Below are 72089 nucleotides of genomic sequence, written 5' to 3'. Positions count from 1 at the left end.
AGACTGGCTAGAGAGGGGATGAGAAGAATCAATTAGAAAGCTCTTCAAATTCAAACGGACCATTCAAACCACCCTGGGACTAGACTTCAATCAGGAAAGACTCTGAAGGAAATGATCTACTCCCACGAGATGGCTAATGTGATTTAGGTAAAAAGCTTTTAGTTTTATGGCTGGGGAGGTAGCAAAAAATAAATGAACCTCCTGCCAGTGATTCTTTTTCAAGCCCTGCCAATTCCTGTGTCTGGGGAAGCTATAAAGGATGTCCAGCCTCATGTCAAAAGCATTGCCACAGATCTCCAGCTCACCTGCTTTCAAGCATTGAAACATCACTAAGCCTGTTCCCAGGCCAGCCTGAAATTGAGAATCCAGGAGAGTCTTTTCTGTTCTGCTGCTGCAGCTACACTATCGACTTGTTAGCCTAACCAGGGCCACCAGCAACAGATGCTAGAGAAATATAGAGAGCAAAAATCAACAGCTGATGAAAAGCAGAATCTTTTCTTTTTGGCAGCAATACCAATAGCATGAAGCACGTCCCTTTTGGAGTTTTCCAAACCACTTCAAAAGCTAGTTTTCTGGTGTGGATCAAGAAAGCTAGCCAAATTGCCCCTGAGTGCATAGCCATTGGCCAAGATATTGATGACTGTAGGCAGCTCAGGACCCGTCCTCGGCCCCGGTGCTGTCTTTCTCAGAGCTCTGTTTAATTCCATCATGCACGGGCAGCGTTTGGAGAAAGCTGTGTTGATTTTTGTGATCTTCAGCCAGCACAGAGGTGGCCAGTTCCGTAGCCCCCCAGCACCATCCTTCTCCTGTCCTGCCCCTTCATGGCCTGCCTGGGCTCACTGGACCCAGACTTTCCTTTCGCCCCTTTCAAAACCTCACAGTCCTGTGTGTCTGTTTCTCTTTGAACTACACAAACGAACTAATTTAGTGAATCTATTAAGTGAACTTCTTTATACTCATCGTCTAGAGTTCATTGAACGCTAAAGGGTTTGCTAGAGATTGTCAAAATCAATTCTGTCTTCTTCCAACTGGTCCAAGACTTCTTTGAGTTAATAAAACTCTGAGAAATCTGAGTTGATTTTTCATAGTATCTCTTTCTATTCTTTTGGGGTTTTTTTGTTTGTTTTTTACTTTTCATGGAGATTTTCCTTAATTTAACCCAAAAGATATACCCATATGAGATTTGAACTAATATGAAAGAGGTAGTAGGACAAAGAATTTGAAGACAGTCTTTCAGAGCCCCACAAAGTACTTGAAAGTTATCAATAAACCCCTCCCGGTGCTTCCCACCATGTTCCACATTCCATCTCCATTTTAAGCCACGAAGCTTCAAGTGGCATCCCCTCCTGTGAAACCTACAGTTTGGAGATAAATTATTGATGACTAATGACTTAGAAGAACCAAAGAAAGTATCCTTTAGTGGAGACACAGCATAGAAATGGTGGTCCAGGGTGACACGGAACTGCTTCCAATCTCAGTGCCGCCTGTGTGGTTCCAGCTGTGTGCTTCTCTTCCTCTAATCTTGTTTACTTGTCTCTAATAGGGGACTAATAACATATACATCAGACTATAGTGAGAGTTGAATGTAAAGATATTCCAAAGTGTTGCATGTGTCCAGTATTTAACATAGTGCCAAGAACAAAGCACGTATCAATAAGTATGAATAGCCTTCCCAGCGCACACCTCCAAACAGTGGATTTCTGGCCATTGACAAGCAATGGTTCCCAGCGGTCCTACAGGTTATGGTTTAACTTACCACTAGCCAATCAGTAAGTTTGCCTCAGACCACATCACAATTCTTTTCAAGCTTGGAGCTTGGTGAAAAACAAGGGGGAAAATAATCAATGTTCCTAAGGCAGATGCTGAAAGATTAACCTCATAACATAATTCTCTCACCAGACTTGTTTCCTGAATGTCTATTTAAATTTTAATTCTGCAAATAAAATAAAGTTGGTAATAATGAAGGTGATTAAGATGGTATTTGTCCAGGGAAAGAATCTCCTCACAACATACCTAAGAAAGAGATATATGAACAGAAAACGAAGCACAGTAAAATACCACCTCATTACTAACGGAGAATTTCCCCAAACACAGAGAAAGCTCTATAGAGCTGAGCTTAAGCCAGAACTCCGTTATTTACTTGGTCTAATGCCAAAACAGGCCAGAGACCCCTTTCACCTACTTCTCTTTAATCCCAAACCCATGTCTCGGTTTGATCTTAGAAAGAGCCAAATGCCCAGGAGGCGCCAGGTTAGAGAAAAGCAGCCAGCCAGAGAGTGGCCTCCGTGCCAGGGGAGTGTGTCTCAGCTTTGTTTTACTTTTATTATTTGTCTGTAGTTGTGTGATTGGTAGAAGAGAGTAGATATGAAGTCTACTGACACACGATTGGTCTTCAGGCATGTCTTACCAAGCATTTGGGGGAAAAGAGGGGTTCCAGAAATAAGAGAGCAATGATCAAACTTTCTTCTAAAAGGAGCATCCACAAGCTACCTTAACTCTCCAACTTGCCCATTAATCTTCAACTAGAGTTAGGAAGATTTCACCATTAGCTGTGGTCCATAAAAGATCCTTAAGCTTGACCAACCACAGAGTTCCATCTCCTTGAGGAGGAAGTGAAAGGGGTATGGACAGAAGCTGTGAGCTTTCTGTCCTCCGCAGGACCCCAGCTGTGTCTTCTACTTCTTGTACAAGATAGTCTCCAAATGATGTTTTCTGGCTGACAATGCCATAGAATTGATCCTTATCTCACTATGGAAATGAAAGATTTCAAAGAATTTGTTGTCTGAAGTATGGTGCCCTAATCACATATTAATAAATCTGCTATCCAGAAAGAGGCAGATTTCAAAAGAAAGGCTGTTAGCATTCTCAGGGACCTAAAAAGTACATATTGTAGAACAATGGTAAATAGATCTTGGAATCAGGTAGACTTTAATTCAAACCCCAGCTATGCCACTTATTAACTTATGTGACATTGGAAAAGCCTCTCAAATTTAGATTTGAAAAATCAGAATAATATAAGTAGTCAACAAATAGGGTTTAATGGAGATAATAATGAAGGTGATTAAGATGATAAAATTAAATAGTGAATATAAAGTGCTTAGCATTTAATAAATTTATTGTATGATTTCAAAGCACATGCTTTTACCTACAGTTCTATAAAGCTGCTTGCAATAGTCAAAGCTAATAGAAGCTCTTATCAGAGCTAATGGAAGCCTTGTATATGTAATTATTTAAGAATTCTGTAAATATACACAATAGGGTAGGAAAGAGAAAATCTTTAGAGGAAATATTCAAGTATGTTTGATTTCTAGCAAATCCAGATAGACAGTTTTGGCAACAACCAAGTCATAATTTTAAGTCTTGTTATAGAAGCTAGAATTTTATTCAAGAGACAACTGATTTGATTAGATTAGATGCTGTGCACTGCATGTTTGCATCAACAAATGCACATGTTGAAACTCTTTAACAATAGAATGGCATTAGAAGGAGGACCTTTGGGAAGTAATTTGGTTTTGATGAGGACGGAGTTCCCACAGTGGGGTTGGCATCCTAATAAGAAGAGTAGGAGACTAGAGCCCTCTTCTCTCAGCCATGTGAATATACAACAAGAACACCTGCAAACCAGTAACAGGGCCTTCACCAGGCACTGGCTCTGCTGGCCAAGATTTTAATCCTTGAATTCCCACAACGGTGAGAAACAAGTATATGCTGTTTAAGCCACAGTTGTTTGTAGCAGCAGCCTGAGCAGACAAAGACATAATGTTCCTTTTATTTTCAGAATTCGGTTTAGCTGTAATCACCTACCATCCTGAGATGCTGTTTCCTCCCTCTTCCCTTGAAATATAGGCTCTGGGACTATAGCTTCATGGACAAAATCTGAAGAATTTTTCTCTACTATTGTGGGATGGTAACCTAACCAATCAAGGAATGTTTGCTCAATGGAATGAAACATCTTAATGCTGCTCACCAGCCAAAATCTGCAGAGCACACCTCATGGGTTCTGGCTGGCTTGGATTTCTGAGGCTACTTCATCCTACTCATCAGACTGTGGACTCAGATTCAGCCAGGAGGCCCAGATTCTAGCGTCAGTTTTGCCCTTGGGATACAAATGCACGTCCTGCTTCACTGAACATGAAACCCTGAATATTTGGCCATTACTCTGACAATTGTCCTCTCTCCCTGTGCCAATTGCCAATCAACCCAACTCCCAGGCAGCCTTGGCAGTTATGTCTGCTTGGCCTGCTGTAGCAGCCAATGACTTAGTAAAAGTCAGAACATAGATCTGCTAGCTCCCAGTCCAGGATTTCCCCATAACTCATCCATGTATATATATATATTTTTTTTTCTTTTTTATTATTATTATTATTATTATTATTATTATTATACTTTAGGTTTTATGGTACATGTGCCCAATGTGCAGGTAAGTTACATATGTATACATGTGCCATGCTGGTGCACTGCACCCACCAACTCGTCATCTAGCATTAGGTATATCTCCCAATGTTATCCCCCCTCCCCCCACCCCACAACAGTCCCCAGAGTGTGATGTTCCCCTTCCTGTGTCCATGTGGCACATATACACCATGGAATACTATGCAGCCATAAGAAATGATGAGTTCCTGTCCTTTGTAGGGACATGGATGAAATTGGAAATCATCATTCTCAGTAAACTATCGCAAGAACAAAAAACCAAACACCGCATATTCTCACTCATAGGTGGGAATTGAACAATGAGAACACATGGACACAGGAAGGGGAACATCCATGTATATATTAAACAATTAGGCTTGCTTTTAAAATTCTTTTTCATTTAGCCTCTTCTTAGAGCTTATCATTTTGAGAATCCTGACTGGCCAATATTCCATAACCTTTCTGAAAGTGGCACAGCAAATACGATGCATGCACACTGCTAACTGCAGCTGATTTCATTTTCCATCATCTATAAAGCACATAAGGTAATTTCTAAACCAGCAGTAAAATCTATTAATAAAGAAAGCTGATTTGTTTTCTGCATTTTCCAACACAGAGCTTCAATTTATTTCCTTACCATAAAAAACCATTACTTTTTAAAACAATCACAGTTAGTATATTTTATAAATGTTTTAATTTTTGTAAAGTCCAACTTGCAAATTGGAGTATAAATAGCTTTCTTAAAATGGAAGGAACCGTGTTAGACCCAGTATGCTGACTGATGATTTCACTGTGCTTCAAAGCAGACGATTTCACAGTCATTGGGTATATAATGTAATGAGTTTTTATAAAGCAATTGATATCATTAAAAATATAATTATAATAAATAAAATTATAGGGAAAAAGAAATCAATCTGACAATGCCAAATTTTTTAACTAATTCATTGCTAAAACATTATGTTTCTACATGAAAAATTTTACACATTGTTTCTATGAAATAAACCTGATAACACCTTGAAAACTTAATAGTTATGGAAAAGGAACTACAGTGATTTTTTTTGAGAATGTCATGTTCTTCATGTTCTTGAGTGAGCTGTCTCACGTTATTAGAAGGGAAACACCATCATCTTGTGGACAAACAAAGAAAGTGAATGAATTTTTAGGACCTGGTGCAGTGGTTCAGGCCTGTAATCTCAGCACTTTGGGAGACCTGGGTGGAGGGTAACTTGAGCCCTAGAGTTAAAGGCCAGCCTGGGCAACACAGTGACACGCCGATATTTACCAAAAATTGAAAAATTCGCTGGTCTTGGTGGCTCATACCTCAGGTCCCAGCTACTTGGAAGGCTGAGGTGGGAGGATCGCTTAAGCCCAGGAGGTCAAGGCTGCAGTGAGTGTGATCATACCACTGCATTCCAGCCTGGGTGACACAGCAAGACCCTATCTCAAAAAAATTATATTTATGTAGCACTTTCTACAAGGAATATAGTATCATGTTTGTATTTAAATGACATCAGGACCAGCATGGTGGCTTACACCTGTAATCTCAGCTCCTCAGACGGCGGAAGGCAGGAGGATCGCTTGAGGCAAGGAGTTGGAAGACCAGCCTGGGCAGCATAATGAAACACCCATTTCTACAAAAATAATAATAATAATCAAAAGCTAGGCGTGCTGGCACACACCTGCAGACCTAGCTACTGTGGAGGCTGAGTGGAAGGATCACTTTGAGCCCAGGAGTTTGATTGTATTGTGTATTGTGAGCTACGATCGAGCCACTCCACTCCAGACAACACGGCAAGACCCAGACTCTAAACAAAATAAAGGGACATCAGATCATTGTTTATACAGATTTATAAATGATCCCAAAATGTCTTCAGGGAGATAAATCATCTAAATGTAGCTATATCGACTCTTCCTAAATTCCAAATTTGGGTGGGAAAAATAAATGAGATAGAAGAATTCTTGAAATGTGTCAAGACTCAGGAAGATAAAACAAAAACTTTCATTAGGCAGTATCAAGAATGTTCATTAATTCTATTTCTAAGTTATGATACGATCATCTAAAGAGGTAATCCCAGCAAAAAGAGGCCAAAGGACAGGGAAAAGAAATGAAAACAACGACCATACTTTCTCCACATCCAACCTCTTTCTTCTCTACCACGTCTCAGCAACACCTCCCACAGCCAATCACTGCTTTCTCTTGCGAACTTCCCCTCTACTCTGTGAACACATGAGCCAGAGAACCCTGAGAAGTCTCTGAGTCCCTTCCAGGGGCTCTGCAAGGTCAAAAGTCTTTTCATAAAAATACATAGGTTTTGTTTACCTTTTTCACTTTCATTCTCTCACAAGTATAATTGGAGTTCCCCAGACGCTACCTGACATGGGATGTCACAAGAAATTAGACATAGAAGCAGAAAGGAGAACCAAGTTTTCTTCTATTAAACCAGACATTAAAGACATACCTAAAAATATAAAACAATGTCACTGTTCTCACCAACTTTACTGCTTAAAAATGATAATTTTAAATAAAAATGTGATTTATGTAAACATATAAGTATATTTTTTTAATTTCTCAGTTTTAATGTTTAATATGATAAATATAGATAGACATAATTCAAATAAATAAAAGCTCTTTGGGGTCCTCAATAACTTTTAAAAATGTAAAGTGTTCCTGAAACCAAAAAGTTTGAGGACTGATGCGCTAAATCTCATTCCCTTTGATGTAGCTTCCACCCAGGTCATTTCTTAAATACTTGATCAATCATTTCCCATGTCCCTCACCCTATCCTTGTTGCAAAATTCCATTTTCCTACTCCAGCCCTCCCTCTCGTGAGAAAGTTCCCAGGTTGTAGACACGATTTACTAAATCTTTCTTATCAGCTTTATCATGATAACATGATATAAACAAATTGTATAAATTTAAGGTAACTTAATGTTTTGATATTTCTATACTTTTTGAAACGATCACCACAATCAAGCAAATTAGCATATTATCTCTACATATTTACCATTGTGTGTGTGTTGAGAGTAATTAATTTATGATCTAGTCCTTTAGCAGAACACAAGAATATGATACAGTGTTGTTCCATGTTGTACATGATATCTCCAGAAATTATTATAACTTGAACATAGCACAATTTAATTAACATCACCCCATTTCCCCTCCCTGAGCCCCTGCAACCACTGTCCTATTCTCTGTTTTTATGAATTTGACTGTTGTAGATTCCACATGTAAGGGACATCATGAAGTATTTGTCTCTGTGTCTTGCATTTTTGCTTGGCGCAATATCTTCCAGCTCCATCGATGTTTTCACAAATAGAAGGATTTCCTTCTTTTTTAAGGTTGTATAATATTTCATTTTATGTATACACGTCACGTTTTCTTTACCCATTCATCTGTTCCTCTGCCAAAGGACATTTAGGTTATTTTCATATTTTGGTCATTTTGTGTCATGCTGCAATGAACGGGATGACAGACACCTCTCTAAGACTCTTATGTCAATTTCACTGGACATATATCCAGAAGTGAAATTGTTGGATTATGTGGTAGTTCTTTTTTTCATTTTTGAAACCGGGTCTCACTCTATTGACCAGGGTAAAGTCCAGCGGCAAGATCATAGCTCACTGCAGCCTTGAACTCCTGGGCTCAAGCGATACTCATACCTCAGCCCCCTGAGTAGCTGGGACTACAGGTGTACAACACCATGTCTGGCTAATTTTAATTTTTTTTCTGAGACAGGGTCTTGCTATGTTACCCAGGCTGGTCTGGAGCTCCTGGTCTCCTGCCTTGGCTTCCCCAAATCCTGGGATTACAGGTGTGAGCCATCACACCAGGCCAGTGCTATATTCAATATTTTTTGGAGGAACCTCAATACCGTTTTCTGTGTTTTACTAATTTGCATTCCCATCAATAGTGTATAATGGTTTCCTTTTCTCCACATTCTTACCAACATTTATATTTTCTCTTTTTGATAATAGCCATTTTATCTGGTGTGACATGATATCTCATTTTGGTTTTGATTTGCATTACTCTGAAGTTTAGAGATGTTGAGCACATTTTCTTATACATGTTAGCCCTTTGAATTTCTTCTTTTGGGATGTATCTATTTAGTTCTTTGCCGTAAAATAAAATTAGGTTATTTATAATTTTGGAATTGATGTGTATGTGTCCTTCTTACTTTTTGAACTCCTTATAAGAGGTATGGTTTACAAACATTTTCCCCATTTCGCAGGTGAGCTTATCATTTCCTTATTTGTTTTCTTTGCTGTGCAGAAGCTTTTTAGTTCGATGTAATTCATTTATCTACTTTGCCTTTGTTGCCTGTGCTTTTGGCATCATATCTAAACAAATTATTGCCAAGACCAATGTCAACAATGTTTTATCCTGTCTTCTTCCAGGAGTTTTATGGTTTCAGGTATTACATTTAAACGTTTAATTCATTTTGAGTTAATTTTTGCATAAGGCGTGAGCTAGGGATCCGATTTCATTCTTTTACATGTAGACATCCAGCTTTCCTAACACCATTTGTTCAAGAGCATATCCTCTGCCTATAGTGTCTCCTTGTCACCTTCCAGGGTGATCAATTACTGCAAATATGTGGGTTATGCCTAGGTTCTCTATTTTGTTTCACTGGTTTATGTGTCTGTTTTTATGCCAGTACCACAGTGTTTTTCTTTCTACAGCTTTGTAATTTAATTTGAAGTCAGGAAGTGTGATACCTGCAGTTTTGTTCTTGCTTAAAATAGCTTCAGCCACTCAGGGATTTTTGTGATTCTATATGAATTTTAGGATTATTTTTTTCTATTTCTGTGAGAGATACCTTTGGGATTTTTATATGGATTACATTAAATGTGTAGATTGCTTTGAGTAATATGGACCCTTTAATAATACAGTACTTGTGCGCAATGTGCAGGTAAGTTACATATGTATACATGTGCCATGCTGGTGGGCTGCACCCACCAACTCGTCATCTAGCATTAGGTATATCTCCCAATGCTATCCCTCCCCACTCCCCCCACCCCACAACAGTCCCCAAAGTGTGATGTTCCCCTTCCTGTGTCTACATGTACCATAAAACCTAAAGTATAATAATAATAATAATAATAATAATAATAAAAGAAAAAAAAAGAAAAAAAATTCAACATTAGTCATGCCAGTAATCCCAGCAACTTGAGAGGCTGAGGCAGGAGGACGGCTTGAGGCCAGGAGTCTGAGACCAGCCTGGGCAACATAGTGACACCATGTCTCTTAAAAAAAAAAAAATCCAGGCCAGGCGCAGTGGCTCATGCCTGTAATCCCAGCACTTTGGGAGGCCGAGGCGGGCGGATCACCTGAGGCCAGGAGTTCAAGACCAGCCTGACCAATATGGAGAAACCCTGTCTCTACTAAAAATACAAAATTAGCCGGGGGTGGTAGCACATGCCTGTAATACCAGCTACTCAGGAGGCTGAGGCAGGAGACTTACTTGAACCCGGGCAGAGGTTGCGGTGAGCCAAGATCCCGCCATTGCACTCCAGCCTGGGAAACAAGAGCGAAACTTCGTCTCAGAAAAAAAAAAAAATTAATCTAACATCAGGCTACAACTATACAATTCTTTGGTCCTACATTAAAAGTCAGCAGTCTATTTAGGTCTGGGAGCTGGTTACATGGTTGTGTTCAGTTTGGGAAAGTTGGAGCTCTTCGTCTATGATACAGCATGTACTTTCCTGTATGTGTATTATATTTCAGTTTTTAAAAACTGTTAAATAAACATATCAGTCCTAAACCTTACTTAGGACTGCTTTGGCTGATCAAAAAAATATATATATATATATAATACAGTACTAACTCTTTCAATCCATGGGTTGTATTTCAATTTACTTGGTTTAAATTTCTGTCATCGATCTTTTATAATTTGTAGTGTTTAAGTCTTTCACTTCTTTGTTTAGTTAGTTCCAAAGTAGTTTATTTGATACTGTTTTTTAAATTTCCCTTTGAGACAATTCATTGTTAGTGTTTAGAAATAGCAATGATTTTTGTATGTCAGTTGTGTATCCTACAACTTTAGTAAATTTATTATGTAGTCAGTCCTTCATATCAATGGGTTCTGCAACCATGAACTCAATCAACCATGAACCTAACTTGTACATATTTTCCATCTGTGGTGGTTTGAATCCACAGATGTGGACCCATGGATACATAGGGCCAACTGTACATGATTTTATGTGAGGGAGTTGATCTTCACAGATTTTGTTATCTGAGAGGGTCCTGAAACAAATCCCCAGCAGATATGAAAGACTGATTGTATTATTTCTAACCATTTTCTGTGGAGTCTTTAGAGTTTTCAAAGTATAATAGTCATGTCTTCTGTTAACAGAGGTAACTACATCTTTCCTTTCAATTTTGATGCCTTTTATTTTTCTTGCCTGATTGCTCTGGCTAGGACTTCCAGTATTATGTTGAATAGGAGTGATGAGAGTAGACATCCTTGTCTTGTTCCAGATATTAAAGAAAAAGCTTTCAGTTTCTCCCCATTGATTATAATATTAGATATAGGTTTTTCATATACAGCCTTTATAGTGTTAAGTTTCTTGTATACTTATTTTGTTGAGAGTTTTATCATGAAAGTATATTGAATTTTGTCAAATGTGTTTTCTGCATCTATTGGAATGTTATTTCTTTCTTTCATTCTGTTAGTGTGGTATATCACATTATTAATTTTTACACATTGAACCATCCTCGTATCCCATAGATAAATTCCAATTGGTCATGGTGTATGACCTTTTCTATGTGCTTTTGAATTCAGTTTGCTAGTTTGTATTTTACTGAGAATTTTTGCATCTATATTCATTAAGGATACTGGTCTGTAATTTTTTTTGTATGTGTGTGTGTGTTGTCTTCGTCTAGCTTTTAAGTCATGGTAACATCGGCCTCATGAAATGAGTTTGAGAGTATTCTCTCTTCTATTATTTCTGAAGAGTTTAAGAAGTTTTGGTGTTAGTTCTTCTTTGAATGTTTGGTAGAAGTTGCCCATAAAAGCATCTGCACCTGGGCTTTTCCTTGTTGGGAAATTTTTGATTACTGATTCAATCACTTTGCTTGCTTTTGGTCTGTTCTATTTCTTTTTAGTTCCACCTTGGTAGATGGCATCTTTCTAAGAATTTATCCATTTCTTCTAGGTTATCCAATTTATTGGCATATAATTACTTAATTGTCCTTTATAATCATTTGTATTCCTGTACATTTGTTATAATGTCTCCATTTTCATTTCTGATTATATTTACTTGAATTTCTCTTTTTTTCTTAGTGTAGCAAAGGGCTTGTTATTTTTGTTTGTATTTCCAAAAATTCAACTCTAGCTTTGTGGATTTTTCTATTGTTTTTTATTTTGTAGTTATTTTATTTATATTCTAATCTTTATTATTTACTTCATTATGCTAACTTTGGGTTTAGTTAGTTTTTCTTTTTCTAATTGTTTATTTGTAAAGTTAGGTTGTTCGAGTGAGATCTTTCTTATTTTTTAATGTAGGTATTTATCACTGTAACATTTCCCTCTTAGCACTTCTTTTGCTGCATCCTGTAAGTTTATTGAGTTGTATGTTCATTTTTGATTGTCTCAAAATATTTTTAAAATTCCCTTTTGATTTCTTCTTTTACCCAATGGTTGTTCAAGAGTGTGTTGTTTAGTTTCTGCATTTTTGTCAATGTTTCTGTTTTCTTTGTTATTGACTTCTAATTTTATTCAATTGTAGTCTGAGAAGATACTTAGCATTATATCAAACTTCTTAAATTTGTAGGAGGCCTTGTGACCTAATATTTGATCTATCTCACAGAATATTCTGTGTGCACTTGAGAAGAGTGTATATTCTGATGCTGTTGGATGGAAAGTTCTGTATATATCAGTGTTTAATCTACTGTGTTGTTCAAGTCAGCTGTTTCCTCTTTTTTAATTCCTGCCTAGATATCATATCCATTATTGAATTTGTGGTAATTAGGTTGGCTACTACTATTTTAGTGTTACTGATTTCTCCTCTTAGCTTTGTTGATATTAACTTTATATATTTAGGTGTTCTAATGTTGGGTGGATATATACATACAATCTTCCCATTGAAGTGAACTTTCATCATTATATAATGACTTTCTTAGTCTCTAGTGACAGTTTTTGATTTCAAGTCTATTTTTTTCTGATCTAAGTATAGATACCCTTGCTCTTTTTTGTTTACCATTTGTGTAGAGTATCTTTTCCCATCCCTTCACTTTGAGCCTCCATGTATCTTTATATCTAAAGTGACTCCCTTATAAATATGTACTGATGAGTATCTTTTATGCATTGTGCCACTCTGTGTCTTTTAATTAGGTAGTTTAATCCTTTCACATTTAAAGTCATTGTTGATAGGTAAGGAGTAACTTGCATTTTGTTAATTGTTTTTCATATGTTTTGCAGTTCTTTTTTTTTCTCTCTTGCTGCCTTTTTAGTTTAGTTATTTCTTGTAGTGGTTTGGTTTCATTTATTTTTCTTCACATTTTGTGTATCTCCTGTAAGCTTTTAATTTGTGGTTGCAAATTTACATCTTCTATAAAAAGCTGTCTTAATGTTATCAGCTTTTTTGGAATCATTTTCTTTCTCTTCCCTCTTCAGATATATTTGCAAATACTCTGTTTTTCAAGACACGAGTAAATAGGGCTCTGGCTAGTAATTTACCAATATGAAAAAAAAAATCCTCTGAGTCTTTTGATAAGTTAGAAAATAGTGATAGACTGCGGTAGAATGTCATGTATTTCAAGTTGTGTCATCTATGTTACTCTGCAATATGTTTTCTGTGTGTATTAGTCAATGTTATATATTTATAAGGTAAATCCATAAAGCATACATTCTAGAATGCCCTAACTTAGGTTCTTAAGAGATATGCTCCTTATAGCCTTCTTGGCACTCTTGAAGTGTTAAATATTTCCATTGAATAAGGTTGCATATGGCTTCTGAGATGAAGTCTAGACAGATTAAGATTATTTTTCGCTCCTTTTGCCCACACAGCACCCACTGTCCCCTCCCTTTGTTATTAGCCATTATCTGATACCCTAGATGAAGCCACCTTCTGTCCTTCAGTTTTGGCGTTGGGGCTGATTTCACCCCCAGTTTCAGGAATAAGCACAGGACAGCTACTAACAATTATGTTGTTCACTCAAGGAAGAAACCCAGCTAAGGGAGAAAGGGGGGCTGAAATCCAGTCTGCATGCTCTTCTCCAAGCCACATGCCCCGATACAGGGCTGCATCAAACTGGAGAAAGGGGAGACATTTTCTAATACTTGCAAAGGCACTGTGTGGACAGTGGAAACCCTTCATGAGCTCGTGACACAGGCCTGGCCAATGAATATACTTCTAATCCTGGCTCAGATGAAACTAGAGATGGACAAGAAATCCAATCCTCACACCCAAAGTCAATCTCTAGTGTCTTATTGAAACTATTAGAAGTGTTTCTGTTTTTGATTTATTCTGGGGCTGTGGAACTAAGGAAATGTAAACTGGAGGGGTGATGATGGCCACATTGCAGCATAAAGGGAAAATTGTCTGAGAATAAAATCAATGGCGAAGAAAAAAGCAAGGAAGAGGAGAGGAGCCAAGTCCTGAGTGCCTACGTTCAGCCATTCTGAAGCTATACCCTGGATTTTTCCATTATACGAGTCCACAAATTAATATTTTTTTGGCTTAGACCAGTTTGAGTTTGAATTCTATTATTTATAACCAAAGGAGTCCTACCATATTAGCTTAGCCGGACTTCATAAACACGGTATATGTTGATCAACAAACTTCCTAAATGTTTCAAGTTCACTCCAAAGAGTGAGGGGGAAAAAGAAAGAAGAGGAAGAGAATGATTACTTATCATCCACAGTAGTCAAGGAAGCTGCAGAAGCATCAAGCAAAAACAGCAGAAGTTAGCTTTGTACTCCCACACACCCTGCTCTGAAGTACTCTGTCTACTGGCCCACAGCAGAAGCTGCATTTCTAAAATCTTTAAAAAGACAGAAAAGGAATCACCACTTACCCTGGGAACCCTAACAGGGGAGCTGGCCACATAGGAATATGTCCCATTGGTTTGAGGTTGATAAGTCCATTTTCAAAGCTTTAGTAATTCCAGAAACAAGAACATATTTATTTTACTTTGATCACACAATGCCTAGTTATATTAAAAGTAAGAAGACATTCAATAAATATATTTTATGGAAATAAAAACAGACAATTTAGGAGAAATTAACTATTGATGCATTATTTTCAAAGGTAAAGGAAAAAGAAATTATTCTGAACACACAAAACTATTTTATCAAATATCATGGTAATTATCATTATTTACTAGGTCACTTAATAAATTTCCAGAGATGATTGGAAAGAGTTTCCACAATAGATTTTGTTCCACCCCAGGAAGAAGTTTCACAAAAAGTTAGTTACTTATCTCCATTGTTACTAGTACCAAAACAATCCTATCATTCTGAGTCAAATTACAAATAACGTCCACACTTTTCTCCAGTGAGATCACAGGAGATGCCTAAGTGGAGTGTGTTTTAATGTGTGGGGATAATTGGTTTATATTTTACACTGAAAATAACAAATTCTAGACAACTTAAGCAAAACAAGAATTCAATGAAAGGATATTGAATAGTTCACAAAATCATGGAAGATGCTGGAGAAGCAAGGTAAGAACTGAGGGAATCTCAGCACAGAAAAGTTCATTCGATGGAAGCAGATCTTTGGATGCCACCACTAGGATGTTGTCATTTGACACTTCTCACCATGTAGCTGGGCTCTGCTGAACCTAGGCACTTGCTGCCACATTCCTGGTCCTGCATCTCTGCTCAATTTCTCAGAATCATCTCTGATTCTTTCGGGTCTTTTGCATCATTTCATCGGGTTCCAAGTTCTGATAAAGAAACATCAGTTGGCTGGGCCTAGATATGTGCCCACACGTGAGTGGCCAAGAAACTTGAAAAGGATCATGCACTCCCTTTCAGCTTTTGTAATGGAAAGTGGGGCCTGTCCTTATATTTCCCTTGGGGTTCAAAAAACTAGGAAGGGTGTTTTGTTGAAATGAAACCCAAAACTATTGCTATCCATTTATAGCACCTTATTTATACACGAAGAAACCATGAGATAAAATGTATAAAAGTGCATGGGAGGTCTAAACATATGAGGGGGTTTCTGAGGAGAGAAAGATCATACTTGATTGGTGCTGTGGTTTCACTGTGCATCCTCCGAGATTCAGCGTTGATAATGTGATAGTGTTGACGTGGAACCTACAGGAAGTGATGAGGCTATCAGGACTCCTACCTCAGGAATGGGTTTAGGAGCCCTCATGAAAGGGCTTCATGGAGGGAGTTCATCCCTCTTGCTCTCCCGCCTTCCACCATGTGAGGACACAGTGTTCCTTGTCTCTGGAAGATGCAGCATCAAGACACCATCGTGAATGGAGAGAACAGTCCTTACCAGACATTAGACCTGCCAACGCCTTGATCTTGGACTTCCTAGTCTCCAGAACTATGACAGATAAAAGTCTGGTTTTCATAAATTGTCTAGTCTGTGTTATTTTGTTGTAAGAGCATAAATTGACTAAGACAATTGGGGATTAGAATAACTTTTTTGAAGTGGCATTTGAGAACGGCTTGATAGATAAGGTATCTACAAATAAAAATAGAGAGATGGTTTCAAATCACCCAGGTGAAAGGAATAACATAGCTATGTTCAGTCTGAATGCAAAATGGAGATGGTAAAAAGTACATAGGATTCCACCACCAGTGGGAGGACAGAATTGTAATGGGGTAGCAATCTGTAAATATAATATTTATCGCCCATTCACATTTATTTAGAATCTAATGTGTTCTAGGCTCTGAAATTAAGCAAAGAAAATCTAGATATGCATAAGTCCAAGACTTTGCCTTTGTGAAAGTCAAAATAATGACCCCATAAAGATGTTCTAGTCCCTGGAATCTGTGACCATATTACTTTACATGGGGCAAAAGCGACTTTGGAGATGTGATTAACCCTTAAGTTAGGGGGATTATCGTTGATTATCTTGGGGGCTGATCTAATTGCATATATCTATAAAATCAGAGAATCTTTCCTAGCTACAGCCAGAAGGTGATATGACTACAGAACAATGGTCACTGACTTCCCACATTACTGGCTTTGAAGATGGAGGGTTGGTCCCATGATCCAAGGAATATGGACAGCATCTAAAAGTTGGAAAAGGAAATTGATTCTCTCTAGAGCCTCCAGAAAGCAATACAGCCCTGACAACACCTTGGCTTAAGCCCAGTAAGACCACAGTCAGAGGTTTGCCCTACAGAACTATAGGGTGGTAAGTCTTTGACATAAGAAACAAAGTTGTGGTAATTTGTTACGGCAGCAATAGAAAATTAATTTTAAGAACTTTATTATTTGGAAGATAGGCAGACCAGAAAATCCAAATTATAATATAATTCGATTAAAACCTATGGCGATTTGGGCTAGGTGTTTTATAAAAGAATTGAGTATTAACAAGACTAACAGAAGAAATGTTCTAAAATTTACACACTAAGTACATAACATTTTTCTAATGATTGCGTTGATAGAACAACTTAGAATCCATGGTTTTAACAAACCAACAAGCTTATATACATATATATAAATATTATATATATTATATATTATATAGATGTATATTTTTATATATAATATATATTATATAGACATTTATTATATATATAATATATGTTATATATTATATAGATGTATATTATATATATATATGTAATAGCCCCATGGGCACGGGCAGCCGTGGGTCAAAGGGCGGCACTGTACTAGCAGCCCACAGCCCACCTCACCCGCCTACCCTGAGCTGACTTGTCTGCTAAATGCTAAGTAAACCTGTCAACCTGTCTGGTTTAAATTAGAAGGGCCTGGATGCAACAAGCCTGAGGGCTGTGACTGAGGGAAGAGAGAGCACAGACAGAGCTCCTCCTCCTTCTGCCACTGCCCACCAACTGAAAACCAACAACTTAAGTTTGCTTAGATTCTCAGCCTACACCTTGTTCCCAACAAAACTCATGCAATAATTTGGCCCCCACTACAATCTCTGGAACAAAATATTCTACGGATCTGCTTTTTGAGCTGCAACTTATCTTACTAAATTCCAAGAAGTTTATGTAAGAGAAAACCACCAGATAATACCAGATTTTCAATGTGATCATCATTGCTACATTTAACTAGAAATTTTCCAGTAAATGTATTGTGAAATGCTTTGTGACTATGGTGATTTGTTAAGTCTTTCTGATCCTTGGTTTGATTATCTCAAATATATGAGTATCACCAATTTTATAAAGTGGCTCTAAAAATTAAATGAAAGAAAAATAATTCTCCTTCCCCATATATTGAACACTTTCAAAATTATAGGCATTGTGTCCAGGTTTTTACATACTTACGTGATAGAAGTCTCCTAACAACCCTCTCTTTTAAATTACAAGCATTTTGCCATGATTTTTACACACGTACGTTATGGAAGCCTCGTACCAATCACATCTTTTAAAGATCAGCAAACTGAGGCTCAGACGAGTTAAAAACACATTCACCATCAAATCATAATGAGGGATGGAACTGAGATTCAAATCCGATTCTCTCTGATGCCAAAAATGGTGCAATTTTATGAGGACCAACTTACACCCAGAACATGGAGGGCTCAAAATATGTGGATTCCCTTTTCTGCCCCCTCATGTGGGAATTTCAATAACTTTCATTGCCTCAGAGCAATCCTAAACTCCCTCCCAGGTTGCCTTGCAATGGCCCCCTTATTCTTGGGGATGATTAGGAATCTGCATTTTTGGACCACAAGCATCTATAAAGAGTTGTGTTGATCAAGAAATAAAATTTTCTAGGCCATAGGTTACTGTGAATTGTCTAGCTTCTCTGCAAAAAATAAAGGGGCTATTCCATGTAAAAAAAATCACAGGATCCACTGAATCTGTGCAGAAAGACTTAGAACTATACTGCAGGAGCATCTTACTGACAGCTGTGCATGAAGACCAGCCAAAACACACAAAGCAAAAGCACCTCCAATGACCAGGTGTGGTGGCTCTTGCCTGTCACCCCAGCAGTGTGGGAGGCCAAGGTGGGTGAATCACTTGAGGACAGGGGTTTGAGACCAGCTTGGGCAACACAGTGAGACCTTGTCCCTACAACAAAAAATCATTTTTTAATATTAGAATCAAGAAGAATACTTCTAACCCCTTGCCGTTGCTTAAGGGTAGAGAGCTTCGGTCTAGAACTCAAGATATGAAACCGTGTGTCCCAGTGTAGCTACTTAAGTTTAAATACAAGAGCTGTCAGACATTTCCTCTACAGCAACGAAATCTATAGCATCCATTTTGCACTTTGAAAACTTAGTTTTTGGCCAGCCTCTAGGAAGAATAAGAGGGCCCAGAACTGGGTATATGGGTAGGGAGGGGAAAAGAAACCGGCTGGATACCACAGGGAAAGACGAAGGGATGGAGACGCCAGGCAGAGCCAGTCCTCATGCTTGGGGCCTGGACCTAGGAAAGGAACTAGGTGAAGAAGGGAGGAGCCCCAGGCTGTGGATGTCTCTGGGGGAACGTTGGTTCAGCAACGGCCAGAGGAGCTCCTGAGGCCAAGCGGTATCTGTCGCCTCCCTACCTTTGGGTGTCTTCTGGTCGCCAATTTGCTGCAGGTCATGGCTCCGGAATCAAATTGGGCTCAAATTGTGCGAGTTCCAACACAGTGGAGCCTGGCGCTACTCCCACCTCCACCTCGTGGATCTCAGAGCTGCAGGATGGCTCTGTCCACCGCACCCTAAGCTGGCCCCGCTTGGTGCTGGCATTGGGGACCGTATGTTCTGGTCGTCTCTGCTCCTTTCTGCTGGTTCCTGTGCTTTTGCTGGCCTCCCACTCATAGATATCAGAGCCACAGGACGGCCCGGCAGAACCCCTGCGCTAGCCCTGCCGGGGACTGGTTTTGGTGCACATGCGACCGGTCATCGTGGTCCCCATGGGGCACCTCTGCTCTTCTCGAGGCAGCTTGGGCCTTCGATTGCCCCCACGTCTACAGAGCTGAGCACCTGCCGCCTCTCCGCTGGAAAGGTGACCAAATGCCACCAACTTAAGGCACCCACTGAAGGCTACGAACTGAAGGCCGGTTGCCCTGCCAACAAGATCGTGTCCTGCTTAGGAAGAATCAATCAGGCTTTGAGTTCCCTTCACGCGCTGCCCTTCCATTTGTGACGTGGGAGTCCAGGAACTGACTCACAAAACCGTGGCCCCCAGCGACCCCGCCCCACCTTTCATTTATTCGTAGCTGGTAGCAACTTTCAGGTTTCCTCACTGTGAATTATGAATATGAATTATGATAAAATTACTGTATCCTAATGAACCTCATGCACTATCTGACAGCCAAAGTCCTCTCTTCCCCCTTGGCCTCTGAGTTTTTTTGAAACTAGAAAGAAGATACATTGCTGCAGGTGCTTTCAGAAGAAAACATTGCCACGACGTAAGGTTACTCTGTGATGTCAAGTCATATTTCATATGTCATACATATTCATATTTATATTCATAATTCAAAACGCACGTATTCAATCAAATTAACAGGACTAAAAAGGAAATTTTCTAAAATTTATACACTAAGTACATTATATTTTTCTAATGATCACTTTGATAGAGCAAACTTAGAATCTACGGTTTCAACAAATGAAGAGGCTTATGCAAGAGAAAATCACCACGTAACACAAGATTTTCAATGTGATCATCATTGTTACTTTTCACTAGCAATTATCCACTCAATAGATTGTGAACTGCTTTGTGACTATGGTGATTTATTTAAATTACTGATCCTTTGATTATCTCAAAAATATAAATAATACCAATTTTATAAACTTGTTCTAAAAATTAAATGAGAGAAAAACAATCCTCCTTCTCTATATATTGAAAACCTACAAAATTAGTTACATTGTGTCCAGATTTTTACACACTTACCTTATTGAAGCCTCATCACAACCCCGTCTTTTAAATTACAAGGATTATTCCCAGATTTTTAAACACTTAATTTATGCAAGTCTCATAACAATCCCATCTTTTATAGATGAGCAAACTGAGGCTCAGACGAGTTAAAAACACATTCACCATCAAATCATAATGAGTGATGGAACTGGGATTCAAATCCAGTTCTCTCTGACACCAAAGGTGGTGCAATGTAATGAAGACCAAGGTATATCCAGCACATGGAGGGATCAAAACATTTGGATACCCTTTCTCTACCCTCTTACATGTGAATCTCAATGGCTTTCACTGCCTCAGAACAATCCTAAACTCCCTCCCAGGTTGGCTTGCAGAGGATCCCTTCTTTTTGGGGACGATTAGGAATCCGCATTTTTGGACAACAGGCATCTATAAAGAGTTATGTTGATCAAGAAATAAAATTGCCTAGGCCATAAGTTACTGTGAATTGTCTAGCTTCTCTGTAAAAAATAAATGGGCTATTCTCTTTATTTTTTGTTATTCCACTATTGACAATAGCCTAGAATCAATCTAAGTGTCCAAGAAGACTTGATTTACCCCTGAGGATTACTAATGTTTTCACTGTGGTCATTGTGGAAGATTATGTTACCATTCTCCCATTATCTGGTCTTCCTACTGCAGTGGCCCTCTCTCCTAGAAGATTATACATTTCTGTCGTATTGAAGGAAGGGTCAGATTCAGACATGTCACCTGTTTGGCGAGTGAAATGCAGATAGAAGTGGCATGTGTAAATTGTAAGCAGAAAATTTCCTTTTACAAGGATCTGGGAGCCATCCCTTTCAAGTGTAATCCTCCAGAAAGATAAAACCTTATTTCCCAGTCTCCATGAGACAGTAAGAGCCTAATCTTGCTCCAAATTGTAAAAATTACCTTATATAATAAAGATGAAAGAAAATTTATTTTCCCTTTGAGAAAAGATAGTTAGCAAAGACAGGTGGCCTATGATCGCCCCCTTACCCTCACTTTCAAAAACTCCACTGCCCTTTGTATCAGGGGAGCTGAGTTCAGACTAGGTCTGGCCTCTCTCCCATATTGCAATAGCTTGAATAATATCTTCCTTACTTATTTAACTTTTTCCAGTGCAATTTTTTCTTTGACTCTTTCCTCCCTCTCTAAAACTTACGTTGAAATTTTAGTAGGATTCAAGGCAGCGAATCTCGACCCTTGAATATATAAAGAACCTTTTAAGATTAAAAAACCCATGTTACCTTCCATAAGTTATTTCTTCAGACTATTGCCTTATTAAAAGTTTCTTGTTCTTATTTTTGCATTGAATAGGAGAATGATGATTTTTAAATAAGTTCCTACTCACTTATAATTTCTACTATCACGGTTTTATTGCTTTTCATGGCAATAGATTCCTCTCGTTCAACAAGAAGGCCAGAACAAGGAAGTACAGAAAAATCTCAATATATCTCACAAAGTTATTTAACATGGACAGTATTATTTAGTATCTTTAACATCCCTATAAAATTGATGCTATTAGTATCCCTCTTTAACAGGATATTAAAACTTACATACTGTAAATAACCAGCTGAAAGTCATATAGAATGGAAAATACAATAAGCATACAAAGAAGCAATGGCATTAGAAGTGGAGAAGGGTGAAGGATTAAAAGGCTAAACTTAGTTTGGTTAAGAGAAAAGAAAACTAGAAGGTGGCAAACTCTTGTTGGGAAGGGGAAGGATTTGGGCAGAGCAAGGTAGTGGAGTAGATCTCTCCAATAATCATACCCCTACGGACACATCTATATGAACAACTATCCACATATGAAATTAACTTTACAAGAGCTAATGAACCCTGAATACATGAGTGAGTCTATGAAGCCGCTTTGGACTGCAAAGAAGAGTAAAACCATGCTTGGACAGTAAGGGAAACAGTACTCTGTGACTGTGATACTCCTCTCCCAGGCCATAATGGTATTATATGCAGAAAGTCCTCCTGAACTCACAGTTCTTACACTGAATAAAGTGAGCAGAAGTTGAATATTTTTTCCACCATATTGAGTGCCTTCACAGTAGACTCACTCCTGCATCAGCCCGCAAGCAGCACCATGACTGTCAACAGAGCTGAACAACCAGAGGCATGCTAGGGACATAGAGAAGGGATTGGGTTAGCAATACTTACTATACGAAACTTAGCAGTGGCTAGCCATTCCTACCAGAGGAAACATTATACCAGACAGGTTGTTTATGGGCACCAAGCTGTGCGAAACATGATACACAGACTGTCCAGATTTGATGTCATGACTTGTTCTTCCCCCACAGACAGCAGCTTTCTGTGGGTCACTCATGGGCCCATCCAGTTACATTGCATCAGTGGTGAAGCCCCATCGCAAAACTTATGTCTAACCATTGCTTTGGCACCCCCTAATGCTAAAATGGAATATAATGGAAATCCACACAGAATTTCTAAACAAGCCCACCGAGAAACAGTCAAAAATAAACACAGACTGAGAAGATTGAAATAAATATTTAATTCATCAATGTGTAGACAGAGATGTACATCTACAAAAAATAAGAATAGCCTAGGAAAAACTGTCTCACCAAATGGAGAAAACAAGGTGTTTGGACCTAAAGACATGCAAATGAATGATGTGGCAGACAAAAAAATTCAAATAGCTGTTTAAAAAAAAAAATATGTGCACTTCAACAAAGTACAGAGAAACAATATGGAAATTTTTGAGAAATTCCACAAAGAGTTTAAAATAATGGGAAAAAATCAAATGGAAATCCTGCAGGTGGAAAGTTCAGTAAACAAACTGAAAAATGAACTACAGGGCATAAAGAGCAGAACTGATCAAGTAGAAGAAAAAAAGCAGTGAGCTCAAAGACAGGCTCTTTGAAAACACACTGTCAGAGTAGAAAAGAGAAAAAAATGAGAAGAAACAAAGAAAACTTATGAGATCTATGGGACAGCATCAAAAAAACAAATCTACAGTGTTAAAGTGGAACTAAGAATGAAAAAGAGTTAGAAGCTTATTCAGAGAAATAACAGACAACTTTTTAAACTTGGAGAAGGATTAAGATGTTTAGGATGGCCAAAGCTCACTAATCTGATTTAATCTGAATAAGACAACCAAAAGACATATTATAATGAAAATTTAAACGTCAAAAACAAAGAGTAGGTCCTGAAAGCACTAAGAAAAAGGAAGCATATAACACATAAGGGAATTCCAATGTGCCTGGCAGCAGACTTCTCAGCAGAAACAATACGGGCCAGGAGAGAGTAGGATAATAGAATCAAGGGCTGAAGAACAAAACTGTCAACCATGAATACAGTATCCAGCACAGCTCTCATTTAGAAATGAAGGAGAGGCTAAAACATTCTAAGACAAACAAAAGATGAAGGAATTCATTGTAACCACACCTGCCTTAAAAGAAATGTTAAAGAACAGTCTTCAAACTGAAAGAAAACGGCACTAATATGTAATACAGAAAATTGGAAGGTATAAATCTGCAGGTAAAAATAAATATTCAGACAAATTCAGGATGCTCTAATATAGTAATAATTGAATGTAAACCACTTACATGTTTTTAGTAAGAAGGTTAAAATACAAAACAAAAATAATAACAACTACAATAATTTGTTAAGTGATAAGTGATATAAAAGATGTAAATTAAGACATCAAAAATGCAAAATGTGGGGGAGTAATTGAGTTAAGGAGCAAAGTGATTGCTTTTCCCCATTTCTTCTTATCAGAATTAAGTTGTTATCCATCCAAAATTACCTACTGAAACTATAAAATATTCTTCGAATGCCTTATAGTAACCAAAAAGCAAACATTTTTATTAGATACACTAAAAATAAAAGAACAAGAAACAGAAACACACAGAGAAAATCACTTAACTAAAAAGGAAGACAACAATGGGACAAAAAGGTACAAAAATTCTGATAGACAACAAGAAAACAGTATATGGCAGTACAAGTCCTTATCTATCAATAATTACCTTGAATGTAAATAGATTAAATTATCCAGTAAGAAGACAGAGAATGGGTAAATGGATTAAAAACAAGACCTAACTATATTCTTTCTACAAGAGACTCCCATCATCTGTAAATACACACATAAATTGAAAGTGACCAGATGGAAAAATATATTTTATGACAATGGTAATCAAAAGAATGCAGAAGTAGTTATATTTATATCAAATAAAATATACTTCAAGTAAAAAAACTGCAAACACAGAAAAACAAGGCCATTATGTAATAATAAAAGGGTCAGTACAACAAGAGAATACAATAATTGCAAATATATAATGCATTCAACATCAGAGAACCTAAATATATGAAGCAAACATTAATAGATCTAAAAGGAGAGACAAAAAACTGTACAATAATAGTAAGAAACGTCGACATACCATTTTCAGAAATGAACAGATCATTGAGAGAGAATATCAACATAGAAACATTTAAACTGCACTCTAGATCAAAAGAATTTAACAGTTATTTACATAATATTTCATCCAACAATTGCATAATTCACTGTCTTTTCACCTGCATATGGAATATTGTCCATGATAGATATGTTAGACCACAAAACAAGTCTTAGCTAATCAAAAAATCAAATCATATCACGTGTTTTTTTTTTTTTTGACCATATGGAATAAAGCTAGAAATAAACAACAGGAGGAACTTCAGAAAGAGTGCAAATACTTAGAAATTAAACAACATATCCTTAAACAAAGAATAGGTCAACAGAAAGAAAATTTAATTTTAAAAATGTCCTAAGACACATAAAAATGAAATCAGAACATATGAAAACTTATGAAATACAGCAAAACAGTCCTTAGAGGGAAGTTTATAGCAATACATTTCTACATCAATAAATAAGAAAGATAATGAATAAACCATCTAACAATGTATTTCAAGGAACTATAAAATCAAGAACAAACTAAGACCCAAATTAGCAAAAGAATATAAATATCAGAGCACAAATATACAAAATGAAGACAAAAAATACAAATGACTAATTAAATGAAGGAATCTTTTTTGAAAAGGTAAAATTGACAAATATTTTGACAGACTAAGAAAAAAAGAGAAAATTCAAATAAAATCAGAGATGAAAAAGGATATACTATGGTAGACTCTAGAGAAATATGAGGAATCATGAGTAAGTACTACAAACAATTATACGCCAAAAAATTGAAAAACTTAGAAGAAATACGTATGCTCTGGACACATATAACCTATCAAAATTGAAGAAAGAAGAAATAGAAAATGTGAACACACCAATGACAAATAATGAGATTGAAGGAGCGATTTAGGCTCTCAGTCAAGGAAAATACACACAGTAGCTCACACCTATAATCTCACAGTTTAGGAGCCCAAGGCAGGAGAATCACTAGAGGCCAGGAGTTCAAGATTAGCCTGGGCAACACAAAGAGACTTCATCTCTAAAAATAAAAATAAAAATTATCCAGGTATAGTGCTGTGTATGTGTACTCAGGAGGCTGAGGCAGGTCAGCTATGACTGCACCACTGTATGCCAGCCTCAGTGATAGAGTGAGACCCTGTCTCTAAAAAAATAGAGGAAGAAAGAAGAGTTCACGACTTGGTGGTTTTCACGACAAATTCTACAAAACATTTAAAAACTGTTTTGTAAAAGGCATCCAAATTGGAAAAAACAGTCAAATTGTCCCTCTTTGCAGATGACGTTATCATATATGTAAAAAACCCTAAATACGCCACTGAGAATCAGAAACAGTAAATGAATACAATAAGGTTTCAGCATACAACAGCAACATAAAAAATCAGTAACATCTCTATACACCAATAGCAGACTATCTGAAAAAGGAATCAAGAAAGTAATCCCACTTAAAATAGCTATTAAAAAAACAAAATACCTACAAGTAAATTAAGCCATGGAAAGATTAAAATTATTAAACATTGATAAAAGCAATTAAAAAATTAAAATAAACAGAAAGATATCCTTTGTTCATGGACTAGAAAAATTAATATTGTTGAAATAACCATACTACTGAAATCAATCTATAAATCCAATATAATCTCTATCAAATTTCCAATTTCATTCTTCACAGATATTAAAAAAATCTTAAAATCCAAGTGAAACTACAAAACATCCCAAATAGCCAAATAAATCTTAAGCAAAAAGAGCAATACTAGAGGTATTACACTATCTAATTTCAAAATATATTACAAAGCTATCTTAACTAAAACAGCATGGTATTGGCATAAAAACAGGCACATAGACCAGTGGAACAAAAATAGAGAGCCCAGGCATAAATCCACACATTTGCATGCAACTTATTTTTGAAAAAGTGCAAACATTCAATGGGGAACATACAGTCTTTTCAACAAATTGTGCTGGGAAAAGTGCATATCCACATACAAAAGAATGAAAGTAGACCCCTATCTCTCATCATACACAAAAATCAACTCAAAATAAATTAAATATTCAAATGTAAGACCCCAAACTATGAAACTAGTAGAAGAAAACATAGGTGAAATGTTATATGTCATTGGTCTGGTCAAGGACTTTTTAGAAAAGACACCAGAAGACATGAAAAACAAAAGCAAAAATAAACAAATGTGATTACACCAAATAAAAACTTCTGCACTGCATAGGAAACAATCACAAGAGTGAAGAGACAACCTACAAAATGGGAGAAAATATCTGCAAACTATTCACTTGATAAGGGGTTAATATCCCAAATTTATAGAAAACTCAAACAACTCAATAGCAAAAATGCAAATAATTGGATTAGAAAATAGTCAGGAGAGCTGAATAGACATTTCTCCACATTAGACAAAAAAATCACCAACAGGTATATGAAAAAATGCTCACCATCATTAATAATCAGAGAAATGTAAGTCAAATCCACAGTGAGATATTATCTCACCCTGCTTAGAATGCTTTTTATGAAAAAGTCAAAAATAACAAACGCTGGCAAGGATGTGAAGAAAGGGGAATGTTCATACACTGTTGGTGGAAATGTAAATTAGAGCAATTTTTATGGAAAACAATATAACTTCCAAAAACATTAAAAATTGACTTATCACATAATCCAGCAATCCCACTACTGGGTACATATTCAAAGACTATTAAGTCAGTATGTCAAAAAGATTTCTGGACTCTCATGATTATTACAGCACTATTCACAATAGCCTAGAATCAAACTAAGTGTCCATCAATGAATGAATGTAGAAATAAAATGTGGCATATATGCTGTATTTGGCCATTCTTGCATTGCTAAAAGAAATACCTGAGATTGGATAATTTATAAGAAAAGAGACATAATTGGCTCCTGATTCCATGGGCTGTACAGGGAGCATAGTGCCAACATCTGCTTGACTAGTCAGGAAGCTTGAGAACTCATTCAATATCATGAGGATAGCACCAAGCCATGAGGGATCCACCTTCATGACCCAAACACCCTCTACCAGGCCCCATCTCTAACAGTGGGTATTACAATATAACATGAGATATGGGTCAGGACAAATATCCAAACTATATCATATGCACATTTGGCCATAAAAAAGGGTAAAATCGTGTCACTTGTGACAACATGAATGAGCATAGAGGACATTGTGGTAAGTGAAATAAGCTGACCACGGTAAGACAAATATCACATGATCTCATTCATATGTTAAATCTAAAAACACTAATCTAACAGAGAGTAGAAGAGTGGTTACCAGACTGGGAAAGATAGGGAGAAGAGGTCTTAACAATATGTCATGTATCAAAATATCACATTGTACCCCATCAACATGTGAAATTATCATGTATCCACTTAATAAAAGAAAAGAAAAAAGAAAATGGAAGAGTCAAGATACTGGGGCCCTGGAAGAGATAGAAGAGAAGGTGAGTTGGCAATCAGGAAGAGAGAGTCTGAAAGAGCAGGTCACAGAGTGGAACATTAAAGTTTATAACATTAGAAATCAATTTTTAAGTTGTTGAAAAGTTAAGTTTATAGTCACAAAAGTGACTAGCTCAATTGAAGTGAAAGTAAAAGTCAATGAAAGATTAAATTAGAAAATATATTGCTTGGCATTTAGTAGTTACTTCAGAAATATTAATAAATCTTAAGAAAATTAAGAACACCAAAGCATTCATAGTGAACCATTATCATAATACGAATTTATGTGGTAATATTTTATTCTTTCCCGTGAAGGGAGTAATTCAACAGTCTTGATTATAGGTTAGAAAATGATTTCTCCAGGTGTGAACCCACTGACTCATTCATTGTATTTGAATTTTTTGGGCAATTTGTTTCAGGAGAAAATGGAAAGATTTTAAGATGGAACAACGAAATTACCACTGAGTGTCTTTAATAGAAATCTCAGCCTTGTCTAGAATAACCTGGGTTATCTGTTTCTATGGGGTATCTGTGCCTTTTGTTTTCTTTGTTATTTGCAATTCTGTTAGTTGTAGATTACTGATAGTAATGCAAATATTCTTGTCTATAGACAGGCAAATGATTGATTTTTGTGGAAGTATAATTAATTTTCCTTTTTCCACCTTCCATCAAGAAGTCAGTTTTGAACCTATCAAGCAAATTTATTTCAGTGTTCCTTAGTGCCTAGATATGTGTCGCTCTTAATTTTCCATAAAACTCTATAACATCTTACTGGCTCCCTCATTAAATAAATGAGTTAAACAAAAATCTTAGACAAGTGTTCATTTTATATTTGTAAGTCATAATTTACCCTATTTTAAGCAATTTTCCTTTATCATTCCTAAAAATACAGATTCCTATGCCCCATGCTAGACATATTGAATCAAAATCTCAGGCCTAAGGCCCAAGAATTTACATTGTTAGTAAGCTTTTCAAGTGGTTTTTAGGCATACTAAATTGTATTAACCTTTACCATTCTAATTCTTTAAACTTGAATTATTGTATTTATAATTCCATCTTCATCAAAGTAAACTTTTGGTTAGCAAAAACGGTAGAAACTCCCTTATTCAATCAGATTGGGACCAGTAATAAAGAGATTAATCACAAATTTAAGTTAGATGGAGGAATCATAAGAAGTATTAGATGTAAGTCCTTAAAACTTAACTTTAATTTAAAAGACGTGTAAATAAATTTGCCAGAATTTTGATGACAAGGTCAAAGCCTTGCAAGGATTCAGAGTGGAGTTTCTTGTGGAAACTACGCCAATGATATGTTGTCATTGATTTCTTTTTCACTTTCTGTGAAGACAACTGGAGTAAAGCAATCTGAAATCCTAGATGACACAATTTTTCCCATTTGTTTCTAGTTGTCTTGCCAACAGTTAAGCTGTCAGCAACTGTTTGAGTTTCTCATTTTTCCAACAAATTTAGTTAATTTCTCAAAGAAACAACAATACTACTCTTGTTATACTCATTTTCTCAGTTTACATAATATTTATTTATTTATTTATTTTGAGACGGAGTCTCGCTCTGTCACCCAGGCTGGAGTGCAGTGGTACGATCTCTGCTCACTGCAAGCTCCGCCTCCCGGGTTCATGCCATTCTCCTGCCTCAGCCTCCCCAGTAGCTGGGAGTACAGGCACCCGCCACCATGCACAGCTAGTTTTTTTGTATTTTCAGTAGAGATGGTGTTTCACCGAGTTAGCCAGGATGGTCTCGGTCTCCTGACCTAGTGATCCGCCCGTCTCAGCCTCTCAACATAATATTTAATTAAATCACATAACTACAAGAAGAAGAACAAATGGCTTAAACATATTTAGGAATGAACACAGCTTCCTCTTAGAAACTATACAATTTCTGTGATGGAAGGAGAAACATACAGGCATTAAAAGTAGCTCAAAGGCTTTCAGTTTGCAGTAGACATCAGTCAATAAGTTGTACAGGGGTACCAGAAAGTGCTGATTGCAAATTAGTTAAGTGGATGTCAGTTAAGGCACTTAATTTGTAAAGCACTTAATTTGTAAGGCACTTAATTTGTATCTTAATTTGTAAAGTGAATGTTCTAAAACAGGGTTCACTTTTGTTATAAAGGACCAGATGATAAATATTTTAGGCTTTGCAAACCATACGGTCTCTATAGCAACCACTCAACTCTACCATTGTAGCAGGAAAGCACCATAGATTCTTGGATGCCCAAGAAAACTTTATTAAAACAGGCAGCTGGTCTGAGGGCCATGTATATATCTTGCTGTTTTCATACAATTTTCTAAGTTAGTAATTCCCGGCCTTTTTAACAATTAAGGATTACTTTTAATCCTCTCCTCTGATTTTATGTTTCAAAAGCCTTAAGAAAGACCCACAAAATATATTTATTTTGTAATTTTGGGGGGTTCTTATTTTACTAATATGTAATCAATGATATATAAAGGCTACCCACTAGGTCAGTAAGAAATAATCAACATTATTAACTCTAATGACTTAGTTCTGGATAGAAATAAAAAGTATTCAACTATATATATATATATATATATATATATATATATATATATATATATAACTTAAAACCTGTATAGCTTTTTCTGGTGTAAGTATATAACTTTTCGAGATTTTTCAAGTATTAAATACAACTTTTGGGAATCCTCACACCTGGCTCCCTATCTCCCTATGATGACATTGAAGAATTCCTTAGGATTCTGGGAATCTTAAAACGAAAGTCACTGCTCTGTAGGAATGAATGAATGAATGAATAAGAAAGGGAAGGAAGAAGAAAGAGCATGTTTACTAAATGTAAATTAATCACCAAGGAACGTTTATTTTATTAATAAATTTGTCAACTTTAGGTTGCCAAATCTAACAAGATACCAACATGGCATTCATGGTGATCACACCTCTAGTCAAATTTTATTTTAGTTCATTGACTATAGTATTAATATCCTGAAATACTCAAAAATTCTGTCCTAATTCTGTGAATAATTCACTTATTAATCACCCTGTATACTACTTAATGAATGGAATGGTGCTTGGAATAAAGATAATCACAGGGCTAAAAGGGTTTTCTCTAGAGGCAGGTTATAGGATTTTTTTTGTGTGACTGGAATAAAACAAAATTAATCAATATTTTCTGCAACCAGTGGCTTTTGACTTAGTCGTCTATTAATATCTATCAATCACTATAACCTCAGTCCTATTTCCTCCATTCTTCTTTTTGCTATCATAAAAACTTGTCCATTTTTTTCCTGTTAGATCTATATGTTTCTCCTCTTTTCTTTTCATCAAAACAACTGGACATCAACTTAGTACAGATAGTGCAATTGAACCGAACCCTACAGAACTCACTCTTTCCATTTACATAACTTACATAACTGTCAAGCTGAAATCACTCTCAAATTTTTTTAATTCAAAATTTTAATTTCATTTAATCATATTTATTTATTCATTAATTATTTTGAAAATAATTTTAACTTGTATTTTACATTCAGGGGTACATGTGCCAGTTTCTTACATGGCTATATCTCATAATGCTGAGTTTTGGGGTACGAATGATCCCATCATCCAGATGCTGATTTGGTATGGTTTGACTCTGTGTACCCACCCAAATCTCATGTTGAATTATAATTCCCAATGTAGGGGGAATGACCTGGTGGGAGGTGATTAGCTCATGAGGGCAGATTTCCCCCTTGCTGTTCTTAGATGGTAAGTGAGTTCTCATGAGATCTGATGGGTTAAACATATGGCACATCCCCCCTGGCTCAGTTAGTCTCCTGCCACCATGGTAGAACATGCCTTGCTTCCCCCTTCACTTTCTGCCATGATTATAAGTTTCCTGAAGCCTCCCAGCAATGCTTCCTGTACTGCCTGTGGAACTGTGAGTCAGTTAAACCTCTTTTCTTTATAAATTATGCAGTCTCGGGTAGTTCTATATAGCAGTGTGAGAACAGATTAATACATGATCACGATACCCAATAGTTAGTTTGTCAAACCTTGCCTTCCTGCTTCTCCCCTCTAGTAGTCCCGGTGTTTGGAAGGTGGCCCCTATAAATCTCATGGAGAAATGTAATCCTCAGTGTTGGAGGTGGGGCCTGGTAGGAGGTGTTTGGGTCATGGGGGTGGATCTCTCATGGCCTGATATCGTCCTTGTGGTAGCGAATTCTTTCAAGATCTGGTTGTGTAAGGGTGTGTGGAACTAACCCCCACTCCCATTCTCTCTTGCTCCTGCTCTGGCCATGTGATGAGCCTAGTCCCTCTTCGCCTTCCATCATGAGCAAAAGTTCCCTGGAGACTCCACAGGCGTCAAGCAGATGCCGTCACCATGCTTCCTGCACAGCCCGCAGAGCTATGAGCCAATAAAATCTCTTTTCCTTATAAATTACCCAGTCTCAGGTATTTCTTCATAGCAATGCAAGAATGGCCTAATAATACTGTGTGGATGCACCACATTTTATTGATCCAATCCACTGTTGATGGGCAACTAGGCTGACTCCATGTCTTTGCTATTGTGAATAGTGCTGCGATGAACATGCAAGTGCATGTGTCTTTTTGGTAGAATAACTGACTTTCTTTGGGTCATATACCAGTAATGGAATTGTTGGCTTGAACGGTAATTCTATTTTAAATTCTTTGAGAAATTTCCAAACTGCTTTCAACAGTGGCTGAACTAATTTACATTCGCACCAATTATGTGTAAATGTTCCCTTTTCTCCACAGCCTCCCAAGATCTGTTGTTTTTCGATTTTTTAATAGTTGCTATTCTGACTGGGGTAGGATAGTATATCGTTTTGGTTTTGATTTGCATTTCTCTCATGATTACTGATGTTAAGCCTAATCATTGCCACCAGAAAACTGGGAAAATACAGTGTTGCTTGCCAAAATAAATTTTTACTTTAACTTAAAAATAATCAATTGAGTAGTATATGTCTTCCAGCAAAATTAAGAAGTAAATATTTAGAAATGTACAGTACCTTGCTGTTAAGTCTTTGCACAAGTATACCAATCGAACATAAAGGCCACCTTAAACTTTCATTTGAAATGAAAGACATTACCATTCAGGACATAGGCATGGGCAAGGACTTCATGTCTAAAACACCAAAAGCAATGGCAACAAAAGCCAAAATTGACAAATGGGATCTAATTAAACTAAAGAGCTTCTGCACAGTAAAGGAAACTACCATCAGAGTGAACAGGCAACCTACAAAATGGGAGAAAATTTTCACAACCTACTCATCTGACAAAGGGCTAATATCCAGAATCTACAATGAACTCCAACAAATTTACAAGAAAAAAACAAACAACTCCATCAAAAAGTGGGTGAAGGACATGAACAGACACTTCTCAAAAGAAGACATTTATGCAGCCAAAAAACACATGAAAAAATGCTCACCATCGCTGGCCATCAGAGAAATGCAAATCAAAACCACAATGAGATACCATCTCACACCAGTTAGAATGGCAATCACTCAAAAGTCAGGAAACAACAGGTGCTGGAGAGGATGTGGAGAAATAGGAACACTTTTACACTGTTGGTGGGACTGGAAACTAGTTCAACCCTTGTGGAAGTCAGTGTGGAGATTCCTCAGGGATCTAGAACTAGAAATTCCATTCGACCCAGCCATCCCATTACTGGGTATATACCCAAAGGACTATAAATCATGCTGCTATAAAGACACATGCACACGTATGTTTATTGCAGCATTATTCACGATAGCAAAGACTTGGAACCAACCCAAATGTCCAAGAATGATAGACTGGATTAAGAAAATGTGGCACATATACACCATGGAATACTATGCAGCCATAAAAAATGATGAGTTCATGTCCTTTGTAGGGACATGGATGAAACTGGAAATAATCATTCTCAGTAAACTATTGCAAGAACAAAAAACCAAACACCGTATATTCTCACTCATAGGCGGGAATTGAACAATGAGAACACTTGGACACAGGAAGGGGAACATCACACATCGGGGACTGTTGTGGGGTGGGGGGACGGGGGAGGGATAGCATTGGGAGATATATACTTAATGCTAGGTGACGAGTTAATGGGTGCAGTGCACCAGCATGGCACATGTATACATATGTAACTTACCTGCACATTGCTCACATGTAACATAAAACCTAAAGTATAATAATAATAATAATAAATTTAAAAAAAAGAAACGAAAGACAATTTTTAAGAGGTTAAGGGCTAGCAATTTGTTAAAGTCCTGAAGTTAAATTAGCTCAAGTAAATACAAAGACTTTCCTTTAATTAAAGTCTTTTAAATAAACACTTTAAAGCATAGTTGGTTTCTCCCTCAAATCTTGTCCAAAGCCACTGTTTACAACTCAGTATATCAAAGGTTTCAGACATGATTGTGAAGTTCCCTCAACTTACAATTTGTTATTTGCAACCTTAGATGGCTATCATTCTGGCTTTTCTACCTTTTAGCAACAATAAGCACATCCTTCCCATTTCTCCCCCACCCTGACTTACCCCTCTTTGCATTTAATACATAATTTTTCTCAGAGTGTTCTTACACATCTTTAACTGTAAATATGACAAAAGCACACAGCATAGTACATGTCCCACATATATAAATGTTGTATCTAGTCATACAATTTTCACTTAAAAAAATAAATATTTTATTTTCAAAAAGCAAAGACTCTAGGAATCTTTTCTAGCTGCCAGTCATAAAAACATAAATTCCTGGTTAGATTCCCAAGTATGCCTGACCCTAATAACCACTTGTGGTACTTGTCAAACACATGTATTCTGAGTCCCATCCATGATCTCCTGAATCAGAATCAGCAGGTGAGAGGCCTGGGAAAACACATTTTAAACAAACGTCCACAGTGATTACGATTAGTAAAACTTGAAAAAAATTTCACTAGGATCTTTATGACTGAATAACCTCACAAACATAGGAAAGTTACTGGAGAAAAATATGAGCAGAATTTCAGAATTCTGCCTTTGCTGAAAGTGTTTGTTCCCTCCTCCTCTACTCATCAAGACCTGACTGCTTATGTAACGCCCCCAAACCACCTACACCTGGAAGGAGTTGAAAATGATTTTAATGAAGAAAAGCTGATGTTTAATTTCAAAACTGATGGTGACAATAGAAGGGAGAAGCATGAATTTGTCTTGATTCTAACACAAAGCATTGTATTTGAGTCTACAAACGAAATTGGTTTCATTTTTATTTTTTGTAATTTTTCGCCAAACTCTACGCATATATAGAGGCTGGGCAAGAAAGAAAAAAATCCAGAAATATGACATATGCCATCCCTTATTTATTTTCCCATGCGACCAGCCAACAGCTTCTTCACCTAGTCCCTGCTTCAAGCTGACTTTCTGTCTACTTCTCTATCGGAAATGGAGCTTCCCTAAAGACTGCTTCAATGTCAGTTACCCAGAGGCCTTTTTTCCATCTTGTGCTCCTAAACTTCTATGATATTAAATATTACCCTTTCTAGAAATTCTCCTTAGCTTTGATTTTATAATTTTACTCTAACTCTGTTCATTCCTTCTTTTATAGCCTTTCTTTTCTCTATCCCTTTACTGCAGACATGTTTTAAGGCTTTGTTCTTGACCTTCTGATCTCTCCACATTCATTCCCTCAGAGCATGAGTCCATTTTCTTGGTGTCGGCCTTCCTGACTATCTGATTATTACCATCATATAACGATGTTGGTGATGAGCATAGCTAACATATCCTAGGCATTTTCCATATAGGTTATAATAAGCACCCTATATAATTCCTACCATTTAATTCTTCAACCCTAAATGATACTATTACTAACCACATTGTATGAGATGAGGAAACTGAGATTTTCATCAAAACCATGGAAAGCCAACGTGAGGAGCGCCTGTGTGTTTCCTTTGTTAATGCCTCTGGGCATCATGGCATGTGGATTGCCGTGGAATGGGGATTAGGAAGCACAGCACTCTGAAAACACCAGAAAATATGATAGCGGGTAAGGACGCTCATCTCTGCACATTGAGATGGTTTTGTTTCTGAGTCAAGTTTGAGATGAGCCAATCCTGAATCCATGGTGCCACCAGAAATCACGAATTTAATAAGATCTACGTGGATTCTTGGAACCCAACTGGTCTCTGTTTTCTACTTTAGGGAAAGAGCCACAGCTTGAGTGGGGTGGTTTTGGTGTCACATACGCTATCAATAATACCCACCGTTTTGGTGTCACATACGCGATTAATAATACCCCCAGCTGCAGAGGAATCACGGTGGAGTACTCCTCGTTTCATCCCATGCTCTTGTGATGGATCCCTCTCACCTGTTTACTGATTTCATTCAAATTCTTCAGCGACCACAGGACCCCGACTTGCCTTCTCTATACTGGATCCCATCACTGCTTTACAGGCCTGGCCTGCTCGCGGCTCCTCACACCAGCGCTGCACAGCTCCCTCCACGCCTCTGCCCTGTTTCCGCCAACAGACAGGACTAGCTTCCTCCATCTCTATCGGGCAAAAGCCTGCCCAGCTCTCAAGACCCTCCTCAGATGCTGCCTCTGTGATTAGGCTTCTTCCTGACCCCTGAGCCTGTAACACGCGCCACCATAACTCTCCACCTTAGCCCACTTTCCCACAGCACTCGCGACGTCCGCGGCCCTCAACATGGTGCTTCATTCTATTTTAGGGTATTTCCTGCTTGTTTCCTGCACACACAGTCGCGCGAGGCACAGCCCCGAGTGACCCGCGCACAAGTGGCTCACGCTTCCAGAAGCGCCGCCGCGAGACAGCGAGGGTAACCTGAGCCTCTTCCCGCCCCCGCGGGGACCGTAGCCAGCCCGCAGCTCTAGCGGGAGGCGGTTCCACAGCGCGCATGGCAGCCCCAAAACCATCAGCACCGGCGCCTGGGGCGGGCTTTCCCCACCTCTGGGAGGCATGAATCCTCAGGGGCTCCTCGAGAGGGCGCCAGGGAGCAGATGCGTGCGGACACCTTTCAGCCCTCTGCAGCCGCTGTAGCTCCCCTCCCCCCCCCTCCACGCCAGAAATCCGGAAGTGGAAATGTCAGCCATTCAGCGTTTGGGTGAAGACGAAAGGAGGTTCTGGACAGACGTACGCTTTCAGGGAGTGTTTACTTCACCTCCACTTCTGTTCCTCCCCGCCCTGGTGCTGCTCCGGGTCACATTCTCGTCCTGGGCCAGCTTCAGCCTCTCTGCACAGAAGTCTCCCGGAGCCATGGCTGAGTACTCTTATGTGAAGTCTACCAAGCTTGTGCTCAAGGGAACCAAGGCGAAGAGGTGGGTCCTGCAGCTCCGGCGGGAGCCTCCTCAGTTCTTTTCGGATGCACTCCATCCCCGCGAATCCGGTGGAAGCCGTGGTCTGGAGAGCCGGCTTCGTGGCCTCCCAGGCTTCGCCCTGACCCTTTCTGGGCTGGACGGAGGCCAGATCGCAGTTCCTGGCGCCTGTGCAGACAGGTGCAGCCTCCCGCGCAGACGACCCTGGAAACAGGATAGATGGTCGGGTGATCCGTGGACCTGTACCCATGAGTTTCGGTCCCCTGAGGCATCTCTCCAGGCCTCTGCCTGTTGGGTCTGTATTAGTCTGATCTTGTACTTCATGATAATAACTTCCTTTATTAGGGATTATTCTTTTCTCCATTGTCTCTTCTTGGAAAAATTATTGATTAATTTTTTCTAAGCTAATATGTAGAGTGAAACCAGGATGAATCACCCAGTGGTTGAGGTGTATATGGGCTTTGATAGGGATATGGGATGGAACCTGCATTCTGTCATTTACTAATTTTGTAATTTGTGGCAAATTGCTTAATACGTCTGAACTTTCATTTACTCATTAAGAGATCAAGTATCTTTGTACCTCCGTTTACACATTTATACTTTCAGACCATTTTTTATACCTTTAGAAGACTGTGAAGATTAAATGAGAGAACATACATGCAGTAAATAAATTGAGCCAAATGTGAGGAGGAGGTCGTAGTGGTAATTTATTAGCTCTTTAGGAGAAAAGTACCTGTGCATTCATATCCCCGCTTCTTTTTTAACTGGCAGATTTGCCTGAGGTTGACTGTACATACAAATATTGAGCATTTCCTCCTGGCCTCCGTGATAAATAGAGGTTTTGATATTGGTAGGCGAGATGGAAAGAAAGTATCAAGGAGTGAGCTGAAGCCACTGCCCTTGAGAGCCCTTTCAAGGAGTCTGGCCTCATGAAGATGCCAGAACAAATGCAGGTATATCCCGAATGAATGTTAGATTTTTACTCTGTGAATTTCCGGTGAGGAATGGTGAGTTATCTTCTGAAAACTTTATGATGAAAATGCAGGCAAGAGTGTCTTAAGAATATCGTAATAATCATAATTAATGCTTATATGGCACTTTCAATGTGCCAAGAAATTGTTGTAGGCACTTTGCACATTAACTTTTTTCAAATCGCTCTTGGGTTTTTATTTTTTATTGCGATGTAATTCATAATTATAAAATTCACCCTTTTGTACAGTCAGTGGCTTTTAGTATATATTCAAGAGGTTCACCACTGTCTAGTTGATCAGCATTTTCATCATCTCAGAAGGAAATCTCTTCCTACCCATTAAAGCAGTCACATCCCATCCTCCCCCTCTCCTAGACCTTGGCAACCACTAGTCTGCTATCTATGTGAAATTGCCTATTCTGAATATTTCCTAAGAAATCATGCAACATGTGGTCTTTTGTATCTGGCGTCTTTCACTTATAACATTCTTCAGGTTCATCATTGTTGTAGCGCTTGTTCCTTTTTATGGCTGCGTAGTATTCCATTGTATGGATGTAACATTTTGTTCATCCATTCATCAGTTAATGAACATTTAGGTTGTTTCCCCTTTTTGACTATTGTGAATAATGCTAGTGTGAATGTTCTTACATAAGTATTTTTGTGGGTGTATGTTTTCATTTCCCTTTGGTATACATACTTAAGAGTAAAATTGCTGGGTCATATGGTAACCCTTTAACTTTTTGAGGAATCACAAACTGTTTCCTGTAGATGCTGCATCATTTTACATTTCCACCAGCAATGTGTGAAGATACATATTATCTCTTAATCCTCACAATAGCCTTAAGAGTTAAGTTATTATCCTAATTTTTTAAGTGGGGAAACTGACTCACAGAGAGATTCGGTACCTTTTCCAAAAATTACAGAGCTAAGAAGTGACAGAATCAGGATTTAAAATCTGGCAGTGTGACTCTACAATCTGCTTTGAACTTTAACATAATATGTACAAAGCATGAAGCCAATTCTCAGTACTGTATTTAAGAGGGCATAGCAATGTAAGTCTCCTTAAATCAATAATTTATAAATGAAACAGCTTAAAGACTTCCAAGTTTCAATCTTATGATATTTATTTATCACACAAATCAATATACCTGAACTCATCTATATAAATTATGTCCTGTAGTAAGAAGAAAAAGAGCAAAGATAAGAAGAGAAAAAGAGAAGAAGATGAAGAAACCCAGCTTGATATGTTGGTGAGTCAGTTTTCAGTGTTTTATTCTGCAAAAAGTTAACATTTCTTGAGATCTCATTGAAAATATTTTCCTAGATAGAAATTTATGATGTATTCATATTTGTCTTAAAGTGCTTAAATATTACCTACAGTTGCAAATTGCATTTATTCTTTAGCACAGTAGATGCTACTGATACCTTTACTTCATTGTCAGAACAGAGCACGCGAGAGAAGAATTACAACTCTCTGACTTACTAGGCACCATTAGACTGCTTAATAGCTGCAGATTCTGATACATAATTTTAAAGACTTAATGTAAATGTTATTCAACCAAATATATTTTACAAGTTATTTTCTTTGAATATATATACATTTTAGTTGTAGAAGTCAGTTGCCTCTTAAACAAAGTATCTTCACAGGAAAAGTCATTATTTTGTGAACTCTGAAATGAATGAAAATTTTAAATACAATACCAGGGTAGCCTGTAAATGATACTAGAAATAAACTGACCCAAACACACTTAACCATCCTGTTTTCCATTTAGCTGTTTCCATACTTTTTTTTCTCTCTCTTAAAACTTGGCAAGTTGTATTTTGAAACTTCATAAATTATGGGAGCTTTAAAAATATATAAAATATGGAATGGTATAAAGCTAATGTTCTGGAAGAATCATTGCTTTTGAAATTGCAAATCAACAATTCTAAAATTAAGGTAAATATCTAGGGTGGATATGTAGATGTGGAATTGCTGTGTCAAAGGATAGGTGAATGTTTATATAAGAAATTGCCAAAAATTTTCTAAAGTAGTTGTGCTATTTTAGCCTCCCACCAAGAATGAATTAGTTCTCCACTTACATCCTTGCCAAGAGTTGATGGTGTTATCAGTCTTTTCTCCCAGTCTGAGTTTTACATTTTCAGTTTCTTAATGGTGGTTTTTGGATGGACAGCTTTTTTTTTTTTTTTTTTTTGAGATGGTGTCTCGCTCTGTCACCCAGACTGGAGGGCAGTGGCGCGATCTCGGTTCACTGCAAGCTCCACCTCCCAGGTTCACACCATTCTCCTGCCTCAGCCTCCCAAGTAGCTGGTACTACAGGCGCCTGCCACCACGCCCAGCTAATTTTTTGTGTTTTTAGTAGTGACAGGGTTTCACCATGTTAGCCAGGATGGTCAGAAGCTTTTAATTTTTATAAAGCTTAGTTTATATTTTTTATTTTATGGTTACTGCCTTATCTCTTTGATCTAAGAGATCTTTGCTTACCCCAAAGTCAGGAAAATATTCTACATTGCCTTTTAGAGGCATCACAGTTTTAGTTTTTACATTAAATCTGTCATTAATCTCAAATTAATTTTTGGCATGGTGTGAGTTTGGTTTCAAGATTTACTTTTTTTTTTTTTAAACATCTTGATAGCCATTTGTGCCAGCACCACTGATGTTTCCTTTTTCCATTAATCTAGTTTCATATCTTCATAAAAAGTCAATTAACTTTCTATGTATTGGTCTATTTCTGGACTCTGTTTTATCGATTGTCTGTTTTTCTTTTGGTATATTTCTCTTGATTGCTATAATTTCATGAAGTCTTGAGATCAGGTAGTGTGTGTACTCCAACTTTGTACTTACTATTAGTTTATTAATTTCTACCGTGAAGCCTGTTGGATTTTCTCGGAGAATTGTATTGAGTCCAGATCATTTGGGGGAGAATCAACATCTTAATATTGAGCCTCAATATTTCATAATTTTCAATGTAGCAGTCTTGCATGCCTGTTTAAAACTTTATTCTTAACTATTTTATAATTTTACACTACTGTCAATAGAAGTTCTGAATTTGATTTTCCAGTTGTTTGCTGTCAGTATATAGATATACAGTTGATTTTGGATAGTGACTTTTTAGTCTGATAAGTCTGTTTCCCTTATTACTTCTAGTGGTTTGTTTATATAGGAAACGAAGGAATTTGCAATTATGTTTCCTGTGACTATCGTCTTACTTCTTTTTTTTTAATCCTTATGTCTTGTCTTGCTTTTTATTGGTTTATTATACTGTCCAGGACTTCTATAGTGTTGAACAGAAGTCATGAGAATGGGCATAATTGCATTGTTTCCAAGCTTAGGCAGAAAGCTTTCAGTAGTCCACCATATGGTATGATGTCTGCAGGATCTGCAGAGAAAACCTTTATCAAAATGAGGACATTCCTTTTAAACTTTGTTTCTTGGGAGTTTTTATCATAACGATGGTTAATGCTGTCAAATGTGTCTTTCTGTATCTGTTGAGATGATTATACAACTTTCTTCATTCTGCCAATGAATTACATTGGTTTCATTTTCAACTTTTAAACTAACTTTACATCCCTGAGATAAACCCCACCTGGTTGTGGTGCGTTGTCCTTTGGGATATTGCTAGAGTTGATTTCTAGGTGTTTTTTTTTTTTTTTAAGATTTTTATATTGGTGTTGATGGGAGATATTGGACTTTTGTATCCTTTTCTTGTAATGTCTTTATTTGATTTTGGTGTCAAGGTGATATTGGGTGTCAGAAAATTAGATGGGAAGTGCTGTCTCCTTCCCCGTTTTTGGAAATAGCTGTGTAAGATGGGTATAATTTCTTCTTTACATGTTTGACAGGATTTACCAGTGAAGTCATCTGAACCTAGGGGGTTTTGTTTGGTTTGGTTTTAATTTTTTGTGGGAGAATTAAGATTTTTTAAGAGATATTTTCAGATTTTTCGGTTGTCAGTTTTGATAATTTGTGTCTTTTAGGAAAATTTCATTTCATCCAAGTTGTTGGATTTATTGGCATAAAATTGTTCAAAATATTCCTTTAATATCCTTTTAATGTCTGTAGAATCTAATCTGTATTGCAGTCTCTTCATATTGGTAATTTGTGTTTTTTCTATTTTTTCCTGGATCAGTCAGTCTAGCTGGAGGTTTATCAATTCTTTATAAGATCACTTATTTTAGATAATTAATGATCTTTTAGTACAGGGGTATTCAATCTTTTAGCTTCCCTGGGCCACAATGGAAGGAGAAGAATTGTCTTGGGCCACACATAGAATACACTAATGATAAGCTGATGAGCCAAAAAAAAAAAAAGGAAAAAAATCTCATAATGTTTCAAGAAAGTTTATGAATTTGTGTTGGGCTGCATTCAAAGCTGGCCTGGGCCACATGCAGCCCTCAGGTTGGACAAGCCTGTTTCAGTGTTACTTATTTTCTCTTTTTATCATTTTCTATTTCATTTATTTTCAGTCTTTTTTTCCTCCCTTTAACTAATTTTCAGTTTACATCGCTCTTGTTTTATTGCTTCTTAAGAAGGGAGTTAGATCTCTTCATTCCATGTTAATTTAAGTTATAGTCAACACATTTTGTTTCATTTTGATTCCATTCAAAATATCTCCAAGTTTTCCTTGTGATTTTTCTTTTCATGGACACTTGAGTTATTTAGAAATGTATTGTTTTTAATTTCTACTACATAGAGATATTGTAGGTATGTTATTGTTGCTGATTTCTAATTCATTTATAGTATAGTTGGAGAACATACTTTCCTAGTGAATTTCCGTGTACACTTGAAAAGAATGTGTATTCTGCAGATGTTGGTTCAGGGTTTTTTTAATTTTTATTTTTATTTTTTTTTGGAGATGAAGTCGTGCTCTGTTGCCCAGCAGGCTGGAGTGCAGTGGCACGATCTTGGCTCACTGCAGCCTCTGCCTCCCAGGTTCAAGTGATTCTCCTGCCTCAGCCTCCGGAGGAGCTGGAATTACAGACACCTGCCACCATGCCTGGCTAATTTTTTTATATTTTTAATAGAGGTGGCATTTCACCAAGTTGGCCAAGCTGGTCTCAAACTCCTGACCTCAGGCGATCCACCCGCATCAGCCTCCCAAAGTGCTGGGATTACTGACGTGAGCCGTGTCACCCGGTGATTCAGTGTTCTTTAGATGTCAGTTAGATCAACTGGTGGAGCTTGTGACTATGCACATCTTCTGTGTTCTTACTGATTTTTTACTCATCCTACAATGTATTGAGAGTTATGTTAAAATCTCCAACTGTAATTCTAGATCTGTCTACTTAAGCAGTTTTTGCTTAAAGTATTTTGAAGCTGTCATGTGTACTCATTTAGGATTGTTAAGTCTTCCTTATAAATTCAGTCTTTCATTTTCATAACATTTTAACCTTTATTTCTGTTAAATGTCTTGATGGGTAGTGAAATTATTTGACCAAACTTTTGCTCCTGTCAAGCCTGGGCCTTTGTTAGTTTGTGCTTATTTATTAGGTTTTTGCCTGTAGACTTAGACAGTGACTCTTACTCTAGGAAAGGTTCATCCTCACGGGCCTCAGCCACATGTTCTAGGTATATTTGATGAGTTCTCTCCACTCTGCTATGTCCCAAATTTGTGTGATCTCTGGCATCTCCAGTCAGCCCTCAGAAGTGCCAGCCACTCTGCAGAGGCCTTGTGGAGCCTGCCTGCTGTAAGCACTCCCCCCAGCCCTTGGCCCCAGACCTGCGGAGAACTTTTGCATACTCTTTTGAGGCCTCACCTGTATGTAGTTCCCTCTTCTCCAGTACCTTATTCTATAAACTTCAAACATGTTAGTACTGCAAGACTCAGCTTAGTGACAGTGACATTGCCTCATTTTTGGAGGTCTCTACCTCTCTCTGTGTGGTCAAGAAACTGCCGTTGGGCAGAAAACAGAAGTGTGTGTGAGATTTGCCTCCTGTGTTTTCCTGTTCTCAAATATCACAGTCCTGTTCTGCCTGTGTTCCAATCCCTGAAAACAGTTTTCTCAAATATTCTATCCAGTTTCAGTTTTCTTGGTCATGGTGGGAGGGCAAGTCCATCTTGGCTGGAAGAGGAAGTCTTTCTTCGTCTTTTTCTCTTTGTCCTTCTACCTTCTTTGGCAATGTGGATTTTCTAAACTTGCCGTATAAGTAAGCATGTGCCTATTTGTGAAGGGAAAGAAAAAACCCTTTAATTTTTTAAAGCTGTTCTGTTGGTTGCTCACAAGGATCTGAAGGGATTGGTAAATAGGATGAAAGAAATTCTGTCTTTCAAATGGATAATACCATGTGTGACATTAATAAAAATGAGCATGTCTGTAAGCAAGTAGTTTCACTGAGCTCTGCTAGATTCAGAAGCAATTGAACTTACAACATCGTAGTTTGCAAAACACAGATTTGATTTACCCAGGAACTATAGTTAAGTAAGATATGGGTTAATAGAAGGTCTGTGAAGGGTACTTAGACTACAGTAAGATTGGGGAAGAAAATTCCATTTCCAAATCTAAGCTATATCATTCCTTTGTGCCAAGCACATAATGAAGGCAGATATTTAAGAGGGCCCTTAGCACAGAAGCACTGGGTTAGTCAGAAGGCGAGGTGAGCTGTCACACAGCCTTGATGCTAGAATTAGGGTGCCCTGGTAGTATCTTATCAGCCATGACACTGGTGCATGGGGACTTTTTTTGTTTGAGACAGGCTCTTGCTTTGTTGCTCAGGCTGGAGTGCAGTGACATGATCATGACTCAGTGCACGCTCGACCTCGTGGGCTCAAGCAGTCCTCTCACATCGGACTCCCGAGTAGCTGGGACCACAGTCTTGTACCACCATACGCAGCTAATTTCTTAATTTTTTTGTAGAGATGGGGGTCTCCTTTTGTTACCTAGGCTGATTTTGAACTCCTGGGCTTAAGTGATTCTCCTGCTTCCTCCTCTCAAAGTGCTGGAATACAGGCATGCCAGACATATGTAAACATTCTAAACTATATGAAAATATGTGAAAAGCTTTGTTATGCATTGTGAGACAACACAGCGGGAATATTTCACCATCTTCCTCAGGTTTAAAAGGAAATAACTTTAAGCATTTGTCTAAATAGCAAGTAATGTTTCACAGTGGATTCTCTTAAATTAAGCTTGAGCGTCTGCAGCATATACACAGCTTGAGCTGTAACCTGACGTAGAGACAGGCAACTTCAGTGCCCACTGTTCTTAGGATCCACTGCTTTTTCACAGCTAAAACACCCAAGTGGCACTGTTAAGTATTATGTTACTTTAGTCGTTAAACATATAAGCATACCTCCAAAGGTTGAATGTAGGCCACTTGCAGAAAGTAAGCAGAATGCTCATATTTAATTCTTGATGATACTGTGTTTAGCTTTCTTATTCTTTGAAATGCCATTGAGAAAAAATACTGGCATCTACACAAAGTAATTTCTTTTTCAGTTGACAATATTATTAGTAATGTTATTGTATCATTTCCCTACTTGGACAGAGTGTGAAAATTTTGAGGAGCTTTTCTGCCAGAAATTTCTTCATTTGCAAAACATTAATGAGATATTATATTTAAATGATTTTATTTAATAATAAGTGTACTTGGTGAACGTGGCATAGAACATACAAAATAAAACTAATTTTAAATTATTAACTATTACATTTATAAGAAAGACTTGCTAATCATACCACTGTTCATAATGATTCTGAATAAAGCATTATTTCTTTTACTGAAAACAATTGTAGCTATAACTCAATCATCTAAATTGTCATTAGTTTTATTGCTTTCTAATCCTCTTTAGCTGAAACTTTAATTTTGATTAATTTTCTTTTTCTGCATTGGTTTTGTGTGTGTGTGGAGGTAAAATATACAGAATATAGAACTTGCCAGTTTTTCTATTTTTACATGTACACTTCAGTGGAATTTAAGTACGTGTACCATTTTACCTTAACACCAGCATTGCACAGGGTTTCAGTTTCTCCACATCCTGCCCAACATTTGTTTTTCTGGTTTTCTTGGTTTCTGTTTTTTGTTGTTTTGATAATAGCATTCTAATGGGTGTGAAGTGGTATTGCATTATGGTTTTGATTTATATTTCCCTAGTGACTAGTGATGTTGAGCGTCTTTTCGAGTGCTTATTGGCCATTTGTATATCATCTTTGGAGCAATGTCCGTGTATATGCTTTGCCCAGTTTTGAATTGTGGTATTTGTCTTTTTGGAGTTCTCTTTATAGTCTGGATATTAATTCCTTATAATGTATGTAGTTTACAAATATTTTCTCCGTTCTCTGGGTTGCCTTTTACTCTGTTGACAGTGGTTCTTGATGCACGAAAGTTTTTAATTCTGATGAAGTCCAGTTTGCCTATGTTTTCTTTTGTTGCCTGTGCCTTTGATGTTCTAAATAAGAAATCATTGCCAAATTCATTGTCGTGAAGCTTTTACCATTTTCTTCTAAAAGTTTTCTAACTTTAGCTCTTACATTTAGGTCTTTGCTCTATTTTAAGTTACTTTTTGTATTTGGTGTTAGATAAGGGTCCAACTTCATTTTAGCTACAATTTTATGTATTTTAAACTTGATTATGAAAAGCATGAAGTGTTTAGTTGAATAGAAAATTTTGTGCAGTGGAATTAACTGAATCTTTAAAACCTTTTTATTATGGAAATATTTAAACTAATCCACACATAGAAGAATATAATGAGTCCCCCATGTGCCCAGACCCCAGCATTAATTATCAATATTTTGCCAATCTCGTTTCATTTACATACACACCCCCACACACGTTTTTTCCTAGAAAATTTTAAGTAAAATCACAGATATTATGTCATTTTACCCATAATTACATAAATGTACATTTCTTAACGTGGTATGTCTTTCTCTCATCACCTGTTTTGTTCTTTACTTTTATACGTTATACTATGTCATTATCAGACCTTGTAAAATTAACGAGAATTCCTTAATATGTCATATCCAGTTAATGATTGACTCATTTCTACTCCTGTTGAAGTACAATTTAGGAGGAGGTTTGAGGATATTTTTTAACATTAAGATATAAACTTTTATAACAACTGGTAAAATAATTGTTGCTAGAGTCTAACATTTCTATTGGTAAATTGGAAATTAGTATACATAGACATAGATTCTGCTCATTTTGCTTTCAATCTAAAATCATAGTTAAGATTACTGGCTGGGTGCGGTGGCTCACACCTGTAATCCCAGCACTTTGGGAGGCAGTGGTGGGTGGATCACGAGGTCAGGAGTTCTAGACCAGCCTGGCCAATGTGGTGAAACTCCGTCTCTACTAAAAATACAAAAAAAAACTATTCGGGCATGGTGGCAGGCTCTTGTAACCCCAGCTACTCGCGAAGCTGAGATAGAGAATTGTTTGAACCCAGGAGGCGGAGGTTGCAGTGAGCCAAGATCACGTCACTGCACTCCTGCCTGGGTGACAGAGTGAGACTCCGTCTCAAAAAAAAAAAAAATTACTATGCTAGAAAGTCTTCCTGTAGAGGCATTTTTAAGAAGCATTATGATAGGCACTGCCTCTGGAAAGCAGGCGTGAATAGATGCCTGAGATCTATCATGAGAGAGACCATTCTTCATATATCAATTTTTACCTTCACATGTTGCCTTTTGTTTTGTTTTGGTCTTTTTTTGAGAGAGGACCTTGCTCTGTCCCTCAGGCAAGAGTGCAGTGGTGTGACCATAGCTCATTATAACCTTGAAATCCTGGGCTCAAGTGATCCTCTTTCCCAGCTCCCCGAGTAGCGATAACAGGCATACACCCCCATGCCTGGCTCTATGTTGCTATTTTGTATTTTAAAAACCTAATCCTGACTGTGCTGGTAGTCGCATGAATCTGTGCACATACATGCAAACAAGTACATGTAAAACTAGTGAAATCTGAATAAGCTTCATGGATTATATCAATGTCAGTTTCCTGATTCTAACAATGTATGATACTTATGCAAGATGTCATCATTGAGACAAAGCGAGTAAAGGATATGTGAGATCTTCATAGTATTTCTTATGACTGCAAAATAAAAAGATTTTAAAACTAAGTTATAATAACAAAGAACTCTGTGTCAAAACTAAAATATAAAGTTGAAATATCAATTTTATTTTTTAGGAATCTGGTGGACAGTAACAAACTTTGGTGAAATTTCAGGAACCCTAGCCATTGAAATGGATGAGGGAACCTATATAAAAGCACTCGACAATGGTCTTTTTACCCTGGGAGCTCCACACAAAGAAGGTTTGTGTCTGGAAGGGAAGATCCTGCCGCAAGTGTAGATTTTAGGACATTCATTCACTTAGGCCAAACTCTAACTAGTCTCAAATGTTTTTCAAAGGAATGGAACCATTGCTTTTGATTCTTCCATTTTTTTTAATTCCTTAATATTTACCAGCCATTGGCAAGTCCCTCTTTCTAATATAAGTGTTTGAAAACATTCCGTATAGTTCCAGAAGAATATCTTTGGAAATCAAAACAATATGAATAATTAATATAGTAAGTGGAAAGAAAAAAGAAAATCTATTTGTGTCAAATATGTTTGAATTTCTTTTTTATTCAGACCTATTACCAAAACTAACCTGCGTGCATTTAACAATTTGAAGTTTCCTCATTTTCTTTAGCCCATTAGAGGAAGCACTAATGAGATATGAAGTAATTAGAAGATAAAAAGCAGTACCATTTGGTCAGCAAGGCCATACATTGAATAAATGAAATCATTTAGCTTTTTTAAATAAGTGCTTATTTATGACTGTATTTTAAAACATAAAGAGAAGCTATCTCAAAAGTTATTAAATAAGCATTATATCACCCTGTCTTACTCAGTGTATAAAATTAGCACTGTAGTTAAAAGAAGGTAAAATAGATCTTGATTCCAAAGATACAGTATTACAGTGACTTCAGTATATCTGAATATTCTTACATTTAATTGCAGAAGAAAATAGCCACTTTTTTAAAGAAAATAATGTCTTTATATTTATAGCAAATGTCAAATTTATTTTCAAATGTTTTTTCTCCAATAGTTGATGAGGGCCCTAGTCCTCCAGAGCAGTTTACGGCTGTCAAATTATCTGATTCCAGGTGAGCTTATGTTGTAATATAATTAGTAAGCAGTTATTTTAAAAATTTAATTTTATTCATTAAAAATTTTAGTATCTGTCTTAAGCCCATGGTAATTTTGATATAAAAAATGAAATAGCTTTTTTGAAAAGTAGATTTTATGATCTACTTTTAGTGGATTTCCTATCAATATATAATGCTAGGCTGGAAAAAAGATATGTAAGTTAAAAAATGAAGATTAGTAATTTCTCACACCAAATAAGATAGATTAAAAAAATCAAATAGTACAAAACCTGGTTCACTGTTGCTATGATATTTAAACTCACTGTTTGGAAGTCTAAAGACAAACAGGAAGACTCAAAAAAAGAATATTGTTGAAACCAGCAGAGAATGTTACAGCATCATAACGACAGAAAGAATATTTTTACTCACTATTTTTACAGTATTTTATAAAGTAGCCATTTTATTCTCACCTTGTGCAGAAGTATAGAATGATTCTTTGGATAAAAGATACTGAAAGTGAATTTACATATTTTAGTAATTGGTTACATCAACATGATAATGATTTCTGTTATATAATCATTAACCTATAAAGGAGTAAAAGTTAATTCTGGCATCCAAGGAGATTCTTGGTAAGGTAAAAGTAATCATAATTTTTAAAAATCACATTAAGATGATTATTTCTATACTTTCTTTGAAAGTCTGATGAGTAGGGTGAAAGACAAAGAATAAAAGCAGAGGAAGAAAAAATTCAATAGTTTTAAACTGCTTTACAATTATAAACAAAAGAGGATTATAAAGAAAATTAACTGACAAATGAGGAAAATATTTGCAACAATCTTAATAGGCAGTGAGTTCTTACTCTTCACATGTATCTTGTATAGAATTCATAGCACTGAAGACCCCAGTAGAAAAACTGCAAACAATCAGATCTGAATAGAAAAATGGGCAAGGGACATTACCAGATAATCTAAAAACTAAAAAGGAAAGGAAAAAAAAAAACAGTTGTTATTCTAGTTAACTACTAAAATGCAAATTAATAGAATACTGCTTTTTCCATATCAGGTTTTCAAGTATTTTTTTGGAGTCATAATATTTAAAAAAAAATCCATGATACAAAACATACTGTGGTAATTTGGGGTAAGAATGTAAATGGAAGCAGCATTTTCTGGAAAACAGTTTGATGACATAAAGTTTTAGTAATTTATTATTGAAGTTTATAACTAAAGAGATATAATTGAAGAATGATGAATTTTGAAAATATTTTTTATGTAATATATAACGTATAATGTTTATATTAAAAAAGCAAAATATAAAACTAAATTTAAAACTGCACTGTCCAATATGGCAACAACTAGTCACATGTAGCTTTTTTTTTTTTTTGGAAGGCACAGAGTCTCACTCTGTCACCCAGGCTGGAGGGCAGTGGTGTGATCATAGCTCACTATAACCTAAAATTTCTGGGCTCAAGCACTCCTCCTGCCTCAGCCTCCTAAGTAGCTGGTATTACATGTGCACACCACCATGCCCAGCTAACTTTTTAAATTTTGTGTAGAGATGGGGTCTCACTATGTTGTCAAGGCTGATCTTGAACTTCTTGCCTCAAGCAATTTTCCCATTGCCTTCCCAAAGCACAGAGATTACAGGAGTATGTCACCACTCAGCCACATGCATCTTTTGAACACTTGGAATATGTCCAGTCTGAAGTTTTAGATATGTACACAATCACACACATACACATATCATGTTTTGATGTCCTATAATTAATTTTCTCTCAGTTTTTAACTTTCATCTATCTTATTAATGTACACAATTGCCCTGAAATCTGGCTATGAAAAATATCTTGGTATAAATTCAGATGAACTTGTTGAGCGTTCAGATGCAATTGGAACAAGAGAACAATGGGAACCAGTCTTTCAAAATGTAAGTGCTGTTATGGTTTATAAAAACTTCCTGTTAGTTTAACAGAAAGTCTGTAACAGTCAATCATAATATATTTAAAAAAAAGTAGGATGTAATAGTATAATACATTAAACTGGAATAAATCAGTAAGAACATAGAGCCTTAAAGAGATCTCAAAATAGAGTGCAACAAAAATAGCATTAGTACGTTTCCCCACAATTATTTCTGTATACTCTTAGTGCCTAGATGTGGATCTCATTTCCATTGAAGAACCAGTCAATTTTAGGTCACAGAGTAGGAAAACAGAATAGTTTCTAAGTATCTTCTTTGTAGCAGAAATCATGGATGCTTTCAGAAACATTACAGACTGTAAGTGAACAGTGGACCTAGCTAAGACCAAGTTGTGACAATTTGTGTATAAAATATAAATAGTAATAATTCATTAAAGTAAATTATCTCTAAAAGACTTTCAGTTCATAAGCTTAAAATAGTTTATGAAAAGATGGTTTTAATATAAGAAGAAAAAAGATAATATACTAATTCTTAATTTTAGTAAGTAGACAGTTGTAGCGTATGGATGTTTTGTTAAATCTTTGTTGATACAGAATACATAATTTCCTTTTTCTGTTTGTGTGAGAAGTAAAGATTGAACAAAAATATGTGAGTGTTAAACTGTCTTTAAAAAGTAGATAACTATATCAAAAACAGTAAGGACCAGTGGGCACCACGCAGAACAAGCAAATAGAAGATAAGCTCAGCTTTTGAGTAGCAGCTTTGGTAGTATACAATAGTGAACTGAAAATAGGAACTCAGCAGTGTTTTCTAAGATGACAGATTAAACAAACTTCCCACCAGAAAGAGGTAATCACTTAGACTAATTTCCTCATCTCCTAGGATAAATTCTTAAGTCAGTGACTTGAAAACTATTTTGACCCAATCCATTGATAAATGCATTTTTACATTGCAGCCAAGCACATACATATGTGAAACTGAAGTAAGAGTTGTACTTAACAATACTTACTTATCCATGTGTTATGCACCTTGATATTTCTTATTCTCTTTTACCCCTTCCTCTGTGTGTCTGTGTGTATTCCTTTTCCTCCCCACCCACCCAATACCGTTCAGTAAACACTGCGTTGATTTCATTACCTGCTAATGTGTTGCAATCCCTTTGAGATGATCCTACTAGTTATGATGAGAAGCTTCTAATAAAAGTTACACCAGTAGAAAATGCCAATATTTCATAAGACCAAGATGATAACTTAGATAGAACTAATAATACAACACTTTAGGAAAGTTCATTGCATTTTATTTTTAGGAAGGACACTAACTTTCAAAAATTTAAATTTAAATGAAAGAGGGTCTTAAAACTCTATTGCAAAAAGGACTCAGCTGAATAATCTGTGGCACAGGTTTAAATCACCTTGGACCACACCGCCATGTTCCAGGGCTCACCAGGAGCCATCCAGATGAGAGACCACCCAGCCCTTGTGACTTGACTAAGAAATTAAATACATGTTATCAGCACGTTTTTAACTGGATGTGATACAAATTTAACACATTTTGAAATCATTGTATTTATAAATATTTTGTCTAAATGTTATGGTATTCCAAGTTTTCCAAAAGAATCAACCAAATACAGGTTATAAATAAATGTTATATTTGTTACAGGAGTTAAGCTAACCAAATTTATAACCCAGATTTAGATACACAAGAAAATCAGTTTTTAAAGTTTTGTTTAATAGAAAGCAGTGTAATATATCAAACATTAAACAACAAAAAATATATAAGAATATTTATTTTCACACACAAAAGTCCCCCAGACATTGATTCTTAAATTCAAAACACCAAAGGCATTGTATATACCTTTTCATGTTTTCTAATTGTGAAGAAAATAAATTTTACTTAAAATGCTAATATTTGAATAAATTATGCATTCATAATTATGTTCTTGTCTTTAAAGTTAATTTTTGAAATAGAACTAAATCAGCTTTATCTTCACTAGATCTTTTAGAAAGGAAGCAATCCCACCTCATCTAATTAGAATTTAGTCCTACTAGGAAGATACACTGCAAATGTTTATTGTGGTAATCTTTGAATAATAAAATGAAAGGTGATTTTGGTTTCCTTTTCTATATGTTCTTGTATTATATTTTTCAGGTTTTTCTCTAAGTTCTTTTCTGTGATTTTTAAATCAGGGAGGAAAAATTAATTCAGTCTAAACACTTAATGTTTCTTCTAAAAGAAGTATCCTCATGGCTATTTTGTTATTTTGTTTCACTTAGGGGAAAAAGGCTTTGTTGGCCTCAAATAGCTGCTTTATTAGATGCAATGAAGCAGGGGACATAGAAGCAAAAAGTAAAACAGCAGGAGAAGAAGAAATGATCAAGGTAATGATGACATTTTATAAAGATTACTGCTTTCACACATGCGATGTGACTGTATCTCTTCAAAATGTTGTCATTTACTGTCACTTTAAAGATTTATTTAATAGCTTTTTATAATGTGGTGTTTCAAATAGACTTATTTTTAATTATAAATCCCATAGCTGATGGATTGTTTATACAATGTGGTAGAGAAATCAGTGCATCTAGGAGCTACCTTGCCATTATCTCCATGGATTAGTATCGTTTTTCTGGTAGTTCCACATGCTCTTTTTAAGCTTTCATTTTCTTATTTCTTCTATTTTAAAATCTAATTTTTAAAATAGATAACACGTACACGTGGTCCAACATTTTTAAAGCATATGAAGTAAGATGAAGACATATGCCTGCATACATCTCACTCACATGTGTCCCAGCTCCTGTTCCTCTTTCCTTTGTTTTGTTTTTTTATAGCCTCCTAAAATTTCTTTATAAACATATGAATATATTTATAATTTTCAACTGTTTTACACTAAAGGCAGCCTCCTCTATAGTCTTCTTGACTTTGATTTTTTTTCCTTAAAATTGTATCTTGGAGAGTTTTCTACCATTAGTTTGAATGTATAAAGTTTTCTCTTTTTCTTGCTTTTCCTCCCTTTCTCTCTCTCTCTTTTTTAACAGCCACGAAATATTCCATTTTAGGGATATACCTTAATTTATTTAGCCTTTTATAGATGGAAATTTAGGCTGTTTCCAGTCTTTTGCTCTTATGAACAGTGCTGCAGTACATAACATTGAATATGCATCAATTTGTAGATGTGCGGGTGGACCTGAAGATAAATTTCCAGAAGCAGAATTACCAGGTCGGGGTATACGTGTTTGTATTTATGTAATGCTTGAGCTTCTGTGATGATAATCACGCTACGAAACATAAAAAATCATAGCAGAACTTCTGGGGCCTTATCCCTTACATTTTAAAAATATTTGTATTAATAGTACCCGTCTTCTTTGCATTAGGAGAAATACGAATCACATAAAACATGATTTTTATTTTATTTTTAAAATTTGTGTGCATCACTAAGCTGGAAATAAAAGTTGCTTATTCCAGGCTAAATTCCCTCATCCGTAGTCAGATGCATTATCCATTGCACCAGTGGCCTGTGCCCTCCCTAATCCTACTCTTTGTTTACATCATTGTAAAAGTTACACAGACATCTTCATATCAAGGTGAAATTCTAAATAATACTGTTAATATAACCTAGATAAATCAGGTAGTTAACTGGAATTTGATGAAAACATTTAAGGCTTAATTTTTTAGACTCACAAATGCCACTGATCTTTAATGATAAACATATAACAGGATGTGTCTAAAGAATAACTCCCCACTTCTTGACACATGATTTTTCTGTGTCTTGGGATTCCATCACTGTACTGACCATCGTGAACCTTGCTTTGTTTGTCTCTGTTGAGAATCACAGGTTGCATCCAGTCTGACCCATATTTGCTCTGTAAGGCATTGTGGGGGCCAGAGTGGAAGGCTCTAAGAGAGGGGGCAAATACCTTTTCTAGAATGCCCTTCGTTCTTATAATTAGAGCATAAAAATTTATGTTACATTTTTCTCTACTACCAGTGCAATTTAAAAGCATCTATCAATTCTCTGTATGTGGTACATGTTAGATATCCGATCATATGTTTGATTTTCTTTTTAGAATAGCCTTGATTTCAGATAATTTCAAATCTAAAGCTCAAACAATTTCAATCTAAAATGTAGGTATTTTCCTACAGTTAGAGAAGTGAAATGTTATATTTTTTCGTTGCATGCATCCGGCACATGCGTTGTAGTCTTGAATTTCCATAATGCTCCTGTGAGGTGGATGTGAGCTCAGCCTTACAGACAGGAAGACAGCCCCTGACCCTCCTTACATCCTCGTGGTTTTTGTCAGTCAGTTCATGCAAATCACAGTGATTTCAAGGTATGGTAAGACAGGATGTGTACCCAGGCCCAGCTGACTCCAGAGGCCACTCTCAGTATTTCATAGCACATTGCTTCTCAGGAAACAGGTCATTGAGGAAATGCAGACGGGTTTGTGACTTACATTTATCTTTACTTATTTATATTTTATTGCATCATGTTTAAATTATTTTTCATCTGGATATCATCACAAATGTGTTATTGAAGGCAGTTGTAAATATATGTGCAGTGCTTGGCACTTATACAAAGATACAAAGATACTTACACAAAGATTGCATTTTTCACTATTTGAAGAAATTTTCAGACGAAATACAAAGTTTTCTGGGTCTCTTTGGTTAGTCAAGTACTTGGAAGCTCTGAACAGTGATTATTTAGGACTCTTTTCGTACCATTTGATTACAGGCTGTCCTACTCTCTGTCAGCCTTTCACCTTTATGACCTTGCCTTGTCTACCAGAACACAGATCCCTCTTACTAAATGTAGCATTGTGCTACAGGCCCTAGCAGGGAATGTTTTCAGGTCTGGGACCCCTCTAATCAAAACTGTCACAAAGATGTCATTGGCACAAACACGTTATTTGTCATCACTTTCTAAGCAGCACTGGAACTGGACTCTGGCCACAGAGATCCCTTAGGAGACATGAGTCCTTGCCATTGGCAGTTGCTCGTTCTGCGGGTGATCCTAATTGATGAATGCAGATCAATTAACTTATGACATGTGATAGTAAACATCTATGCAAACTTAAGAGGATATAAGAAGCTAGTAAAAGAGGTGGGTTCTAATTAATTAAAAACAAGTTGTGTAATGTTAAAAATTTTAATACTTTGGTAATAGTCTGTGCAATGTAAAATAGCTATTAAGCTTTCAATCTAAGCAAATAAACACTTGTCTACTAGGGATAATTTGATCCTAGTGTATTCACTTGGAGGACAAATTTAAATTAATGATTGCTTTATTGCCTAGCAGGATCTGATGTGTAAAATATTTCTGAAATAATTTTGTCTGTAGTGTTTCTGACACAAGGGCTATGGAGGAAGTATGTGATAGCACTTACTCATGTAGATTAGATATATGAAGTAAAAACACATACCCAGAACCAGTCTTTTTCTGAATATAGTTGCTCAGTTAATTTTTGCTTCTGCTTAAGAAATCATCTCGAATGTTCTTATGTGATAGGTAAAGTGGGGAAGGGAGAAGATAAACATATAACCCATTGGATTCTCTTTTCCAATATCTAGATTAGATCCTGTGCTGAAAGAGAAACCAAGAAAAACAATGACATTCCAGAAGAAGACAAAGGAAATGTAAAACAATATGAAATCAATTATTTGTATGTATGCTTTTCCTTTTAGACCTACAGATTTGATGTTGAAGTGGTTATCAAAGTGCTTTCAAAATAAATTACCTAATTAGCTGCGGATGGTGGTGCATGTCTGTAGGCTCAGCTACCCGGGAGGCTGAGACAGGAGGATTGTTTGAGCCCAGGAGTTCAAGGCTGCAGTGAGCTCTGATCACCACTGCATTCCAGCTTGTGTGACAGAGCAAGACCCTGTCTGAAAAAGTGAAAACTGATGGACAAGAAGAGGCAACACAATTTAGCTCTAGGACAGAGCACTGAGCTAAATGCTTTTCTTTTCTTGAGGGTTCAGTTTTCCTAATCATCCTACCAGCTCCCAAAGCTAGTCACTCGGGTTAGTCAATCTCTCTATTCATTCATAGAATGGGCGTGATGCCAGTCAAAGTCTGTGCTATGGCCAGGACACAGAGGACTCCAGCCAGCATGCGCTAATAGAAGTGGGGCCTTCTGCTACCCAATCAATGAGTGGCCCTCCTCTTGAGAGGTCATGAAGGTCATCTTTGTTGTTCAAAAGCTTCAGCTTATTAAAAAAAATACAATTAGATATGTTTTTCTCCCACAAGAGGGAGTCTCGCTCTGTTCCGAAGACTGGAGTGCAGTGCCACTATCTCGGCTCATCGCAACCTCCGCCTCCCAGGTTCATGTGATTCTCCTGCCTCAGCCTCCCGAGTAGCTGGGACTACAGGCACACGCCACTACGCTCGGCTATTTTTGTAGTTTTAGTAGAGACAGGGTTTCACCATGTTGGCCAGGCTGTTCTCGAACTCCTGACGTCGAGTAATCGGCCTGCCTTGGCCTTCCAAAGGGCTGGGATTGCAGGTGTGAGCCACTGCGCCTGGCCTACAATTAGACTTTTTAAATAAGTGAAAAAGAAATTAACAGTATTTATAAATTTAATAGTAAATATGTATATTCAGAGTTTGAGATATTTTTCAATGAAGACATTTTCTTTGCAGAAAGAAATTTCAGAGCTTCCAAACCCACAAACTTAAAATAAGTAAAGAAGACATTAAAATTCTTAAAAAGGCTCAGAAAGATGGATTTTTGCATGAGACGCTTCTGGACAGCTAGCTATTTATTTACTTATTTTCACTATTTTCTGTAGCCAATGGAAATGGCATGTAGAAAACCTATATTCTCTTAAATTACTGTAGTTTCCACATTTTTGTCTTTATTTCTGATTTATGAATGTGGCAATATTACCTAGAGAGGACATCATGAGTTTGGGAAAAGACTGTCAAGAAAGAATATCTAAAAATTATAACCGATTCTAAGTATATATTTTAAGAAATTGAGGTTTGACTGTATCTACTTCATAAATTTATCATTATCTTTTTATAATTATTAGAACCAGAGTTAGAAAAAAGCAGTTTGACTAATAAAAAAATTATGTGGATTCTGTTAGAGTAGTTCAGGTTCCTTAAAATAAGCACAGATCAACTAAAAAACTAAGTATAAAAGCTAAACAAGTGAAATTGAAGCAGTTTTATTGTAAGATTTGGAAGAGTGCAGGATGTTTATCATAGCACATTGTTAATACTTATTACTCTTCCTATGTAGACAAGTAATGTCCTAGATTTACCATATAGAAAAACAGGTAGAGACGTTTAGCTGTGAGTGTACAAGTATAAATAAATTAATTGCCAGATTTTGACAATCACCAGCCGCTCATTCAAGTCCTATGCTGCAAAATTACTCTTATCCTTTTTTTACATTACTTGATAAATGCAATGTTTAATTACATATTTCCTGTTAACTAGCTGGTAGAATTCATACCTACAGTCAGTAAATAATGTTAAGAATTTTTTCCAGCTGAGCAAATGAATATGTATCTAGTTGTAAGAAATCAAGAAGAGGATATAAAATATAATCAGGGTGTGGAGTCTAAAATGGAATAAGCTCTATGTCCTGTAACTTTTCTCACTTGTAATAATACAGCATTCTCACCCTGTTAAAGGGAAATTTAGAGCACCCTTAAATTCTGGAATAATTAAAATTGCTATTTGGATTGAAAAAGCCGTTTGGCAACATTTATTGAATATTAGAAAATAACTTTTATAAGATTAGAATCTATTTTTTATAGAAACCAAATTTAAATGTATACATATTTTAACATAAGTGTTTTGGTAAAACAATAATCAAAATCAGACACAGAGTATTAAAGCTTTTTATATTTATTAGTAGTTGAATATATATGGGATGTTTTACATAGATTAATTTTACTATTTTTCTTTGTTTAAACAAGAGAACCAAATTGAAAGCCGACACATACTGCAAATGACTGGGATTTTTGTTTCTGCCTTATCTTTTTGTTTTTTTTTTTCTGAGTAAAATATTCAGAGGGAATGCTTTTACAGAGTTCTTGAATTGTTGTGAAATTATTGTTTAGCTAGTAGCTAGTTTAACCAGGATTAAACAAGTCTAATCAGGATTCTTCATGGATGTACTTTTTAGCTAACTACAGTTTTTCACATGGAAATGAACCTTACAGTACACACTTAACCTACCACAGATTTTTTTTTTTTTGGATTTCCTGTCCTGAAGAATGAACTGTACTAGAAACCAATTCTTTCTGCTCTACTTGTTGAATCTTTCTTACTGGATCGTATTCTTACTTTACTTTATACAATAGATGCTTAATCAGTGCCTTTAATAGGAAGTTAGAAACTCCAAATCCAATCAACAAGGCTTTGATTCTACCTCCTAAGTACTACCCAGATCACAGACAATCCAAATATCAGAACTAGGCGGCTGGGCAGAGAGGACAAATCATCTATTAGGGAGTGGGACAGAAAGTGGAAACACTATAAAGGAGCAAGTAGGCTCAGAAAAGAGGCGAGAGTAGTACTGGGGAAACTCCCTACTGAGGACAGGTTTGCCAGAGTGGATATGTATGTGATGCTTTTGTCCTCGTGGACTGGAATGGAAGCTGATAAAGAAGTTCTGATGCTACGTGTTGCTTAGGTCTGCTTTGTTGTAGCCTGTCTCTTTCAGAGTTTCTAAACACAATATTCCTGTGGCATCTAACGCCAGTGAGAGCTCCAAATCCAGGCTGTGTATCACATGCCATGGGAAACTCTGCCTCAGGACTGAGGTTGGTTCAAGCATCTGGATGATGTCAAAAGCACACGTTGTGTGTTGGCCTAACCTGAAAGACCCTATCTAGTTCTAGCCTTTAAATTAGCTCTGTCACCAAATCTAGAGTTACATGGCATCTGTACAATCTAGGTAGCTGAGGCATGGGATCAGCCCTATAAAGGAGCTTTTGGAGCTTTTGTTGTAGGTCTAGCTTCAACTTGGAACTCCAGTTCCAATACCTGGACTTTCTCTCATCGTGTGTTCTGATCCTTGGATTGGGAACAAAGTAACCACTCTGATCCCACAAAGCAGTGGTTCTGGTTCCCAACTGGTGACTGTTTTGCCTCCCAGGGGACATTTTTGCTTTTCACAACTGGAATACGGTGTTAGAGGGTAGAGGCTAGGGATGCTGCGAAGCATGTGGCAGAATCCTGTTACGCCCAGAATGCTAACAGTGCCAAGTTTATGGAGACTTCCCACCCATGGGCTTGGTCTATTCCTTGCTTTTGCCAGCCCCCTAACCCTTAAACACAACAGTTCAAATCTATATGCATAAGCATCTCCTAGGGACCTGAACGTTTCCAATATCGACTACTGAGACCCATCCGTAGAGATGCAGGCTTAGGAGGTCTAGGATTGGGCTCAAAATTTGCATTTTAACAAGTACTCCAGGTCATTCTGAAGCAAGTGATACAAACCACACAATGAGGAACACCGCCTTCAAGAGACTAAATCTTGCTTCCCAACACTAGCTTCCTATCTGAGTCCATCTGCCTGCTGACTCGCTTTCCTGGCACAAACGTTCTTCATGTAGGCACAGTGTGTTCCTGGACTCCATGTCAACCCATTCACCCTCATGTTCCCTTGGTTCCTGTCCCCAGTCCAGTGAGCAGAACTGATTACAGATCTTCACAACAGAAGATACAGATTTAAAATAACTTGCCTGTTCCCGTTGACTTTATCCACTAGTGAAGAAGGACAAGTGGACCAGGGGAGAGGGTAGGTGGGGGCTCCTTCCCTATTCCTCCCATTCCACTTTATACAAACCCCAGCTAGACCACTGGGAGAGCAACGGAGGTTAAGAATGACTGCATCTAAATATTGTCATCTGGTCCACTCTTCTTCCATCTTGTACACAAGAATATCATGAGTTTTGTTTAAAGCACCGCTGAAACAAACATAAACTCTGGCTTAGCATGCCCCTGACAGATCAGTCTAGTAATCTTGTCAAAACCAAGATTACCTAAAAGCACTAACCAAAGGAAAAGCTCCTTCACCCCAACCTATGACTGCTCACATTTTTCACATTGAATCATTTCAATTGTATTTTAAAGTTCATTCACTCTTTACCACCTCCAAGCTGCTCCTGAACACAACTGATTATTATTTTTTAATTTTGAAAACTTTCTCACTTCTAGAATTTCTACTTTAGCCTTTGTTATTATTGTAGTTTCTTCTTCTCTGCTGTGATTTCCTATCCATTTATTTTAAGGGTTTTTGGGGTTTTGATTTTAGTAAGAATTACAATAACTACTTTAAAAATCCACACTAATTCCAACATCTGGGTCATCTCGACATCAGTCGCTCTTGATTGCCTTTTTCTTTGAATATGTTTCTTTATATGTTTGATATAATGAGAATGAATTCTAAAGATTTTAAAACTAGATTTTGTTTTGTTCCTCTGAAAATTTTGATAATTTTTTGTTGTACTATTTTGTTTGATTTTTTTATCTATTTTATACTTTACAATATATTTTCCTCCAATGATTTTAACATTTCTATTTCTCAACATATTTATGTTTATGTTAAAAATTACTCAAAGTAGCTTGATGCACTGACTCCCATCTGTAATCCCAGAACTTTTAGAGGCCAAGGCAGGAGAGTCACTCGAGCCCAGGAGTTGGAAACCAGCCTACACAATAGGGCAAGACCCTGTCTCCACAAAAAATTATTAGGGTGGTGCAAAAAGTAATTGCGGGCTTTGCCATTACTTTCAATAGCAAAACCCGCAATTATTCTTGCACAAACCTGATAAAAAATAAGCTGGCTATTGTGGCCTGTGCCTGTGGTCTCAGCTATTTAGGAAGTGAAGGCAGAGGTGGGAGGATTGCATGAGCCCAGGAGTTCCAGACAAGCCTTAGACCCTGTCTCTATGAGAAAAAAAAAATAGCTGGGCCCACGTACCTGTCGTACTAGCTACATGGGAGTCAAAGGCAGAGGTGCCAGAATCACTTGAGCCCAGAAGCTCAAGGCTACAGGGCACTGTGATTGTGCCACTGCACTCCAGCCTGGGTGATGGAGCACGACCCTTAACCAAAATAATATTTATAATTAGAAAAAGGAAAGACCTAGAACACCAGGTTAGGGTTAAGTATTCTAAAATTTAGCTGACTTACTCTGTTTTGTATAAAACAGGTTGCCACAGAAAATAAAGCATGCCCATTTAATTTTAAATTTCAGATAAATAAATAATTTTTTCATTGTAAGTATATCCCATGCAATATTTGGGACATGCTTATACTAAAATATTATTCCTTGTTTATCTGAAATTGAAATTTAACTGGGTATTACATAATCAGAGCAGCCTGACCATAAAAGATATGTAGGCTGATCAAAATTCTACTTAAAACTTCAAGCTTTATAATAAATGCATTATTAATCAAGAACTATTATTTACTGAGACCTGTGTAGATCCCCATATTTATCTTTTTAAATGTAAAACTAGGAAAGCTACATAAAGAACATTTATATAAATAAATGACTGTTCTATAGCTGAAAGGAAAACTCTAGCTTTTATTTTTCTCCCTAAACTTAAGCTTTATTCTACCTTTGTATAAACAATAAAATTACAGCTCAACTTTGGAAACAGAGATCATAATATAAAAATAAAGCAAAAATCCCAGAAATATTTAACAGGCAACGAATCTTTCACATCATCTTACTATAGCAACTAAACATATAATAATTTAGAATGATCCATTAATTATAAGTAAAGAATAAATTCTTTTACAAAGCATAACTATTAATATTATTGACCATCATAAGAGCAAATATTTTAAGTAAAACACCATGAATACTTTACAGAAAGGAGCGAGTTGCAGACACAGTCATTCTTGGATTTCTTTCAACACCAGGCTTTCTTCCCTTTTTGCCTGAACTGGGAGTTGAATATTTCCTCTCTTTTCCCTCTAGTCTCTGAAGCATCTTTTGTACTAGAGTTATGTGCAGAGACTTTCCGGAAATTTGGATTTGTAAATTGTGCTGTTGTATCTTCTAGGAACTGCAGTGATCCAGATATAGAGCTGTTGCTCTCGCTTATATAAGTGCAACATTTTGATTCAAAAAAGGAAACAAAAGGAAGAGAGTTGATTACATTTGGCTACTGACATTAATAATAATAAATAATAATTGTACTTGTAATATAAACATCTGAAAGTTTTAGTTCTAAGAATGGCTGTCCACATAAGAAAATTATGTAAAAATAATTAATGCCTATTATAATTTCTTTAACCAATCAAAAAGTATAATTTAAGGATGGCTGTTTAAGGATTAAATTGCAGCAATTGTTAAAAGTAGATATTAGTCATATTTATTAAGTGACACACAGTGATACTGAAGGCACTTATTTCTCAAGAAACATAATTTTTTCCCAACAAGAACATACTACATCCTAGACATCAAATGAAAATAAGCATTAATTTTCACCACAGGAGGGCGACAATCAGAGAACTGAGGTGGTACAGATCCATTAGAGGACGATATTCATGAGTCTATCAGTCTCTACTGTAGGACAGAGCAAGAATTTTTAAAGAATCTCGGTGAAGGCCCCTTTTCAAAAAAATACAAAGTTTAAAGGCTTTGAAACGTAAATTATTTTTTCCAGTTATTACATTGAGGACAAAGTTATAGTTGTAAAGTTAAGATTTTTATAACTATCCCTAAAATTGATTCTCAGTGACTCCCTTGATCTACATATGTTAAGGAAAAAGTCAAGATGAAGATGTGTTAAATATTTTCCAGGTTTTAAAAATCAGTTTTAATATAAGGTATACCCAAATAATGGTGAATTAAATGACAATGAAAGTAAGTTACAGCAGATGCTCATTCATCAACATGCCTTGAAATTAAAGGTTTATAAGGTGCATAAGGGAAAAGTTTTTGATGTTGCCATTACATTCACAAAAGTAGCTGAGGCACGTACAGCATGAAGTTCACTAAGTGCTTGCAACATAACCAGCACTAAATTTTGTTGAATAAATAAATGAATATTTTTGTATAGCATCTGTTCAAAATCTCTGATATAAAAATGAAAATAATCTGAAAATATGCAAAACAGAAATTTCCCTCAAACTGCTGCCAATTCATACAAACAATAAGATGAATTTCAAAAGGAGTACATGATAATAAAATCAAGTTTCAAAATGGCTGGCCTTTTTTAGCAAAACCCATGTTCTGAAAAAGGAATAAGACATCAAATGTTTTGAGAACCAAAATTTTACTGCTGTTTCTCTAACACCCTGTTGTTAACCTGAGCCGCCATCCTCTTACCATCAATAACAGATTTTCATCATAAAATACAAGAAACAGGCCAGGTGCCAGTCAATAACAGATTTTCATCATCAAATACAAGAAACGGGCAGGGCACAGTGGCTCACACCTGTAATCCCAGCTCTTTGGGAGGCTGAGGTGGTTGGATCACTTGAGGTCAGGAGTTTGAGACAAGCGTGGCCAACATGGTGAAACCTCATCTCTACTAAAAATACAAAAATTAGCTGGGTGTGGTGGCAGGCGCCTGTAATCCCAGCTAATCAGGAGGCTGAGGCAGGAGAATCACTTGAACCCGTGAGGTGGAGGTTGCAGTGAACTGAGATCAAGCCACTGTACTCCAGCCTGGGTGACAGAGCAAGACTCTACCTTAAAAAACAAAAAATACACATCATAACAGAATCTCTGGGACACATTCAAAGCAGTTTGTAGAGGTAAATTTATAGCACTAATTGCCCACAAGAGAAAGCAAGAAATATCCAAAATTGACATCCTAACATCACAATTAAAAGAACTAGAAAAGCAAGAGCAAACACATTCAAAAGCTAGCAGAAGGCAAGAAATAACTAAAATCAGAGAAGAACTGAAGGAAATAGAGACACAAAACACCCTTCAGAAAATTAATGATTCCAGGAGCTGTTTTTTTTGAAAAGATCAACAAATTCTATAGACAGCTAGCAAGACTAATAATAAAACAGACAAGAATCAAATAGGTGCAAGAAAAAATGATAAAGGGGATATCACCACCGATCCCACAGAAATACAAACTACAATCAGAGAATACTATGATCACCTCTACATAAATAAACTAGACAATCTAGAATAAAAGGATAAATTACTCGACATATCCTCCCAAGACTAAACAAGAAAGAAGTTGAATCTCTGAATAGACCAATAACAGGCTTTGGAATTGTGGCAATAATCAATAGCTTACCGTCTAAAAAAAGTCCAGAACCAGATGGATTCATGCTGAATTCTACCACAGGTACAAGGAGGAGATGGTACCACTCCTTATGAAACTATTCTAATCAATAGAAAAAGAGGGAATCCTCCCTAACTCATTTTATGAGGCCAGCATCATCCTGATACCGAAGCCTGGCAGAGACACAACCGAAAACGATAATTTTAGACCAATATCCTTGATGAATATTGATGCAAAAACCCTCAATAAAATACTGGCAAACAGAATTCAGCAGCACATCAAAAAGCTTATCCACCATGATCAACTGGGCTTCATTCCTGAGATGCAAGTTTGGTCCAACATACACAAATCAATAGATGTAATCCAGCATATAAACAAATGCAAAGACAAAAAGCACATGATTAACTCAATAGATGCAGAAAAGGCCTTTGACAAAATTCAACAACCCTTCATGCTAAAAACTCTCAATAAATTAGGTATTGATGGGACATATCTCATAATAATAAGAGCTATCTTTGACAAACCCACAGCCAATATCATAATGAATGGGGAAAATTTGGAAGCCTTCCCTTTGAAAACTGGCACAGCACAGGGATACCCTCTCTCCCCACTCCTATTCAACATAGTGTTGGGAGTTCTGGCCAGGGCAATCAGGCAGGAGAAGGGAATAAAAGGTATTCAATTAGGAAAAGAGGAAGTCAAATTGTCCCTGTTTGCAGATGACATGATTGTATATCTAGAATACCCCATCGTCTCAGCCAAAAATCTCCTTAAGCTGATAAGCAACTTCAGCAAAGTCTCAGGATACAAAATCAATGTACAAAAATCACAGGAATTCTTATACACCAATAACAGACAAACAGAGAGCCAAATCATGAGGGAATTCCCATTCAAAATTGCTTCAAAGATAATAAAATACCTAGGAATCCAACTTAAAAAGGATGTGAAAGAACTCTTCAAGGAGAAGTACAAATCATTGCTCAATGAAGTAAAAGAGGATACAAACAAATGGAAGAACATTCCATGCTCATGTGTAGGAAGAATCAATATCATGAAAATGGCCACACTGCCCAAGGCAATTTATAGATTCAATGTCATCCCCATCAAGATAAAAAAGTCTTTCTTCACAGAAATAGAAAAAACTACTTTAAAGTTCATATGGAACCAAAAAAGAGCCTGCATCGCCAAGTCAATCCTAAGCCAAAAGAACAAAGCTGGAGGCATTACACTACCTGACTTCAAACTATACTACAAAGCTACAGTAACGAAAACAGCATGGTACTGCTACCAAAACAGAGATATAGATCAATGGGACAGAACAGAGCCCTCAGAAATAATGCTGCATATCTACAAGTATCTGATCTGTGACAAACCTGACAAAAACAATCAATGGGGAAAGGATTCCCTATTTAATAAATGGTGCTGGGAAAACTGGCTAGCCATATGGAGAAAGCTGAAACTGGATCCCTTCCTTACACCTTATACAAAAATTAATTCAAGATGGATTAAAGACTTACATGTTAGACCTAAAACCATAAAAACCCTAGAAGAAATCCTAGGCATTGCCACTCAGGACATAGGCATGGGCAAGGACTTCATGTCTGAAACACCAAAAGCAATGGCAACAAAAGCCAAAATTGACAAATGGGATCTAATTAAACTAAAGAGCTTCTGCAAGTCAAAAGAAACTACCATCAGAGTGAACAGGCAACCTGCAGAATAGGAGAAAATTTTCGCAACCTACTCATCTGACAAAGGGCTAATATCCAGAATCTACAATGAACTCAAACAAATTGACAAAAAAAACCAAACAAACAACCCCATCAAAAAGTGGGCAAAGGATATGAACAGACACTTCTCAAAAGAAGACATTTATGCAGCCAAAAAACACATGAAAAAATGCTCATCGTCACTGGCCATCAGAGAAATGCAAATCAAAACCAAAATGTGATATCATCTCCCACTGGTTAAAATGGCGATCATTAAAAATTCAGGAAACAACAGGTGCTGGAGAGGATGTGGAGAAATAGGAACACTTTTACACTGTTGGTGAGACTGTAAACTAGTTCAACCATTGTGGAAGTCAGTGTGGAGATTCGTCAGGGATCTAGACTAGAAATACCATTTGACCCAGCCATCCCATTACTGGGTATATACTCAAAGGACTATGAATCATGCTGCTATAAAGACACATGCACACGTATGTTTATTGTGGCACTATTCACGAGAGCAAAGACTTGGAACCAACACAAATGTCCAACAATGATAGACTGGATTAAGAAACTGTGGCACATATACACCATGGAGTACTACGCAGGATAAAAAATGAAGAGTTCATGTCCTTTGTAGGGACATGGATGAAACTGGAAAACATCATTCTCACCAAACTATCACAAGAACAAAAAACCAAACACCACATGTTGTCACTCATAGGTGGGAATTGAACAATGAGAACACATGGACACAGGAAAGGGAACATCACACACTGGGGACTGTTGTGGGGTGGTGGGAGTGGGGAGAGATAGCATTAGAAGATATAACTAATGCTAAATGCCGAGTTAATGGGTGAAGGACACCAACATAGTACATGTATACGTATGTAACAAACCTGCACGTTGTGCACATGTACCCTAAAACTTAAAGTATAATAAAAAAAATAGTCAAGAAACAACAGATACTGGCAAGGCTGTGGAGAAATAAACACTTTTACACTATTGGTAGGAATGTTAATTAGTTCAATCATTGTGGAAGACAGTTTGGCAATTCTGCAAGGATCTAGAACCAGAAATACCATTTGACCTAGAAATCCCATTACTGGGTATATATCCAAAGGACTATAAATCATTCTATTATAAAGACGCATGCATGTGTATGTTTATAGCAGCACTATTCCCATTAGCAAAAACGGAATCAATCCAAATGCCCATCAATGATAGACTGGATAAAGAAAATGTGGTACATACACGCCATGGAATACTATGCAGCCATAAAAAAGAATGAGGTCATGTCTTTTGCAGGGACATGAATGAATCTGGAAACCATCATCTTCAGCAAACTAATACAGGAACAGAAGACCAAACACCACATGTTCTCACTCAAAAGTGGGAGCTGAATAATGAGAACACCTGGACACAGGGAGGGGAACAACACACACTGGGGCCTGTCAGTGAGGATGGGGAGGGAGAGCATCAGGATAAATAGCTAACGCATGTGGGGCTTAATACCTAGGCACCTAGGTGGTGGGTTGATAGGTACAGCAAATCATCATAGTGCACGTTTACCTACGTCACAAAACTGCCTGTCCTGCACATGTATCCTGGAACTTAAAATGAAATTTAAAAAAATAAAATAAAATGAAAAGAAAACAGAAGAGTACTGAAAATTAGCCCACAGTTCCACAGCCTGTACAGCAAGCATGATGCTGACATCTGCTCACCTTCTGGGGAGGCCTCAGGAAACTTATCAATCATGTTGTAAGGGAAAGCAAGAGCAGGAGGAAGAGAGAGGGGGGAAGATCCTACACACTTTATACAACAAGTTCCCATGAGAACTCTATCACAAGAGCAGCGCTGGGGAATTATGTTTAACCAATAGAAACTGCTCCCATGGACCAGCCACCTCCCAGCAGGCCCCATCTCCGACAATGGGAACCACCGGAGGCTGCTCCCATGGACCAGCAACCGGCCAGCAGGCCTCGTCTCCGACACTGGGAACCACTGGAAACTGCTCCCATGGACCAGCCACCTCCCAGTAGGCCCCATCTCCAACACTGGGGATTACATTTCTATTGAAGTTTCCCATAATTTTGGAACACATACTAATAACATTTATAAAAATACAGTCCAAAGTAGACCAAACACCATTCATTCTTCTATTTGAAAGTTTTCCCTCTATTCTAATGTCACAATCCCCAGCGTTATTCATCAGAATCCTGCATTTAAGGGCATCTGTTAAATTTTACAGCTGATTATAAAACCATCATTTAAAGAGGACCAAAATGAGACAACAATTGTCTGCGAATGACAAGAACATTAAAAGCAGCCACAGTTAAAGACACGAACAACAGCCTTTAAAGTAGAATTTGCTGTAGAGCCTGTTATGAGGGAGATATTTCTAGTTATTACCTCTTTTATTCTAAACCATGGAAAAAGGACCTAACAAATAAAGTCCTTCTAGAAGAGTGAAGGGCTCCTGGGAATGTTCTCTTTAATCCATGATGTGGGATAAGGGGAGTTTTGACTGACTATGAGGCAATGTATATACCACTAAAGTTTCAACACCCTAAAAGGAAAAAAAAGGGGGTGAGGGAAGTCCTGGAAGAGCCAGATGTAGCCGTAGCAGAAGATGATTTCAATCCACTGACCCTAGAATTGTGGGCTGGTTGTGCTGCATCGCTCTGTGACTTATGGTTCTGCCACAACAAAGATCTAATTCCCAGGGTTATAGGAAAAGATACCTGCGGTACCCCTGAGACACAGAGAAGGGAGAAATCCAAACCTGACTTAAGTCTATGGTTCTTAAGCCACACAATCTGCTCAAAAGGAGGACCTTAATTCTGAAGATACTGATTTGGGGCTGTTTCAAAGAAATAAATTATAAATATGGGTGGGAAAGAGAACAACATTCCCCATATCCAGTGGCAAAAAAATAAGGGGGAGGGAAGGAGACAGGGAAGAAAGGAGGGAAGGAAGGAGAGAGGGAAGGAAGGAAGTAGGGAGGGAGTTAGGAATGGAAGGAAGGAAAGAGAGAGGGAAGGAAGGAATGAAGGAAGGAAGGAGAGAGGGGAGGAGGGTAGGAAGGAAGGGAGGAGAGAGGAAAGGAAGGAAGGACAGAGGGAGGGAAGGAAGGAAGGAGAGAGGGAAGGAAGGAGGGAAGGAAGAAAAGGAAGGAAAGAGGGAAGGAAGGAAAGATGGAAGGAGGAAAGGAGGGAAGGAAGGAGGGAAGGAAGGGAAGGAACTTGGATATGCACAAAAACAAAATTTAAATTAAAACGAAGTCTATCATCTGACCTAATTGGAAATGTACTATTTTCTAAAACAATTTATACAGTCCTAAGATAAAAGGGTGCTGATTGGTATTTGTAACTCTCCAGCATATATTCTGAATCAATTTTAGCATCTGCTGAAATCTACCAATTGGCATACCTTCACAAACTTAATCAATACTGGAGCTCAAACTTTGTTATACCTGAAATTTCATTAAATTTAAACATTGCATCCCCTAATCCTAGCAGAGTAACTGCATATAGAATAGGGGACACATAGTTATGCCTCACATTTGTTACCTTGACTAAATTTCCCATAGTCATAGAAGCCTTTGTCCATAGGGGACCTGGAGGCTCTGACCTAATGAGTAACAAATTGATATTAAATCATTTGCACTTACACATTGACTTCACCAAACGTAACCTTACAGAACTCCCTCTCTTGTTTTTTTAATTTGATTTATTTTTAATTTTTCATTTTTTTAGAGATGGGGTCTTGCTCCATTACCCAGGCTGAATGAAGTGCAGTGGCACAATCATAGCTCATTGCTGTCTTGAACTCCTGGGCTCAAGCAATCCTCCCATTTTAGCCTTCCAAGTAGCTGAGATTACAGGCATGCACCAACACAGCCAATTAAAAAAAATTATAGAAGTTGAGTCTTGCTATGTTTCCTAGGCTGGTCTCTAACTTCTAGCCTCAAGCAATCCTCCTGCCTCGGCCTCCCAAAGTGCTGGGATTACAGGTGTGAGCCATCTTGCCTAGCCTCCTCATCTTGATAAATTAGCAAATATGGTCCAACACAAATTACAACATGACTTCAAATAAATAAAACTTATTATATAAGACTTAATTAATTAGTGAAGGGTGATAATACTCATTGCTTCAACGTTTTGCAGTAGAATTTGGTCTGTTCTTAAACCTGCAAATAATAAATGGTGTTTCACAATGCATTGCTGTAATGTGACTGCAGTGCTCTCATCCATTAAGGCCCTCCTACCCAATGCCTAATATTGTGGTTAACTTTTTCTTTTATTTCAATAGGTTTTGGGGGAATATGATGGTTTTCTTTTTTATTTAAATAGGTTTTTGGGAAACATGTGGTGTTTAGTTACAGGAATAAGTCCTTCAGTGGTGATTTTTGAGATTTGTGGTGCACCCATCACCAAAGCAGTGTACACTGTACCCAATGTGTAGTGTTTTATCCCTCACCACACCCACCCCACCAGTCCCAGCCTTTCCCTGAGTCCCCGAAGACCATTGTATCATTCTTATGCCTTTGCATCCTCATAGCTTAGCTCTCACTTATGAATGAGAACATACAATGTTTGGTTTTCCATTCCTAAGTTGCTTCACTTAGAATAATGGTGTCCAGTTTCATCCAGGTTGCTGTGAATGCATTATTTCATTCCACC

At 37.0% G+C, this 72089-nt stretch overlaps 1 protein-coding gene across 1 annotated transcript; it reads left to right on the top strand.

Annotated features, from left to right (window-relative positions):
* The first annotated feature begins 37293 nt into the window (after window positions 1-37293).
* Window positions 37294-57845, top strand: LOC134738495 (protein FRG1-like). Its single transcript, XM_063653933.1, has 4 exons — window positions 37294-37529; window positions 39677-39746; window positions 53740-53844; window positions 57029-57845. The coding sequence occupies exons 1-4, from the start codon at window positions 37294-37296 to the stop codon at window positions 57140-57142; spliced, it is 525 nt and encodes a 174-aa protein (XP_063510003.1). The 3' UTR covers window positions 57143-57845.
* The last annotated feature ends 14244 nt before the right edge of the window (window positions 57846-72089 follow it).

Source organism: Pongo pygmaeus, chromosome 17, assembly GCF_028885625.2.
Source record: "Pongo pygmaeus isolate AG05252 chromosome 17, NHGRI_mPonPyg2-v2.0_pri, whole genome shotgun sequence".
In the NCBI taxonomy this organism is placed as follows: Eukaryota; Metazoa; Chordata; class Mammalia; order Primates; family Hominidae; genus Pongo; species Pongo pygmaeus.
The sequence above is the reverse complement of the archived record's forward strand: the minus strand, read 5'-3'. Positions and strand labels throughout refer to the sequence as shown.

Coding starts and splice junctions, on each gene's coding strand:
- LOC134738495 (XM_063653933.1), top strand. CDS start 37,294: ATGTCAGCCATTCAGCGTTTGGGTGAAGACGAAAGGAGGTTCTGGACA. Junction 37,530..39,676: donor AAGGGAACCAAGGCGAAGAG/GTGGGTCCTGCA, acceptor TATGTCCTGTAG/TAAGAAGAAAAAGAGCAAAG. Junction 39,747..53,739: donor AAACCCAGCTTGATATGTTG/GTGAGTCAGTTT, acceptor TGTTTCACTTAG/GGGAAAAAGGCTTTGTTGGC.